General features: G+C 46.2%; 1 protein-coding gene across 3 annotated transcripts; it reads left to right on the top strand.

Moving 5' to 3' along the window:
* The first annotated feature begins 4,494 nt into the window (after positions 1 to 4,494).
* Positions 4,495 to 56,267, top strand: TAPT1 (transmembrane anterior posterior transformation 1). 3 transcript variants are annotated; one of them, XM_016138433.2, is made up of 14 exons: positions 4,495 to 4,711; positions 15,313 to 15,443; positions 27,915 to 28,033; positions 36,313 to 36,475; positions 38,725 to 38,860; positions 40,243 to 40,340; positions 40,522 to 40,591; positions 41,571 to 41,651; positions 42,556 to 42,665; positions 44,004 to 44,063; positions 44,237 to 44,305; positions 47,508 to 47,584; positions 50,670 to 50,830; positions 53,272 to 56,267. In XM_016138433.2, the coding sequence occupies exons 1-14, from the start codon at positions 4,507 to 4,509 to the stop codon at positions 53,487 to 53,489; spliced, it is 1,698 nt and encodes a 565-aa protein (XP_015993919.2). In that variant the 5' UTR covers positions 4,495 to 4,506; the 3' UTR covers positions 53,490 to 56,267. The 3 variants fall into 3 exon arrangements, with proteins under 3 accessions (XP_015993919.2, XP_015993922.2, XP_036083433.1); XM_036227540.1 differs by lacking the exon at positions 4,495 to 4,711 and adding an exon at positions 26,683 to 26,848 and having other exon boundaries at positions 15,325 to 15,443; XM_016138436.2 differs by lacking the exon at positions 15,313 to 15,443 and having other exon boundaries at positions 4,504 to 4,711.
* The last annotated feature ends 3,088 nt before the right edge of the window (positions 56,268 to 59,355 follow it).

Genomic DNA, 59,355 nt, shown 5'->3' with positions numbered 1-59,355 from the left:
TTTAGTTAAGTTTTAACAGGTACATTAGAATCAAAGTCACATTATTCAATTTGTGCTCCATCTTCCAGAAACAAACTGCGTTGATGTCCTTTTAAAATCCATGGAATAAAGCCCAGGCAGGATAAAATTTAATGAGTCTCAGTCCAAAAATGATTGCCAAAGATAGAAAATATTATTACTGAAACTCAGAGATTCAATAAGTTCACATAAATTTACTGCAGAGGCTTGCTCTGGGCCCAGCAATGTTTTATTTCTTTAGAACATCAATTGCAAAGCTGTCCTGTTTTTTTCAACAACATTAACTCTTACTTTTCCCTTTGAAGACAAATAGTGAACAAATTCAGCACTATATTTTGTGAATTAGACACGTGGCATGTGCGGTTCAGAAACTAGTAGTCATGTACTACTGGAATAAACTTTCAAGTGAGAAATACAGGAATAATTTAAACTGTGCTCTATTCAGTGGTTGACTCTACATGACTAAAAAGAAGCATACAACAGTACTCATCTCGAATTCCATTTCAGTTGCCATTGAATACCATACTGAGCACTGGGCTTGCTTGGACTTACGTATGTATGTCTGGGTACCATATGGGAAATTTGTTCAAAATGCAGACACCCTGAGGCCTGGGGTGGGGACTGGAAAGGTCAGCAAGAACCCATCGGTTCTCACAGGAAAGAACGAAGAACTAATGCGTAGATCATAAATAAGGTTCATGAAAGACTTACAGACCTTTGATGTATTATTAGTTACTGCATTTGAATTCTCTCCATTGAGATTGTAGACCCAATTACAAAGTAATTCTCTAATTAAGGATTCCATATTTTTCTACAAATATTTGTAGTGTAGGTATATGTAGCTATTTTTAACTGAGGGGGTCTAAGAATCTGAAAAGGGATTTGTAGAGATTTTATCACAAATATTTTGAAGAGGCCAGCAGGGTAACCTGGTCTAAGACTCTGCAGTGGAGAAAAGGAAGCAGAAACCCTTCGCCTGTGGGACCTTAGGTCAGAAGACTCCAACTGGAGAGTCAGAGAGTCCAGGCCTTCAGGGCTTTTTCAAGTCAACACAGTGTTCAATCTAAATGAAAGGAACCATTCAAAGTTACCACCAAGGGGAAAGAAAAAGGGAAATTGCTTTTTTCCCCAGCTTCTCTGGTAGAACAGACAGATGTTGCCCCATTTACCAATGAAAGACACTGAGGGCTTGAGGTTTCTGTTTTATAAGATAACTTTCTGGAGCTTGCATCCATGATTCATACATAATGAGTTCAATGTATTTTGTTTAGTCACAAAATCATAATTATTAAATCTTTACTAAAATATGAAATTATTCTATTTACTTTTTAAAATCGTGAACAGAACTCACCAAATTGTCATTTACAAAATATTTTGTGCATTGATATTTTCAAAATACAATAGGCACGTGGTAGGTACTACGACCAGAGGATACAAGAATACACTTAAGAATTTGTGTTGTAATTTTACAAACTTAGTTGAATTTATATCATCGTAATTATTATACATGTATATTGAAATATAATTTTGAATATATAAATCCCTTTCTTAATGAAACTTTAACTCATTGAATTTTTGTTCTCTATAGTTTACATCTAACACTCATATTCTCATTCACTTTTCTGTTGAAACTAAATTTGCTAGAAGCTAGCACAGTGCCATGCTGACGGCACATTGCCGTCTGCTGAGTTAATGTTAAAGTCAAATTCCTATAGCTCATTGTCATCCAACCCTGTTATAACTTAACTCAGAATAGTATTTGATGTCTCTTTAATGGCTAGAGTTGTCATATTTTTGAAATAGTTGTATTGTTTCGTAAGGGTGGTATTGTCAATTGAAGACTCTTTCTTTTCACAATTGATATAAAGAACATTATATTTTAGCTGCTATTCATTTTCTTTAGAGAACTCCTGGTTCTTCAATGCTGTGAAACTGTTTCTTACCTTAAGATTATTTGTAACCTATTTTGAAGATTTAGCATACATACAGTTATTCCTCAGTATCCCTGGGGCACTGGTTTCAGAACCCCCTCGGATATCCAAATCTGAGGATGCTCAAGTGCCTTACACAAAACGTCATAGTATTTGCACATAACCTACGCACAGCCTCCTGTACACTTTATCTCTAGATTACTTATATCTAATTCAGTGTGAATGCTATGTAAATAGTTGTAATACTGTGTCATCTAAGGATCAACTTTCTGCACTTTTTTTCAAATATTTTCAGCCTGAGGTTGGTTGAATCTGGGAATATGGAACTCATGGATATGAACAGCTGGCTGTATTTGGAAATACCCTTTCCTAGATTCCGAATAACTTGCAATCAGTTGAATTAACTCAAAAGAAAACAACTTTTGCTACTCGATAAGCTATTTGTTTATCTAATTGCCAATACCTATACCAGAGAAGAAATGTTGACAGAAAAAATTATTTAATGTTTTCAAAATGCTTTTCAGCATGTTGACTTCATTATGGGTTTGTTTCCTTGTGTGGTTTCACAGTGTCCTATGAAGTAAGGTTGCTCCAGGGAAAAGACCCAGGTAATGAGAAACTTCGAGGACCTCAGCTCTCCCATTTCCACTTTGCTCACCTGGCTGGGGAACACCTTCAGTGCCGGGCCTGGACACCCCACTTCCTTTCTTTGCTGACTACTTAAAAGGACAGGCACAGCCTTTGGAAAAGTGGTTTCTCAGGCCTAACATACACAATGAGAGAAGTCCACTCTTACAAATTTAGATTTTTTTCCCCCTTCCAGCTCCTGTTGAGTTAAAGGCAGGGGTAATAAGCCAATAAACGTGGTGAGACAGTAAATGGGAACCGACATAAACAAGCAATAAAGCCTGCTTCCTTCTTGACAATCAATAAATTACCGAATGGGGTTGGTGTTACACTATAAAAGATCAGAGAATAATAGAACTTGAGCTGTAAGCACTCTTAGAGGCCATAAAATTTTCAATAGCTTTTCATTTTCAAAATAATTCTGAAGATTTGACCAAAGTGTTTGTTTTTGATGGCTTAAGGGTCAGTTTTGACCCACTATAACCCAGAGAGAATTTCAAGGGAGGATGGTCGCAGGAATGGTTAGAAATGTAATTCTGTAAACTGTTCCGTTTTACGGAGAATGAGGATGTTCCAAAGGTATCAGTTCCTCCCTTCGAAAGGCTGGGGTAGAGGGTCAGTTCCCAGCTGCTGGGCTCTCAGTCCATCTTGGTTCCTCACCGCTGCCTCTTTCCCTGTGGTTAGACTGTCAGGCTGCTGCCCAAACGGCCGTTTTAAATTTGCTGCCAGTTTGCAATCAGGTCCTCATTTGGCGTCAACAAACCCTCAGGGTCTTTGATGAACCTACACTGAGCTCCGCTTTGCTGTACCCAGGCCCTTTACATCTGGTTCTCAAGTTTAGGTCCAGGGAAGTTTCTAGACATCTGAATGTTCCAGGAGGAATTACCGTTTTCCTTTTGCTGATCAAAATGGGTAACGGATGAGTTCTAAAGTTGGCACATGGGAAACCGACGTGCCACAGTCCCCCTAACTGGAGTGCACGGCAACCACGTGGGAAGCGGGTGGCAAAAGTCCGCTGGCCCCTTCCCCCTATCCCCTTCACTTCCGCGACACCTGCGCCAGGTGGTCTCCACACCGGAGTGCCGAGGCACGCGCCAGAGCCCCAAATAAAGCGGCCGCCCAGGTGATGGGGAGCAAGGGCCGCGTCCCAACCCGAAGCCCGAAGGACGGCGCGTTATGTCCGCGGGCGCGTTAAAAGCATACAGTACCCCGCTTCCTGGGCTCTGTGCCTGAGGCCCACAGCTGGCCCCCGCACCCCCCACCTGTGGGACAGCATCCCCGCGATCCCTTCTGGCCCGAATGCACTGGACACGGTCAACGGACACCCAGAGGCCAGGGAATGTGACAGGCGAGCGTGAATATGCAGAAGCGAGGGAGCCCCGCTGGCGGACACGTGGGGCCGGGGCTGGCGGGCGTCCGGGACCTGGAGCGCGGCCCTCGCCGCCGCGGCCGCGCGGGCGGCGCCAAGGCCGGGCGGGCGGCGCCCACGCACTCCGGGCCGCGAGGCTGCCAGGGCGGCCACCGCGCGGACGGCGGGCAGCGGGCGCAGCGGCCGGCGCCCCGCGCGCCCTCGGCGGACCCCCCGCCCGCCGCCGCCGCCGCCGCCGGGCCCGAGCCCCGGGGCTGCCCGCGCTGCCCGGCCGCGCCGCCCGCCCGCATGGAGCCCGGCGCGGCGCCGCGGCCGGCCGAGCCGTCCTCAGCGCGGGACGCGCCCGCGCGCCACGGCGACGGCAGGAAGAAGATGGCGGCGGCCCCGCGCGCGCCGCTGACGCCAATGGCGCGCGCCGGCCGACGGGCCGCGGATGGCGGCGGCGGCGGCCCCGGCTCCGGCGAGGGGCGGGGCGAGGCGGGGCGGGGGCCGGCCGGAGGCGGAGGCCGGGCCGGAGGCTGGCGGGAGGCGGCGGCGGCGATCGTCTGCTCGGCGCGGAACATGGCGGGCGTCGGCGGCGCGGCCGCCCCGGCAGAAGGCGGCGGGGGCGGCGCGGACGGCCGGGAGCGGGACGGCCGCGGCCAGGCGGAGCAGCCGGGCGGCGGCGGCGGCGGCACCCACGGGCCCCCGCCCGCGCCGCAGCGCACGGAGACGCTGGGCTTCTACGAGAGCGACCGGCGGCGGGAGCGGCGCTGCAGCCGCGCAGGTGAGGCGGGCGGCGGCCGGCGCTAGGCCGCGGCGGGGCGCGCGGGGCGCCCGCGGCGCCGCGGCCGCTGACAGCGCCCCGGGCTGGGGCCGCGCGGGCCGGGGACCCCCGCGGCGGACGCCGCTCCCGGTGCCCGAGGGCGAGGGCTGCGGCCCGGGAAGTTCCGTCCCAGGTCAGTCACTTCGCTGCTTTCGAAAAGGTCCTTGGGCAAGACCCCTGGAGCATCCTCCCGGCCCGGTAACGTTGGCGAGCATCCCCCACGTCTCAGGGAGCTCGAAACCGACAAGCTCAAGGCTAATGGTTTTCTCCGTGCCAAGGTGACTTGTTCAGTATTTTAAGCGAACTTGAGCCGTAGAAACCTGTTAACTTGCCCTGCACAGTGTTTTCCACAGCCGCAGCTAACAATGTGGTAATGACCGTGAAGTTCAGTACTACTTTTGCCCAGAACGAGACATATTTAGCACTCTTCAAAATGTTACCTGGGAACTTTTCCTACGCTGGAGCTTATGCCATTTAAAAAAAGAAAAAATTCTGCAGAAGAAAAGATGCATGTTGTTATTTCTTTCCTCTATGGGATTTCATTCTTGTTTTTAAAGTATGTTTTAAAAATTACATTTATATTCGTATTGCAGTTGTATATTAGGGTCAAAAGAAAAAGGGAGAATTTTGAGATGTATGTTTCACTGAATATAGAAGGATTACAACATTTTAATTCTTACATAATTCTAAGTTTTCAAAAACAACCAAAACATAACCCCATTAAATTCCCCCCCCCCCCAAATTGCTTCTGGTGTACAATCGGGGCCGTATTATCCATTATTTTCTGCAGTTCATGCAAGTATTTAAGTCATAAGGCTTACCGCATCATTGATTTTTACCGGGGTATTGAAAATGTAGAAGTGCTTAAATGCCATAAGGCTAATCAGGTGAGATCCTGATTGATTTGCTAATTTGCAGGACTAGACATACGTTAAATTTTGAAGAGGTCTTTATAGTTGAAGAATTAAGTACAGACTGTGCCTTGTTGGGTCTTTTTCAGTTAACCACTTAAAAATTCTCAACTCTATTTGGTTTAGTTGTCAGTTAAACACTTGCTTGCAAAAGTGTTTACTTTCTGAATTGGCAGGATCAAAGTAAGGGAAAGTATTAAATCTCTCAGATGTCTGTCTGTTTACTTACTCAGACTTGAATATTAAAACCACTCTGGTGCAGAAAGAAACAGATGTAGCCAGGTGTCACTCTAACTTCTTTAAAATATTTCAGAGTTTCAGGAAAGCCAATATTATAAAATCCTTTTTTGTTTTGTTCTGTTTTTGCATGCACAAGAAATGAAGTTGTCAGGAGCCTTTTAATGAGCACAGATGTTGGCTCTCTGGGTAACCCCTAACCCGTTCCCTGGCCCTTCCCAGGTGACTCTGGGTACCCTGTACGTGGACATCCGTAGACTTCATCATCCCACACACGCATTCTTCATCAACCTGTGTTACTGAGCGGACTTAACACGTTTGAAGCTGGACTTTTAACCCGTAGTCACAAAAAGTCCGTTATCAGGGAGACATGTCCAGCTTTAGTTATTGGGGTAGTCCTCTTTCTTTCTCCAGTTCTATCAATTACGTGTGAGGAGAGATGACAGTGGCACCTCTTGGGGATCAAGACTTAGGTGAGAATCCCAAGAATATTTCAGCGGGAGTCACCAGCCAGTGTTGTTCCATCCAGGCCTCCATATGGACCCCTTATTCTTTCCCCACGGGTGTCTCTCTCTGCTCTGCTTGTCACACACAGCTCTTGCCACTGCTGGTGCCTACCCTCTAACTCCGATGCCACCTTGGTCGGAGGAGGTAACCTCCCTGGGAATAAGAATTCTTTCATCCATCCTCAAGCTCCCAGGCTGCTGAGTGTCTTCTGTGCTCACCGTGACCGTCCAGCATTGCTCGCTTCCACTGCCCTGTAACCTTCTCCTTTCCTGTCCAGAATTTGGAAAACTCTGCTCTGGGGGCCGGCCTGGGGAACTTTGAGGGCCTTTGAGTGGCACCATCTAATGTCACGTGAGAAGCATTTCTCCCTGATCAACTGTGTTCCAAGCCCAGGGGCTTGCACTGAAGACGTCATCCTCTGTAGTTTGTTCTGCTGCTGCCTCCGATTCTCTAGTCCCGCTTCCCAAATAGGGGCAGCCTTTGTCTTTCCTCTAGTGTCTTGGTGACCTAACCTTCCGTTAGTTCCAAACTCCCCTATATCATTTCTCCCAAGGAATTTCAGACTCATAAATAAGACATCATCGGTCTGTCCTAAAAGCCTATGATTCAAGAAATTAATATACAATTTATATGCTTATCCAAACCATCCTCATCAGAGTGAAATAATTCAGTGTTTGAGATTCATGTTTTTGTTTATATCTGTTCTTATTCATTTATATGTTTAGAAAATATATGTGAATATTAGTTTCTGCATATACAACTGTATGTACTATACACATGTATCCGCAGCAAGCCTGAGCTTGCTTTCTGTTTCTCTTTGCGAGCTCTTCTAAATCACTTGGCTCTCTGAACTTCCTTTTTGCCTTATACATTGTTAGCGGTGGGCCGAAGCTTTTCTCGGGTGCTAGTACTAATACTTTAACTGTTAGAAGCGGAGATCCCACTCATCTTTCCTGTTTTCATTCTCTCAGAATGGTCACTGTGTGTCCCACTGTTGTCTTATGTGGTCAGTGGCCTTGGGCTCTGGGTATAGTGGTCATCAGGAACTGCAGAGTCATCTCGTCCGTCATCTTTTTACCCCATTCTTAAAAATGCTGCCAACTTCTGTTGTCCTCTTTGACATAAGACTAGATAATAAGTACATCTTATCACACTTTTGTGCTGGTTCCCCGGCTGACTCATTGTAAAAGTTCTAAGTAGAAGGGTTTTTGTATAGCCATATTCCCATTTAGGTAGGAATCTGGGTCTAGCAAGTCAACCTTGGACTAAGAATTAGGCAATCCGTTTGGCTCGGTTCAGTTGTTGAATTGCGTCGTACACTATGGCTTGCCTAATCCATTTGGCTCAGTTTCATAACTCGGCTACTAAACAGTATCTGAAATATCTAAGTTGGCTGAGTGACCATGGAGACCTAACAGTAGAAGACTTCGTGTAAAGTATAACACCTACTGGTGAGGACGAAACGGTGCCTACGTAATGCAGGCGTTGGCGTCTGCTTGTAAATCAGCCTGAGTGAGTTAGGGGTGGGCAGCGTTGTTTCTGATTGTAACAGTATGTGGCGACTTTTCCCTTCTACAGGTTAAGCTTGTTACCCATCTCGTTTGCTTCTCTTCTCTGATTTTACCTTAGACCTCTTCCTCTACCTCCATGAGAATGAATGAACAGAGGTGGGGTGAAAGACCAAACCCCAGAAAAACCGACTCATCTCCTTTGTAGCAAGTCCCACAAAAGATTTCGAATAGGGCAGTTTTAACTGTTCATATTTTCTATGTCCTGTATTTTGTGTAATTGAAAACTTAAGTTCTTCTTACAAATAACATATTCGTATTAAAATGCTTTTATTTAACCAATCCTCATTCTCCATGGAATATCTTACAAAGCTATCCCTGTGGCCCCAAACTTATCCTAATAGATGATTAAAGGCTGTGATTCTGAAATTATGCTCTAGAGTCAATAATTAATTTCCCATTTACGAAGGAAAAAAAAGAGTAACTGTAAAGATGGCAGGGAAATTACTCGGAGTAACCACAGCCCTGATACAGAAAAAGTAAAATTACCTCCTGACGAACTGTTGCTCTCCTTTTAAAATTCTCACTTGCTCTACCTAACTAGTACTTATAAGCTAAACAAGGATTGAAAAGTGACTCATTTTGGTCTTTGACCAGCTCAATATCTTAACTTTTTTAAATGTTTAACTTCAGCTCTGTGTCCCCTCCAGACTTCAGCCCTAGCAGCTCATTTACAGGCTGGTTTGGGGGTGCTCTCGTAGAAGAGGTCTTGGGAAAGACTGGATAGCACCAACTTTCATAATACTTGTATTATCAATTTATGAATATTCCAGCTATTTTTTCCTTCCCTAAATGAAACTATTTATAAACGGTTTGAGGGTCTTAAAAACTTGAACGGTACCTTTACTACATTTTGCTTCAGAAGGCAGGATTTCTGTTGTATTGTTTCCTGGTTGGCCTTCTACTCGGGTGGTTTATGGTATAATAAACTTACATTTAATATTGTGGCATAACCGTAGCAAAGTTTATTGAAGTTTTACATTTTGAATTCTATGGAGATTTGCAATTTTCATAATATCTTCCTAATAGTGAACTAATGTTACTTTCCAATTTTTTTAATGGTCATTGCTATTTTAAGAAAGATATATTTAGACATACTACTGAACATATAAATATATTTGTGATTACTCATTACTTTGAATTAATATATATATATATATATATTTTTATCCTGGCTTATTTCTAAAACAAACTATCTCAGTAGGTAAACATAATATTTCTTCATTTAGGGATGAGAAAAAAACAATTTATACTATACTTTTTCTCAGTTTAAGATGCAGGATCACAGAGGATTTCTATGGTAAGAAATGAATATTGAATAAAAATACTCTGGAGGAATTGATTTGGATTCATGATTATGTGTTTTCTTTATGTTAAGTACTCACAATTAGCAAAACTAAGTTCTTGCTTAGAAGCACTTGTTGATATTATAATTAAATAGCAAAAGACTTATTTTTAAAAGACTTACTGGATATTTCTTTTTGGTGAGAATTGAATAAATGAAGTAAAATTGACATCTAAAACATTAAGTCAGTGTTTAGAAAATAAACATTTGTGTTATTTTATTTTGGAAAAGAATTTGCTCTTATAATATAAAGACAGAAGTTTAGCATGACAAATGAGAGTGACTCATTTGCTCAGAAGGAATGAAATATGGCCACAACGGGGAAATTTAAGGTTCACTTAACTAGCAGAATTCTTAAAGAGTGGTACCCACAGGTAAAGGACAATGGCCTTCCCAAATAATTAGGCAGGCGTACCCAGTATCACAGGACAAGTAAGTTCAGGTGAGTCTGTAGAGTGTTGCAAACAATGTTTAAAAAACAAACACACACAAACAGACGGAAGCAGAGCTACACTTTGGACCAGAAGATTAAGGAACGTCCAACAAAATGCACCCATGGCCGGGGAGAGCCGAGCGTGGCCCCAGCCAGGCAGCAGGCCGGCCGCCTGAACATCTCAGGCCGCAGCCACACACACGCCCCTTCTCCTGGTGAGTCACAGGGCTCTTTCTGACTGGTGGAGGCCAGAGCAGTGCTCGGTCACCTCCTCATAAGGCTGTCAGATGATGGGTGATGATTAATGGCACGGGGTGGGGAGAGCACGCTGGACTCGGAGTTCAAAGATCTAGGTTCTCTTCCCAATTTGCCCCGTAACTTTCCAGTGACTTTGGACCGGTCTCTTAACCTCTGTGAGCCTTGGTTTCTTCATTTGCAAATGGAAACACCATTATTTGCTTGCTTTAGCTCTCAGGATTGTGAGAATTTTATGAGGTGGCATGTGCAGGACTTTTGTAAACTGTCTCTTACCATAAAGTGGGCAGGATCCCTATCTCTTAAAACAGGGCCAGTTCTGTGGGAAGGTGGGAGGAGGAAGGAAGAGAAAACTTTTGAATTATTTCACATCCTGAAGCCTGGTTCTTTCGTTGGTATTGCTTTCATGTATCTAATAAAACATTCCCTAGCCCATTAGCATGGTGTTAATTGTATGCAGACGCTACCCTTAGGTTCAGAACTCACCGGGAGCTGGACACTGGGAAAATTCGGATACATGCTTTCAAAAAGCTCAGGGACTGGTAGGGGACCCCACTCGTTAGCACTGTAACTTATGGAAGTAAACCCAGGGTGCCAGGAGAGCACAGAGAAAGGGGAGAATGGAAGGGGTCCCAGGTTCCCAGAAAGAGCACAGTAGCCTGTTTGCAAAAGTGCTCAAGACGATAGTCAGAATAATCTGGTGCCAGAAAGCACACACTTTAGGAATAGACCGCTTCGTTTTGAATTCTGGTTCTTCCGCCTGCTTGCTGTGTGATCTCGGAGCACTCCTTAACCTGTCTGTGCCCTGGTGTCTTCTTAATCTACAAAATGAGCATAGCAGTAGAGCCTGTCTCATAGTTATTAGAGCTGCACACTCAAAAAGTGTTTTTTATCACTCGATTTTTAAGTGCTTATTTATAATTTTCCCCTGTGGAATGTAAATTGGTATTTATAACTAAAATTCTTGCATTTCTAGAGGTGGGATCCCGACACAACACTTTTATTTATAATAAGTTGATATAAAACATTTTTACAGAAAAATAGGTCATATAGTTTGTGAAATGTATTTATTTGTCATACCGCCTTTTACCCATGGAAACAGGATTACAGAAGTAGCAACAATAAGCATTAGGTAACCACCAGCTAGACTTGGTTAATACTGCAGATCTTGTGAAATTAAGAGTCAGTCGCCGGGGACATCGTGTCATGCTTCGCGGTTTTCACATGCTTCCAGTGTCTCAGTCCTGCAGCCATCCTGTGTGAGAGGCAAGCAGGCAGCAGGTGCTATAAACCTGCCCTGAGCCTCAGGCTTCTCTTCCGTGAAGTCGGCATCTATGACTCGAGCGGGGTCGCAGGACTAACGTGTGATAGAGCTGGGGCCAGGACCCCTTCTGATCGCTGATCCTGTGCTTTGCTTGTGGATCATAACAAAACTCTACTGCGATAACAGCTTGGTCATCTGCAGTCATCAGGGAGAACACCATTGTGGAGAATAATTTCCGAATAAACAAGAGTGTAGCCATCTCAGTCTTTAGATTTAATCTGTTTTTTTTTTAGATTTAAAATTGTGTGATAGCTAGTTTCTATATCGCATTAACACGGCTGACGTGTAAGCAGGCTGCCCACCTTCCCCTCTTGTGTTCGCTGCGGGCGGTGCGGGCCTCGCCTCCCCTCCCCGGGACACTCGGTGGCTGTGACTGCATCATGGTGCCCCTCCCTCTTCGGGGCGGAGGTTCTGGTACCCGTTGGGTCACTTAGGCACACACGCAGAGTGGAGGCCCCTGATCTTCAGTGGCTGCTGTGTCCAGCGAGGCACTGGGAGCTCGTCACCCCTTCCCCGCTGATCCCCCAGTCCCAGAGCAGTTCTGCCTCAGCCACGGCTCGCTTCTCCGGAATCCGGCACCCTCCGCGTTTTGCGTTTGCTGCTGCTCATTGTTTCGTTCTCTCTCTGCCACATGCCTCCCTCTGCTTTTCCTTCCTCGTCTCTGATCGATGTATTATTTTAGCAAGCATTTGCTGAACGCCTGTTATGTCCCGTGCCCCCAGGATGCAAAAATAAAGGGCGAACTCCACGAGAAAATGAGTGTGATGGGGCGCAGGGAGGCAGGGCAAGGGGGACGCGGCGGGGGCTGAGTGGGGGAGGCCGAGTGGACCCGGGACACTTGGGGACGCTGTCACAGGTCCGCTCACGCCTGCACGTGTCCACCTGTGGGAAACTGGAAGGGAATTCTCCGCCCAGCGAACAGCGTGACCCGACGGACATGTTTGCAAGAAATGAAAAGTTGTGTAACTGGAGAGTTGTGACCTGGAGATCCAGGGGTGGTGGGCGGGAGGCAGGACCGAAAAGGCAGCCCGGGGCCGCGTCGTAAGGGACCCGGTGCCATCTCTGCTCAGGTGTCGGCTGGCACCACGAGGTGACGACGAGCCGCTGCAGCGTGGCCGTTGCCGGTGTGTGAGCATGCTGTGCGCTGCCAGGCCCGGCCAGGACCGAAGGGGGGGGGAGTTGGAAGAGGGGTGCCGTCAGGCAGCTCCTGCAGCAGCCCGGAGGGGGAGGGCGCAGACCACACGAGGGTGCGGTGCCGAAGGGAGCGGGAGTCGGAGGCGTGATAGAGGGACCGTCAGACTCGGCCCTGAGCGTCTGCGGATGCCATGAGCTAGAGGCGGGGCCACAGGGGGCGCGGGGGGTGAGGGTGGGGGGATACCGAGTTCGGTTTTGCAGGTTAAAGGTGTCTGAGATGTCCAGGCGGAGTTGCCCAGGAGGCAGCTGGCAATATGGATCCAGCCTCAGGACTCAGAGCTAAAGATACTGTGACTTTAGGGTTTCGATGATGGTTAAAACCTTCGACCGTCCAGGGAGAATATGCATAGAAAACAGGAAAAGAAGGAAACTGAGGACACACCAGAGAACAGCGGCCTCACAGGCGGGCAGCCGGCACTTCCTGGAGCCCACGCGCGTTAGGATGTGGTGTGCAGGGCGCCGACCCCGCGGACCCTTCACGGTCAGGTGGAGGAGGAGGAGCCGTCTGGGAGATGGAGGACCGAGAAGCCAGCCTGGGGAGAGGGGTGCTGGGGCCGGGGAGCCGGGGGACAGATGCGCAGGGGCTCGCCACTCAGCCCTCGGGCGTCAGTGAAAATGCGTGGTAGGCGCAGTCTGCCCTCCGAACGTGAAGGGACGGGTGTGTGTAGATATCCGCTGAGCACAACATCCTTTTCCAATGGGAAATGTGACCAAACGGACTATAAATTGGAATATAATTTTTGCTCTTTAACCACTTTCGCCTGTCCTCGTTTGCAGTTCAAAAGGCTTTCTTTTTTTCCCCCTTCACACAGCAGATCCAGTTCTGGTTCTAGCCAGCCTACAGCATCTTAGAAAGTTTGACTCTGCATGGATTTTGTAACACTGAGCCCTGTTCATGGGAACATCTGTTAATACGTACAAGAGAGTTCACACCTTGTGCTCATGACTTCAGCTGTAAACACGCTGGAAGTTTGATGCTCGCGGCCCCTGCGCTCGTGGTATCACTAACTCTCCAGATTATGACTCCAGTAATTAAAGAAGTGTGTGTGTGTGTGCGCGCGCGCACGCTTGCGTATGAGTGTGCGTGTGTGCGCATGTGTGCTGGTATAACATAACTTCTAAACATAAGCAAGCTGCTTGGCTTTATGCTCAAAGATCTGTTCCAGAGCCGGGGGCAGTGAGCTGGTCAGGGCCATCGAGAGAGTCTTCCTAAGGGCTCCGCAGGCATGTGTTCAGCTGTGTGCTCTTTGCCCCATGCGTGCAGACTTCAGCACGCACCTAAGATGTAACTCCTTAAGTAGGTGCATGCGAAAGAAGTCACCTTCCCTCTTCGTCATTTCCTGGAGAGAACACCAATACTGCGTTTGGTGAAAGGACCAGAAGTCCCCCTCAGAGCAAAGAGGACAGTTTGAAAACTTGGTTTCCTTGAGTCTGGCCTCCTGGGGAGTAAGACTAGGAAAGGTGTATGTGCAGTCGGGGGTACTGAAAGGTTGTCGAGGTGATGGCCTCTGAGGGAGTATGACAGGCTGGGAGTAGCTGGGATCGGGCATTATTACCAGCTTAGCTTCTCATCTTGAGATGGCTAGTTACAGCCACGTGGGAAGTATCCAGCCTCCTTGGGCCTCACTTTCCTCACCTGCAATGAGATGACTCTGGCTGGGTTTGCTTTGGAGGAACAGCAGAAACAGGTGGGCAAATGGAAATATCCCAGGAAAGGGAGGTCTTTCTAATCTGGTCGAGGTTCTGCTTTGTGTGACCTTCTGTTGTAGGGGTTCAGATGTAGATTACTTTGAGCTAAAGGCAACCGAGACCCTATGGGCTCAAGAGAAACTTCTGCCTTCCCCCAACCCCCGCCCCAACCGCCACCCCAACTATCTAGAAGATTTAAAATTAGGTCCTGGCCCATGATAAGAGTTATTAACAGAAATAACGTCTTTACCTATCTGCATGGCAGGGCAAACTAATAATTAAACTAACAATTACTGAACATGTACTTTTCTGTAGTTATCGTTGGAAGCCCCAGGGTGCCTCACCTCTTCCCTGGCTCAGAATGTCCTGTATGCACCTCATTTTCCCTTTCTGCCCCCGAACCTCTCCTGCGTGGCGTCTCTGACTCATGTATGCAGGGTTCTCGCACATATGTATGTAATGGAATTTGGTCATTTTCTCTCGCGAATCTCTCGTGTTTATTTGAAAGGCCTTGAGGGCAAAGGACAGTTCTTCCCTCCCCCACGCCCTGGCCAGCTTCATGTCGGTAGGCCTTCACCCAGGGGACCGGCATTATTTAGACACGTCTGCAGAGATGCCCCACGGCCGAAGTTGCACTGGCATTCACATACTTCACCCACGTGGTCTTGGACCGAAGCGTTGCCTGTTAGGTGACTTGGCTTCCTTTAAAACAAAAACAAAAACAGAACAAAAACAAAAACACACACACGTCCATTTTAGATATCCTTGCTGTGTACTCTTTTTACCTGCCTCCATGGTCCTGCATCACCCGTAAGACTCAGGACCGGGCTCTCACAAAACACTTCCCTGACTCTCCTGGCTCACAGCAGGTGTCCTTTCTGTATTCCTGTGGAATTTTCAGTGTATGCCACACAGGGCAGGCGTTTTCTCAACGATCTTTGCTGATGATTTGTGTGTAGTCGCTCAGTTCTGGGCACGTAATTATAGGTTACTTTGTTTTACTGTGTTTTATATATGTATCACCTGTGGCCCCGGCTGCTATGTAAGTTCCTTGATAAATACTGTTCTTTTTGTTTTGTGTCGTTTTCTTTTCCTGTAGAGCTTTCATTGTTGAGGTTCCTCAGTGCTGAACTAACGAGAGGGTACTTCCTTGAACATAATGAGGCCAAGTATACAGAAAGAAGAGAGAGAGTATACACTTGTTTGCGAATACCAAGAGAATTGGAAAAGGTACTTTTTTTATTTTCTATTACCAGACATCATTTTGAAAGTATGCCAACGTGTTAATTATGCCCCCAATTCCCCCCCCCCCCCGCAAAATGTGAACAGCGTGAGTTGAGCTTTTAAAATATTGGAAATAATGTGATCATAAATAATTGAATCTATTAGAGAAGTAGAAATTACTATGTAGGAAGAAAATTTAAAGAGTATAATTTTAGTGTAAGGTCCAATGATTCTTAACTTTGCTTCTTCGTAAACTTATCATATTTCAGTTTGTGTCCCATCCAGAAAACTTTTTCCAGGGAGTTACTCTCCACTTACTCCTTTCGTTTTCTTCCGTTTTGTTTTACTAAAAGCAGTTCTTTTTTCCATTCAGCACGATAAATTATTTAATTTCAGCCTTTTTAAAGTTTTAGTTTCCCCGAAAGCCCTCCTGTTTAGAAACGCATGGAACAGTCTCCTCCAAGAGAAAGGCGGTCCGTTTCACTCTCCGCACAGAAAACGTCACGTTGTAAGACAAGCGTAGTGGTCACAGCACTAACATCTCTACACACGCTGTTCCCTGACTCTGTCAGTCTGTCAGGACCAGTCGGCTAGGACAGGAGGCCGCCTTTTCCCCTCTGCATTGCTAGAGCTGGCCACTACAGCTGGCAGTTCCAAAATTTCTTGCTAGAAGGAAAGAATTATGAAATAATGTCGGCGTTAGCGACATTAAACCATGCTTTCAGGCTTCTGTAGCAACACGAAGCTTTCATTTCAGCCGCTTCCTCAGTCCTGCCTTCCGTCGGAGGGGCTGTCAGGAGACCCTGGCCGCTTCGCGTACTCAGCGGGTCGTACGCGGCGTGCAGGGCACGTGGGGCGTGAGCGCCCACGTCTCGCGTCCTTTTCTCTCCGAAAACCCAAAACCCATCGGTTCGGTAGCAGGAGGAGAGTCCGATGTAGTGTGACTGACAACTTGAGACGGGTGGCCTTACGTCGGTTCTCGGTGGCGTGTCACGTGCTGAAGTTTTAGGGAGTTCCGTGTTGGGGTGAGATGTAGAGAGCTGGGGAGCCAGCGGAGATCCTGGGGGGAGCAGGTAGGACAGTGCGACCACGTTGCCTCTGGTTGCAGTCGTTGAATTGCTTGGTTCTAACTGTACTGTTGCTTCTCCAGGGAGCTCTGGGGTTCCAGGGAGGAACCCAGGGGCCGGTAGCTGAGAAGGTGGGTGGAGGAGTGTGGGGGGTGCTCCCTGCACCCTCCGCCCCCCGGGTAGCAGCTCTTCTACTTCGTACGTTGGAGTTGATTTAAGATTTTATCGGGGCAGGGCTAACGTTTCTTCTCGCAAGAAAAGTAATTCTTGTGTCTTTCGTAGTACACTTTTAGCATGCGCTTCGGAGCTTACCTTTTCTTCCGTGATGAGTCATGAGATGGATGTGTGAGGACACACTGCAGAGGCCGTTGGAGGGACAGTCCGCTGTGGCCTGGCCCGCACAGGACAGTGCCGGCCCAGTCAGTTTTCACCCACCTGGTCTGTACAGAGGGATTTTCCCCCATCCGTCTGAGCAGTTCGGGACTCCCATTTTTCTCTGGGGAGAACGCAGGGATTTGTTTTTAACCCACAGCCAACCGTGAACACACCCAGGGGACTGCTTCAAAGCAGGAGTGTGTCTGTCTCGCTGGCTGGCTTATTTTATTACCTTCTGTGACAAAAAACGAGCAGTGGCAACATCCTCTCGTAATTCTGTCGTCTCATCAGAGGCACGTTCAGTGCACACGTGCTTTATTAGCCACATCGAAACATCAGGCAAGTCTCCGAGTAGATTTCTCACAGAAACTTATCAGCGTTCATGTTGGGGTGAGCGTTAGGTTGTCTTCTGGGGAAACTGCCCACAGGTCTTGATAAGGCTTAAGTGTAAATCAGTGTTCTTCAGACCGTGATCCATTTTAAGACCACTGATGGATAACCCATATGGTAAGTTGCGATCAATTAAGAATAGAGAAAATATTAGAGTGCTTTGCCTGTACTGAGGGTAATAGTTTCTTCATGAAACTTTGGTTTCATTTGTACGTATGCAAAATGAATACTGTCCGAAAAGTTGACGTGACGCTGTCCCTGTGCAGTCATGAGACGTTTCTATCCCCGTTTCCCGTGAGAGAGGCCGTCGCTTCAGGCCAATTTAGGAAAGCTTGATTTCGTCTCTTAGGACAATACTTGAGCAGCTTTCTTGTTTAAAATGCACGAAAGGAAGCCATATAGTTCAGCTTAGAGCAATTTCTTCTAAACTTTTAAGTGAAACATAGAGGAAAGGAGAGGTAGATTTCATTTTCGTTCCAGACTTAACTGTCTCTCATAACAGCATGAATTCAGTCTGATTCCTCTAAGGCCTGTGCTTTACATGAGTAGGGCTTTACTTCAGGCTTTTATTATAAGAGTTGAGAGACTGTTTAGTCATTCATGTTAATCTAAATTATTTATTGGTTTATTTTGTGTTTATGTAGTCTGATCTAATTTACAATACCTTACTCATTTTTGTTCTCGTTTTTGTATTTTCACCTTGCCTTTTGAGGAAGAGAAACTTGATAATTAAAGCGCACTTGCTTCTGCAGGGGTTGTAAATACTATAAAACATGTTAATTAATGTTTATACTTTAAAGTCAAGAGAAAGGTCAATTTAGTATCTCTTACTGAACCTGTTTAAAATGTAAAAAAAAATCTCTGATTTTTGTCCAGGGCTAATTTTATCAGCTGTATGAATCCAAAACTGCAGGAGACAGTTAAAAAAAAATACTCATCATAGTAATTTCTAAAACGGCCTCATATGTTTAATGCTAATATAAAGAAATACAAATCACTTGTTCACTTATTTATTTTCTGTGTTTGTTTTGAGTACTTACTGTGTTCCAGGTGCTTTCATCTGTGGAAGTACAGAGATAGACACACGACTTGCGATGGTACTGGCAAGGTGGCGGGAGGAAGAGATGGATTCTGTGTGTGCGTCACAGGCGTGTGTGCGCGGGGGGGGGGGGGGTGCGCTAGGACGATCCAAAGGTGGGACGGTGTTAGGTGCACACAAGGGCCAGGTACACGGGGAAGAGAAGCCGGATCCAGTGTGCTTCGGGTGGTTAAGCTTGAGGAAGGAGTTCAGACAAACGAGCTTTGGAAGGAAACTATTAAATTATATTTCTCAGGAATATTTTTAGCCGTGTACATAACAGAATATCTAACAGTGGCTTAAACAAATAAGATTTTTTTTTTTTTTTAACAAGTCTGAAAGAAGGAGATCATGGTTATTCCAGAAGATCAGTGAAGCCAGCCTGGACTCTAGTCCTTCTTATCTTGTAGTTGCCATCATTGGCACATTGGCTTTCAGTCCTCTCTTGCTTGATGCCTTTTAGAAGAAAGATGACAGCCACCCCCTCAGGCATTACATCTGCATTACAATCCGGAAGACCAGGAGATGGGCAGTGCCGCCCTTGCCCTTGTCACTGTCCCTTTCATAAAGAATGCGAAGCTTTCCCAGGAGCCCCTCAGCATACCTTTCTGCCTACGTCTCGTTGGCCCAACAGAGTCACGCAGGCGTCCCCAGATACCAAGGACAGTGAGTATTATGCTTTTCCAACAAAAGGAGAAACAGATTGGGCATGGTTTGCCACCCCGTAGAGGTATGCTTCTGAAAATTAGTATAGCAGCGTTCAGCGTGGATTGGAAACCAGAGAAGCAAGAAAATCTCAACTCTTTGCGTGTACGTGATCTTTCCTCAAATTAAAATCAGTTAATTTACCTCTTAAGAAATGTATTCCTCATGTCAGAGGTCATGATTATTATAAAGCCTTTCGTCAGAATTACTTTTCTGTGGTTACATGTTTATGTAACCTCACCTATCATAGAAGTTAAAACTGAAATAAAAATACATTTTCGAATTTAATTGATAATTCTACAATTTGGGAAATCTTTTATTTCATTGTTAGTTTTTGTACATTATATTATTTAATACATTATTTTTAAAAGTTGAATTCAACTTATCAGTCTCAACTGGAATTATTTGGCTGTCTTAAGAATCCAGTGAGTTTTTATTTATAAGCTTTTAATTTGTCAGGTTGACGATAACACGTATTGCTATAAGTATAGGATAGTGTTATTTTTAGACACAGACTATTATTATTGAAAGAGAAAGTTTGCTGTCGCACAGTGGATTATTTTGGGTCAAGATTCAGTGCGCTTAGCTTCTCATCTCAGGTCTGCAGGTTATAGCTCAGTGGCCCGATCGAGGTCTTGAAGCTGCTTTGGTTTTGACTTTCTTCGTGTGAGGCTCAAAGGTCGGACGAGGTCCTCTCGAGAGTGCCGATGGCCCCCGACTCTGCGGGTGAGTCCGCCCGCGAGGAACAGAGGAAACGGGAGTGGAAGGGAAAGTCACGGAGAGGGAAGTGTCTCAGATCTCGCTGAGCTTCGCTCTTCCTTGAGGATCAGAGGCGGTTACAGAAGTAATTCAGAAAGTTCCTTCCAAAATAGTGAGCTTAATCAAAATGTCACAAAAAGCGTTGTGCTATTTCTCAGTATAAGTTGTTTGTTAAGAAAGTGTAGTCGTAGCCACAGGTCCACCTGTAATGCAGTAGAACAGCCCTGGGGTGTCATGGTGGAACCAGCGGAGGCTCAGACCTGTGCTGATGGCCGCGATTTCTGGGGCATCACGAAAACGTGTTTGGGGAACCGTCCCTGTCAGCTGTGCTCGGCACACGGCTCTCGTGTGTGACGCACCCGCCGCGGATGGCCCGCCGCGGCTGCTGAGACGCGGAAAGCCGTGGCAGCCGCACAGCGCCCCATCCCTCGGGCTGGGCCGCTGTGGCCCCCTGTCTGCCTGAGGCTGGTGCCCCTGCTGGCGGACGTGGTGACAGCAGCTTCCATGGGCCTTCCGTAGCCCTCACGTCCTTCTTAACTCCAGGGGACAGGGCCAGTTGGGCAGCAACACCAGCAGCCTGCTCCAGAGGCTGGCTCAGAGGCGATGGGGAAGCGGCCCCCCACGCGGGCCCTGCCGGGCCTCCTGTAAGCCCTGCCACCCGCTGGGCCTGGAGAACCCGCCACACAGCTCTGGGACGAGCCGGCCACGTCTTCAGGCCTCCGCCCCGTTCTTCGATGCATCTGAAAGACAATTTGGGGCTGTGTTTGTCTTTTTGAATCAGTATCTCGTTTCTGTCACATTAGCTTCGGAAGTGATCTTAAATTTCTCCTTTCCCCTCTCTTTCCATTCGCTATATCAGGCCATCGTGATCTCTCACCCAGGCTACATTATTGTCCTTTTTAACTGTCCTCGGCCTGCCGTAGTGCTACTGATCGTGCCCTAAAAAGTGGATTTGCACCGAGATGTATGATGGTAGCCTTGAGCAGCCACTAAGACCTCTGCTCCTTAGTGTCACGTGGACGTGCCATAGGGTCCTGGGGACACCGCCAGCCTCGTGCACCATTCCAGCCTCTCAGCAGGAGCGACGCAGCCCTGTGTGTCCCTTGAAAAATGCCAAGTGATGGTCCCTGGCTCCAGGGTGGTTGTGAGGATTGATTAATGTAGGTCAAGTGCTTAGACTATAACATGGGTTGGAAATAAGAGAAGCAGGAAAGTCTCAGGACCTTGCAGTGTGCATTGTGAAGGGGACCAGGGTTGCCAGCCCAAACTGTGCCTTTTGGAATATTTATTTTAAGCTGGTTATTAAGAGAGAAAGACCCAGAACCTTTGACGCCCCCACCCCCTGCCTTTCCCGCCTAGGAGATTCAGGCGGAAAGGCCTGTTCCTGAAGGGAACGTAGACGTGCTCACCTCAGCCTTAGGCAGGAACCCCCACCGCAACCCCATTGTCCCGGGCTGCCTGGCCAGAATTTGCCTGCCCGGTGTGTCCTGCTCCTCCTCGGCCACCTGTGAATGGCCTTTTTGCCCTGAAACCTCAGACCCCGGCTGCCCCCTTTCTCCTGCATCTGCGGTGGCACGCAGACCCCGTCTGCCCAGTGCGCTTCGGGTCTCGTTTCTTGGGACGTTCCCGGCGTGCGCATCTGTTGTAAACTTTGTAAATTTCTTCTGTTAACCTGTCTCTGTTAATTTGGTTATTAGCCCAACAGGAAGACTTTAGAAGGTGGGAAAAGTATTTTTAGCCCCCACAATAGTCTCTACATATTAAAATCTTCAGTCGATTGATTTATTTACCTCTAAGAAATTTGTTCCCCGGGTTAAATATATGTCAGATAAAGGTTGCAATTGTTGTCAAGGCTTTTATCAAAATTACTTTGCTGTCTATGATTACATACGTTTATGTAACCTTGCCTATCATAAAAGGACCTGGCTCACAGGAAGCCCTTTGTTCGCCTTCTAGAGTATAGACTTCTAGGGGCATGAATTTTTTAATTCGGGTGAATGAAAATTATTTTATTATAGCAACGACCTTGAATCTGCCGTAATTGCAGTCACTCACCAACTCTCTTATTGGTAGGTAACCCGTTCTGCTTGACATTCGTCTGGCAACAGATCCCGCATGTGGGTCCGTTGAGAACTTGGGCACACAGGCGAAGGCTTGTGCCCCTTAGTCACTAAGGGGGGTTCGGGCCCTCCATCCTGGCACACGGCCTCCCTCTCCCATCGCACCTGTGCGCCTCTTCTCGTTTGCAGTCTTGTCCCTCCTCAGGGTGCCGGGCAAATCTGGTGCCCGCCTCGTCACCCCCATGGGCGGTCTCTGCCGACTCCGCCCCTTTCTGCTGTCGGCGCACCTTCCCCACGGCACCCTCCACCCCACCCCCACACCACCCTGCTTCCAGGCACTTCGTTCATCAGGCGCTTGGTGCGTGGCCTGTGCCCAGCTGTCTAGATTGTGAATTCCCCCGGGAAGCCGGCCTTCCCAGTGACCGCCCATCCCGCCCTGTGGTGCTGAGCAAGACGCGCTCTCTGCTCTTGCTGGAGCGGACCCAGGGCTTTTCACGACGAGTGAGACGGGCAAGGTGTGGGAAACCCCCCTCCTGCTTTGCCGCTGCTTTCCAGCTCACACTGGACCGACGTCCTTGGCTGTGGGGCGGTGTGCGGCGGGCAGGATGGTATTCAGAATCGCCAGAAGGTGCTTCGTCAGGTTCCGAGAGGCCTAGTCCGGAATCATCGTGCTGCTTTAATTTTAGCCATAACATTTGATTTTGAAATTTCAAATGGCATTAACAGGAGGTTAGAGATTTTTCTCAAAAAGGAAGACATAGTTTTGTTTTGTTTTTCAATTTAAGAAACCTTGCTCCATTCCTCATAGAGAGAGGCTGGCATTTTTATTTATTTCGAGGCCAGTGTTTCTCAAATGGTTAAAAGCAGTAGTAGTGGGTTCACAGTGGATGTGCTCAGAACTGGTTGTGGGCGTTTTCACTGTCATGTGATGTTTTGTTGACCTCCAGGGTTACATTTTGTAGTTTTCTTAACATTGAAGTTCTTATGTTCTTTTTTAAATACATAGTGCCGCATGCAGGGGCGAGGCTGAGGCTGGAAGCCTGAGTGGCAGGTGTCATCAGCAGGACAGGCTTCGGTTTGCAGAGCCTTCTCCAGCCCCACCGACGTCCGGCGCTGCCGCCTCTGCTGCTCCTGCGCCCCGCCAGTGGGGGTGGGCAGCCCCCCACCTTTCCGGGAGGGGAAGGCGGGCCGGGGCGGTGCAGAGGGGTGCCCGCACGGTGCCCGGCCAGAGCCTGGCTGTATCGCCCGTACCCACAAGGAGGCTCCGAAGTCCTTCCATGAGACAGAAGGTCCAGCGAACACACAGTGGACAGTTCTGTCCTTGGATTGTTTGCACTTAATTCCAAAGAAGAACCTCAAGAACGCTCTCATTAGTTAAGCAGAGAATTATTTTGAAATAATTATTTTTTCATGTAAATCTTTATAACTCTCTGCTCTGAGAGTGGAATGGAATAGCTGCCGTTTGCGACAGCGCTTTCCGTGAGTTTTCGGGCAATGACCTCCAGCGGCTCCAGCTCTGGTGCTCTCTGCAGAGCTCCCCGGAGGTGCTCGGGACCGGCTGCCCTGCTGTGGAGGCTGGCGGCTGGCCGGGGAGGCACCTGAGCTCCAGCTGGCCCGCCCGTCCCAGGCCCTGTTTTTCAGACGGTGGCTTACCACCTTTAGTGGGTCGTGAATTTAGGGAGCCCAGCACTGTTTTTAAAAAGGGACATAGAAAATATCAGCCTGTATTTCATAGACTACAAGTGTTATTTTGGCGAAACTTTTCTTTCGGGTTTTTGAGTGTGTCTATGAGTGTGTGTGTGTGTGTGTGTGTGTGATGAACTGCAAGGTAGAGTGTATTTTTAACTGCGGGTTGTGGTTAGAACGTGAATCCTCTTCTTTGGGCGCTAAGCTTCTTTGCAAGACTCCGACCTTTTCGCAAGTGGACACGTTTTTGTTTAGCTATTGCAGGGTCCGCCACATCAGAGCTGCCCACCAGACTTTTGATTGAGAGAAAAAGCGGGGGACAAGTCAAAGAGCAAGGGTCAGCTCTGGGGAGTTTTCACATAAAACCTCGTGTAGCATTTTGTCTTCCAGGAAAAGCCAAAAATGATTTCTTTCTCACGTGTTTTCATTATGCTTTGGCTCTTTGCCATACTTTGAGTGTCTGCTTTTTGTTATTTATGTAATAGCCAGTTCAAAGAACTGACATGTTCATGATAGGACCTCTCCCCAGGTGAGATACTTGTCATCGTACAAGGTGGATAAGGCAAGGCGAGCCTGGCGGGGCCATACCAGAGGAGAGGGGAGGAAGGCGGGAAGGGGACAGGGGAGGGACAAGGACCCGAGACACCGGGCGTGACTCAGCCAAGAGGGCAGATTTCCACCTGCGATCGAAGGAAGCACATTCCAGAAGCATCATGTTGCTTTAATTTTAGCCACAACTTTTTATTTATTTTGAAATTTCAGTTGGCTCCTGAAGGCAGGAGCCGTCCGTCTCTCAAAAAGACACAGTGGCCTATGACACTGTTTCATGTATTTCCGAGGAAATGTTTGTCAGGCATTACTCAAGACTGCTTGAATGCTTTATGGTTATTTGATTTAAATTAAAAGGAAATAGTAATTGCCCATTTTGCCAAGGTGTCATACAGATTACCTGAAGATGTGAAAGTACACGTTATTCTCATTAGTAATATGTGCTCAAAGCTTTTAATTCTTAATGACACGTTTTCAAAGCTAATAGTAAATCATAATGTGAAATTTTTATGCTTTTTGTTAGATTCATTAAATGCCTATTTCTGCATTTTTGATAGTACTAGGCCAACTGTCAAAAGACGAGTTAGCTCAGAGAAAGTGACATTAACTCCTATGCCTACTAAAAACAGCAAGGAAGACCTTTTCTCCCGGCTCACATGGCTTCGGGGAGGGTGGGGTCTCGGGTCAGACTGTGTGAATGCCAGCGCCTTCGCTGTGGCCCACGGCCTTGGTCAGGGGTCAGCCGCTGTGAAGCCGTTAGGAAGGTTAAGAGGTCAGCATGTGCCTCTTGCCCGGAGAATCACAGGCGTAGGAGGCATTCTCGCACAGCCCCTCAGACTCCTGGGTCACCATGCAGGTGAAGTGAGAGCCGCGGTCACCGCCGGGCTTGCCCCCCGGGCAGGGCGCCAGCCCCACGGTCGAAGGATGACTGCGTTCAGGATTACATCCCGTTTACTTTTTTCGGAAGTTTTCTCATTGTTATCTGTAAAGAATTTAAAAGAGTGCCGCACCTCGTGAGAAAGTGAGAAATTCGAACAGTAGGGACAGTAGCCGGGCCACTTCTGCGCATTCCCGAGCCCCGAAAGGCGTGCTGCGGGCTTGTGTGTGGGGCGCGCCCACATCGTGCAGCGGGCTTGTGTGTGGGGCGCGCCCTCCGCCCTCTGAGGACCTCCTCCTCCTCCGGTCTCGGCCGCCGGCTCTCCTTCCCTTCCATGTCAGTGCCTGTTGTTTCGGCAGCTCCAGTGTGAAACGATCGCATCGATCTTTTGCTGGCTGAGTGTATTGGGCTGGTTCACAGTGTGGAGGGCGGCCCATCAGTTGCTGGCATTTGCCATAAACAAGGCAGCGCACGCTCCCCTAAGCCACAGAGACGGGGGGGGGGGGGGGGGGGGGGGGGCCCCCTGCACTTTTATTCTTCACAGTTCCTCCCCCACCCCCGCCTGCTCTCGCTCCTCCCCTGGAGAGCGCCCTGCCCCACCCCACTTCTGCCCGCGTGCCCCAAGGTCCTGTAGTCTTCTCAGATGTCATTAGGGTCTCCTCCTCCATGGAGCTTTTTCTAAACCTCCCCAAGCGGGGCTGGCCATTTTCTCTCCAGGGCTCCGCTGCTCCCTGTGTCCTTAGATCCGTCATAGGACTGTCGCCGTGGCTTTGACCTTTGCCTACATGCGGGTGTCTCTGCCGAGATTCGAATCAGCTTACTGAGGGCAGGAACCTCATCCTGGAGTCCTGCCTGGCTTTGTGCCCACCAGGCCGAGCGTGTGCCTCGGCTCGTAGCAGCAGAGTGGTGGACGCTAGATGCATGAGTGATGTGTTCATCCCCAGTGTGGGGTCCCAGGAAAGACAGCTGCTTAGCCCCTTCCCCACACGTGCACGCCGGAACGCCCCTGGGAACGGCGGGCTTCTGGCTCTTCTGCCTTTGCGGTGCGCCCATCCGCCAGCGAACAGCAAAGACTCGTCAGCGGCCAGCAGCTTTACGCGGACCCTGCTCAGTCTTCTACAGCAGCGGTCCCCAGCCTTTTTAGCACCAGGGACCAGTGCTCCTGTGGGAATCTGATGCCTGATGAGCTGAGGCGGAGCCGAGGTGCTGATGCTGAGGCGGTGATGCTGGCGCTGGGGAGCGGCCGCAAAGACGGATGGAGCTTCGCTCGCTCACCCGCCACTCACCTCCTGCTGTGCAGCCCGGTTCCTCACAGGCCACGGGCTGTACGGGTCTGCAGGCTGGGAGTTGGGGACTCCTCTTCTACCACACTCCTTTGTGTGCAAGTGTGTAAAAACAGGGACACAGACACAAGACTGTGACTGTGCTGGCGGCAGAGATGGGTAGCGACTGGCCAGCTGTCACGGAGGGAAGGCCGGAAGGTGCTGTCTGCTGCACATGGCAGCACTCAGCCTTGCGCGTTCTTCATTGTTCAAAATGGGCAACTCGTTAAACAAAAAGCTGTTAGGGCCTCTATGTTCGGAATGTTTTTATCTGGAGAGAGAGAGGTGTGTGTGTGTGTGTATCCATCCATATATATGAGAAATATATTTTTGAGACATCTTGCAAAAAATTAATAGAGTTTATCCTTCTTTTAAAGGTGCACTGTTAGTTTACAAAGGCCGCTGTAGCAAAGTACCACAGATGGGTGGCTTAAAATCGCAGTTCCGGAGGCCAGAAGTCGTAACAAGCTGGGTCCTGCCGAGGCCTCTCCTGGGCTGGTGCACAGCCGTCTTCTCCCTGTGCCTTTGTATCATCTTCCCTCGGTCTGTGTCTCTATCTGTGTCCGTATCGCCTCTTCTGATACGGACACACCAGCCACACTGCAGTAGGGTCCACCCTGAGGACCAGATGTTAACTAACTACTTCTTTAAAGACCCCCGTCTCAAAGTAGAGTCACATTCTGAGGTCCTAGGATAGGGACTTCAACGTAGGAATTTTTTTTGGGGGGGAGGGGGTCACAATTCTGTCTGTAACAGTGTGGATTTTAACTTGAATATATTTATGTAGGACAGTTCATTGACTAAGGCTACATGCGGTGCTATGTGTGAGGGCATACACATAGTACCATGCTTGTGTGTCACACATACAGGAAGTCACCGCTCTGAACAGTTACAGAGGTTGGTAGCCTGGATTTGGCTGCTGCTCCAAGGCATCAAAAGACTCCACCCTCCTATGAAATGTAGTCTTACAGTTAATAGGTAAAAATGTACAATATTACAAAAAAATAGAAAGGATGTGGTAAGTGCACGAGAAAGGGGGAGAGATGCCAACATTAGCAGCTACTCCTCCACTTGAGAATGATTCCTTCTGAACACGGCACGTTCAAGTGCACGTGAAATGCGTTAAAATTAGTAATCAATTTACGTATTTTAACATAAACAGTATTTTAATACAATGTGTATTTCAGTCTTTCCCGCCCATGACACAGGAAATAGCAGAATTATGAAGAGTGTAGTTAGAGTTGAAAGGCTTTGTCCAAAGGTTGTCTGCAACATCTTTGAGGTGTGAGGAAGTACTCAGAAAGCCACGTCAGGTGTGCTGTAGCTATGGTCGAGGGCAGCTTGTCTTTTGAGTAATTGACTCCCAAAAGTGGTAAACCAAAGGCTCTAAGGAAGAAGTGCAGATTTGTACTTTATAAAAGAATTTTCTTCATTAAAATATGGCTCACATACACAGGTAGAACTATTAACTTGTTATTCCTACATCTGAGTTATAAGAAATGACTTTCCCACCAAGTGGAGAAATTCCGTGTTTGAAATTTTCATCTGTAATTATTTCGAGAATATTTATTTTGCGTTCTGTTTTGTTTTCTTCTCTCTCAAAATCCAGCTCATGCTGTTTGGGATCTTCCTGTGCCTGGACGCGTTTCTGTACGTGTTCACCCTGCTTCCTTTACGAGTGTTCCTGGCACTCTTCAGGCTCTTCACGCTGCCTTGCTATGGCTTAAGGTGCGTTTAAGATCACGAACTATTTGAGATGTTTACATTATTTTTACTACTAGTAGTTGTTAATCTAACGACATGGATAGTCTGTGCAGAATAGGGATAATTCATACACTTTCGTTCACAAATAATGCTGTTTGTCTTTTTGATAAATGTGTTTATATGATATTTGTACCTTGTAACACGCATTTATTTTCCGAGTGATTTTGAGCCAGAACCTTGCTTTAGCCAGTGAATGAATGTTCCTGGCGCAGGAAGCTTTGCGAAGGAAGCGTAGAAGGGGCCAGGAGCTGGGGGCAGGAAGGGCCTCACCGCCTCGGCGCTGCCTCGCCCTGCACCTTGACTTTCCTGAAGGCCACCTGGGCGTCATCTGTAAAGTGAGGGGGCTGAGTTCTAGGCCGGGGCATGGGGCTGGCGGAAGGACGGGTTGGTGTCAGAATATCCTAAGGAGCCCTTACTGCGGGGGTTCCTCCTCCATGCCATTGAGAGTCACGGTCTCAGTGGCCTAGGGAGCCTCAGGGACTGATGACAGGTGAGACTCCCTCCGATTTGTGAGAGGGCAGAGCTGTCGAAGACCCTTGTCTGAGTGGAAGGGACCAGACAGCCCGAGCCAGCACTGGCTGGCTGGTGAGTCGTGGGCAGCTACTTGACTTCTCGAAGCTAGTTTCCCCATCAGTAGAAAAAGAGGATGTTGAGAGCCCAGCATCTTTTACCACAGAGATTGGGAGGCGTAAAAAGAACACCCCGTGTAGGAGTGCCCGGCTCACAGGGGACCGGAACAGAGGTTGGTTTCCTTCCCTTTCTTCACCAAAACGAGGAGCAATAAAATGAAAATGCTAAGCTTATGTGAATTTTGACGTTAGAAGAAGCTTGGACTTTAGCTTTCTTTTTTGTGTAGTTCTGTCAACATGTCTGCACTCTGTGTATCCACACCCTGTGCCATTATTACACACTTCTTAGCATAGTTGCCCAAGTTACATTTCTAACATGTATCATTGTTCTAAATACATTTAATCCAAAACTTTAAAATGCTGAAATAGACAATAACGTGTGAAATGTCACTGAAATGTAAAGTAGATGACTGTCCCATGATATATAAAATATATTGTTATTATCCATGACTTAACCATGGAAACTGAGTTACAAAATTACTGGTCAGTATACAGAATTATATGTTGATTTATTTTTAAAGGACAGTCATGGAAGATTCTGTTTTAGAGTAGTAAATAAGCATATAGTTAATAATTAGTAAGCACTGAGTAACATTTAGTTCCTTTAAAAAAGAGCCTTACTCGGTTTTAATAAAGAAGAAATCCTAATATAAATCGGAAGAATATATTAATTATGATGATCATATTATGAGAGTAAAAATTCTTTGCAAGATTGCTCAGAGTAAGAATTAAGGTCATTGTTACATGTGATACTTTACATTCGTAACCCCTTACTTCCTTCCAGAATGAGAGAATTATGTTATATATTTTGTTAATTACATGTTAATCAGATGGGAGAATCTTTTTAGGAATTTACCATCAGCTTTAAGACATTCAGGTACACCCCTTATGCCTTTGGGAGGGTTTTTAAGAGGCTGTGTTCAGATGAATCTTTCTTAAGACATTTGTAGCGTGGCACTTTAACGTTGGCAAAGCCTAACCTCATATTTTCTTTTATCGCTGTTGGGAGCTCAATAAAATCATTATTTCAGTTACCTTTTCAAAAGAACACAAAAAAAATCTGATAAGACATTACTTAAATATAAATCTTCATGTGTGATTTCATGACAAGGGTGGACGCTTGGACATGTGATGACGCCAGGTGAAGCTATCTGACATAAAATAATGTCACGTAGGATTTTTTTACATCTATGCTATGAACCAGACTGCTCTTTAGTAATTCTTCAATCCGCAGTGCAAGGCGAGCTTGTGGTCTAGCCATCGTTAAGTGAGTGGCGTAAAGGCGTATTGTGTTCTCGGCCACTGGCATGATGAGATCGAGCACTGAAACGATACATGACCTAAGGACTCTCCCCTGGGGTGGGTCCTCCGTGGTTATGTGGACACACGGCGGGGCTCACTGAGTAAGCGACAGTGGGGGTTTGCGATGGTTTCGAGGCCCTCTTGTTTTTTTAGGCTCTTATTTGAAGACCCAGCTCCTTGTTGTACAGGCATCCAAACTGTCATTCCTGTGTGTCCCTTGTCACTTGGGCAAGCAGGGCACCACAACAGCATTAGATAAGTCTTTCAGTGTTTTATTCCAAAAGCTAAAAGTGTCGCAGGGAGCTGTGAAGTCCTAAGTCCCCTCCTCCCGTGTGCTTGATCGTGAGTGGCAGGGGTCCCTGGAGCCAGCCCATTCTATATGTTTTAAGACTATGTTAGGACATAAAGTGAAGACGATTTTTTTTTATATTGCTTTATACTTCTCTAAATTAATTTCAGTAACATTTAAAAAGTTATGTTCTATTTTCAATGTTTTTTTTTTTTGCAAAAATAACACTAGAGGGCAGCCTGTCACTACATTTAAGACACATTAAGTTTCCGTGTGCAAACAGTTCTTGCTTTTCTGCAGTTTGAATTAACTGAAACATTATATTTTATGCTGTCACTAATAAACATACGCTATATATAAAATATGAAATGCAGTTAAAATTATACAACAGAACTTCAGCAATTTTGAACACCCCATGCGCGTGCAGGCCAGGTTACATAATCTGATCACGCTGTCCGCTGTTTTAGTGCCTTCGTATGCGTCATCAAAATTGGATAATTGGTGTTTACAGTAATGTAGGTTGCAATTTATATTTTCTTTGGCAATTTAGAAAACAGTGTCTTTCGAGCATTATTTTTTAAAGTACCAAACTTGAAATATTTGAAACTTAAAATGTGAAAAATTATATCAAGAAAGCTTTGGTTAATGTCACATCTAATAACTTTAAAATCCTTTAGGAATATGAAAATACATTTTATTTTTACAAAGTTATTATTCAGAAATAGCCAAATTCTGCCGCCTTATAGCTTTTCTTCCAACCTCCTCTGCTCCCACTAAAGATTATTTGATCTGCCTCGCCTGTAGCTGTGCTGCGTTCCGTCTTTTCCAGCAGAAGTGCTCTTCTTCAGTCCGACTTTGTGTTTTCAAAAGGATAAGAAGACATTAAAGAGACCAGCAAAGAAGTTGTCTGTATTTTTTTTTCCTGTTTTCTTGTTTTCACTATCTTCTATTTCAGTCTTCTTTCTATTAAAAAAAAAAAAAATGTACTGTCTTCCGAGTCTCTTAGTTCTTTGAAATGATTGCCCGTAGAGGGAGGGAAGGACATTTGCCAGACCAATCCAGATGCCGCCATGAACACAGTACCCATTTTTTGTCTCGGCCGCTGTCCGTTCAGCATCGCGTCCGTGTGGAACGATGTTGCCGCCGCCTTTCCGTGTCTGAGATCCATGTCTCTCGCCTTCCCTCCTCGCAGGGTTAGGCCTGGTGCCGCGTTAGCGAGAGGTTCTGGAAAGCCGACGGCCTCCCGGGTTTCCCGCCGTAGAGTTTATTCTTTGAGCCTATTCCTAAATCTTCTGCAAACTTGCAGTGGTTTTTGGTTTTGGTTTTGTTTTTTGGCAGTGGGGCAACTAAGTACGTGCACAAGGACCGTCTGCCCCCCGCCAAGGCTGAGCGCCGGGCGATGCTGCAGCCCTTATGGAGAGCCGCCCAGCCCTCACCATGATTGCTCTGCTGGTGGGTGTGTTGCCAGCTTTTGACCATTAAAATATCGTTTATTTTTAAGATGTTTGCAGGGTAATTATCTGGACTCTGTAGTTGTGCGTGCGGTCTGCAGGGAACGCACCGCTTCCGTAAAAGGTATCCATCTGTCCCTGGTCATCTCGAAAATACTAATTTGGAATCATTCCTAATGAATTACCAACCTTGAAAAATCTTTGTTCTTAGATATTTTATTATAGACCAAAGTAAACACACCCAAATTCTTTAAAAGCAAATTCAATTGTGTATTTCTTTCCTCTTTCCCAGATAGGGTAGTATCATTTTAGAAAAACATTCGAGATAATTCTCGAATTAGGGTAATTTTTTTAATGATGAGGACATAGAAATCAGAATTAAGTTTTGGTTCATTATATGAGGCATCTGTTTCTTGGAGGAATGAAAGTATTTTGTTTTTGTTTTTTTAGAAAAATAGACAGCTCTGTATTATGCTCAAAGAGATACCAAACATAATTTTTCCAACTTTATTTATAGAATAAAGAACAGACAATCGTATAAGGGTTTAACTTGCCTGGAATTTTTGCGACTCCTCTTTCTTCCTAAAACTTGTGACTTTATTTTGTTTTAGAATTCTCAATCACATTTGAGTTAAAAATTAAGGGAGATATAGAGAAAAACGATGCTATCTGGTGCCAAGAACTGGTAGTTACTTCTGAAAACTTTTAGGACATATTAGACAGTAATAAGTGTTCAGTAGGTTTAAGAAATAGGTGCTAGAGTAGTTTTCTTTTACTGTTAGAGTAAATATAAATGCGCAAGCCAGTTTTCTGAGATGCCATGGTTTTAGGCATAACTCTTATTTGAGGCTTCTTGGACTTTTCTTGAGAGGCAATTAGTGTCGTCTTCTTTTGAGAGTTTACCTTATAAGAAAACTTTTGTCTGCCAGAAGAATTATGAATGTAAAATGCTTAAGGGTTTCTTAACCTATTGTGTTTCCTCTCTGTGCCTTACCTCCTTCAAAATAGGTGAACGACCTAAGACTGCGGTCGTCCACACACACACTTGGTAGGATTTCCTCTTTTCAGACACGGGCCTTAACCTTGGCCTGGATGGTTCACGCCACCCCCGTGGCACAGGCAGGGGGAGCACTAGGTTACTTCCTCCGGGGAGACAGGTGCGTCTGTCATTTCGTCCTACCAGGGCAGACCTGAGTGGCTGATTTGTAGAGCGGTGTATTTGTTTGATTAGAGAGTCTGCGTAACATCAAGTTTTGTTGTCCCGTTTCCTCGCCTGACGCTCTAAGTAGCGTAGCAACATCACAACCTTCTCTCTTTCTTTCTCTCTCGTGAATCAGACCGAAGGGAGGAGCACTTTCACTTCCTTTATAGAGTGGAATGTGGTGTCACAGGGACTCCTCGTGGTGAGTAAAACCCTGATTTTTCCTTCTACACTCTCGGCCGAATGAACATCGGTACAAACAGATATTAATTATCATAATTAAAAAGCCCGGCGCAGGCGGACCGCCCGGAGGGAGCGCGTGTGGTTTCCCACCCTCACTCGGCGGCGAAGCTCCGTCCACGTTCACACAGGGCCTGACCACGACCGTGCTCTCGCCCGCCGTGGGAACAGTCACGCGGTCAGCGCTCTTCGTCCAGCCTTCGCGGCAGCCGCTCCGCCCCCAGTGCCGCAGCAGTCGCGGGGGCTTCGTCCCTCCCGCACACGCGGCTGTGACCTTGTATCGCTCTAAACACCCAGCGTAGCTTTCTCAGGCCAGTTACTTTTTTCCCGAATGCGGTTTGAAATTATTTTAAAGCCCAAGGAAATTTCTAATCATTCAGTTTAAACCCTTGGTAATTATTTTTTTATCATATGTCATGAAAACTTAAGGTTTGAAATTTTCAGTTTTCTAATTAAGGAAAACATCTTAATCTCAATACTTTATTCCAGTTAACTTTAAAATTATAAAAAGACTTCTCTTTGTTAACCATATTTAACATTTTACTTTTTTTATTTCAGTAATGTTTATATTTATTCCTTCTTTCCATAACCACAAATAGTTTAAACTGTGAAAGGAGGTAGAGAAAGAGAGAAAGATCCTGCGTATGTATTTTATAATGAAATATCATACTGATACCTTGGCATGTTTCAACACCAATTCGAAAATTAACCAGGCAGGGTCTCACCCCATTTCTCTTGAGCTCATTTGTGATGTCTCTTCTTTCTTCTTGACCTTTCTGTCCGAGACTAGTTTTCACTTTAATCTTAGCATGCTGTCTTCCTCTAAAGAGAGGGAGGAAAAAGCCGACCCTTGATTCTATACCTTCTCTCTTGTTCTGTTCCCATGCATTTGTGAGCCCTTCGAAACAGGAACGCTTCAGTTGGTAACTGTACAAATCCAGTGGATGTATTTGAATGAGTAAAAGATAAAATTTAGAAACGTGGAAAGTTTGGGTTCTGGAAGACTGCTTTAACTTGAAATTTTTTTTAAATTCTAAGTTCTGGTGAATACCTTGTTTGGTATGACTTGTCTTGCAGTAACTCATAGCCAGCCTGTAAATTAGATTAGTGTGTTTTTCACTGTGCAGCAGCTTACTCCACTTATTTATGCCTTCGTATGGGGTTTTTAGCATTAGCAAAATGAATCGCCAGTAACTGCTGTTTACCAGGTATTAATAAGGAAGAACTTTGGCCCGAAAGTATTGTTCAAAAGCTAATTTAGAGTTGATTAGCACAGCTGTGGATTAGCTTCTTATGGAGTTGGAAATGCTTATCAGAATGTCATCTAAAAATATCCTGGCAGAGGAGAAAACAAATACTGGGACGGGTTCAAGATGTCACAAACCAGGTGAACATGTTGTGAGGTTAGGTGTTTGCTCAGGGAGCCTGTGGTATATACATAAGTCTTTAAAATGCCAGCTCACAAACAATTTTGTTTTATCTTTGCATTAACAGGTCCATTTATATGAAAACGTGACCTTTGTTTCTTAAGAGTTCTGCTTCCTTTATTTTTTATTTGAATAATACTCTGTAGCCACCAACTGTGATGGAAGAGTTTCACCAGAGGAGGGAGTGCACGGAAAGCAGTGGACCCAGTGGTCCATTGTCCCGCGTTTTCTCTTTCTTAGAACTAAAGAGCCAAAATGATAAATGTTTGCTTTTTAGCACAATAATTTTTCCAAATAGATAATATTAAATTATGCTGAAAGATAAAAGGTACTGGGTTGATTCATGTAAGTTTAAATTCCTTTTAAAGAAAGGTCGGAAGTGGGGGACGGTAGTGAAGAGCCTGCCTTCCGGGGGTCTGGCTGCCAAGTTCACAACCCGGCCCAGCCCTTAACCGCATCAGCTGCCTGGCTGCAGGCGCCTGTGGCCGCTCTTTGCCCCAGCTGTAAAATGGGGTGGTGAAAGTACCCTCCTCACAGGATTATTGTGAAAACTAAACTGGCAATAGGCAAAGCACTTAGAATGGTATCTGTCACCTAGTGACTGGATTGTAGCATAAGGTGTTTACACAGTTCTCTGTTGTTTGTACAACCTGGTTTAATCCTAGGCAAGGTAAAGTTCACTAAAATTATTTATGCTATATTTAAAAGTTTTAATTATCATCTTGGTTCAAAATGCATGCTATTGTTGATTTGGGGATATAGATTTCCAGTGTTTGGTAGCTCTAATTTCTAACAGTGACTGTGTTAAATATAATAATTCTTTATAGATTTACTGATGCATTGGTCCTTTGCTGCAAGTGTTTATAAAGAAACACATTTGATATATACGTTAAATAGCCCTTTACCTCTTATAAAATTGCTTTGACTGAGATCCCTTAACTAAGTAGATGCCAATCTAGTACCAAAAGCTCTGAGTATGATCTTCGACTTTAGTTAGTTATCAGAGTCATCCTGGTAACTAATGCAGGTTCATGCATACCGCCGTCCTTTTGTTCCTGTTGTTTTCTTTAATCCATACAACATGACCCATAGTTCCTAAACACAGAGGCCTACGACTATTGGTGATTTGTGACTTTGAGCTATGCCGACGCCTCATTTGTCCCCTGGCTGTCGCAGAAGAGACAGTTACACGTGGGCCAGGAGCCCAGGAGTGTTCGAGATGTCCCCTCCTCTCATCCCTTGACTTAAAAGTGTGTCTAGCTCCAACCCACCACAGTTGTAATCCCCCTCCCATTTTTAATCCTGTGGGCATGAGGGCAGAGAATCGCCCGTGGCAGAGGCCTGTGTCCTGGGCTAGATGTGCGGAGCTGGGCGATGACGTCACTGTGGGTTCCGTGAGGACAGAGGGCAGCGTCTGCCTGGGGGAGGGGGACAGCGCTGGAGGTGTGCTAACTGCTACACTGTGGAACTGCGTCCAGGCTGCCCCTTTCTAATCGTAATGCTGGTTTAACATCTTTATATTCTGTACTTGGGCAGAAAATTTCACCCTCTCGAGTACCCAGTTATATGACATTCTTTGTTAGTTTCAAGTTTTTAAAAGATTAACCTAATTTTCATTGCTTTTGTATGCCAGCATATGTCTAATAAAGATTACTTTGAGAATTTATAAAGTAAAACTCATATTTTATTACTTATATGTTGCAGGGACAGACGCTTGCTTCAGCCTGCCCAGGTGTGTGACATTTTGAAGGGTGTCATTTTGGTCATGTGCTACTTTATGATGCACTATGTCGACTACTCCATGATGTATCACCTGATCAGGGGGCAGTCAGTCATCAAGCTCTACATCATCTACAACATGCTGGAGGTGAGCAGGGCCCCCCGTACCTGCCCGCTCAGTCCGGCCCCCACCCGCACGGGCTTGCCGTACAGAGCGCCTTCCTGCCGGCCCTGGTCAGGGTGCATCCAGCCTTCTGTGTTTGTCCAGTCACATGGGGACCCTGTTAATGCAGATTCTGATGTAGTAGGTCTGGGCTTCCTAACGGCCCGGTGCCTGTGCTGCTGGACACTCCGGATAGCAGGGCAGGGCATGGTCTTCAAGTGGGAAAGGAGGGCTCCTGCTACCAAGGCGTCAGTGCCCCTTGAGAATGTGAATTGCCAAATGGTAGAGAAGTTCGTTTGCAAACTCACGGGAAACCCTTGTCTACTTTTGGCTAGAACTTTAAAAACTACGAAGAAAATGTTAGGATTATACATATGTTTGCTATAATTTACATTTTAAATTGCTTTGAAATTTGTATAGAGGGTAAGTAAACATGTTTCCGAATTTCTTTAAGTACTCAACAGTTTTAATATACCTCACTTTAAAAAAGCAGTCAGGATGTGAAAATCTGTATTTGTATATATTAGCAAAGCAAAGCGATGTTTTCTTTATAAGCAGAATCTTAATCAAGTTTTTCAAATAGTAAGCTACCCTACATTGTATAATAAATTTTTGAGATTCAAATTGCATTTTTCAATACTGCTTTAAAGGAGCATAAGTGAGTACTGCCTATCTTAAATTAGCCGAGAAGGAATTTTTCCTAATGAGCGCACGGACGGGGCGACGTGGGGGCTGCTGGCCTGTCTGCTGGAGGCTGCGCTGTCGTGATCCGCGGGAGCCTCCCGCCGCATCCTGGTTGCTCCTGTTCATCACGGTACACGCCGTGATGAACAGTGACTGAGGTAGTTTTAAGGCGCCCCCCAGCTCCCCTGTTCTGGGCTCGATGCTGTGCGCTTGCTTCGCCCCTCTGGTGGGGTGTGGACGGGGGCTGTGGGTGAAGTTTGTGATGCGGCAGGCCATCCTGCTCTCCCCTCCCTGTCTCAGACAGAGGGGCCTGGCCACCTCCTCTCCTTCTGCTGTTCAGGTGGCTCTCGGTGCCAGTGCCCTGCCGTCCCTCTGGGCGGCTTTTCCCTGCTCCCAACCTGGACATGGGTGCCTCCTGGTTTGCAAAGCCCTCTACAAAGTGGTATTATTACCATTATTAGGAAATAGGTCAAGAAAAAGGGTTATGAATTGCCGATCAAAGGATCAAATGGTTTTACTCACGTCGTAGACTCACTTTGACGATGTGGTTTAAGCATAGCAGCCAAGAAGTGTCCAGGCTCTGGTCCAGAGAGGAACTGCCCCCAGCCCTGCTGACCCCGCCCACGGCGCTGGCCATCAGGTGTCTCCGGTCCTCAGCTTCTCGTCTGTAAAGTGCAGATTCGAGGGGAATTGTGAGGCTTGAACGAGACAGCGCATGGAAAGGGCTTAGCGCAGCGCCGGGCGCGTGGCGGAGCTCCTGCGTGGTGGCTGCCGCCGCCTCTCAGCAGGCACTGAACTCACGTGTCTCGTGTGCCACGCCCTGCCTGAGACCCTGAGGCTGCAGAGGGGAACTAAGCTAGTCTCACGGAGCTTGCATCCTGCAGGTGGGAGGGAGACAGGACACGAGGCGGTGTTGGGGAACGGTATACGCCGTGATGAAGGAGAACAGAGACCAGAGAGCCCGGGACAGGCTTCTCCTGCGCATGTGCCGTTAAGGCTGGACCCAGAATGATACGCCGCCTCCTCCTCCTTTTCATGGGCTTCTCTTTATTTATCAAACTCTGTTCGTGGAGATCAGGACCCGAAAATGTCTTTAGGAAGTAAATCTGCACATTATATTCTGTATAATAAACCTCAAACAAGTTACAGCCCCTGTCGTTTACAGTGCTATGCATGGAGTGAGTCAAATGGTATAGTTGTCCTAACGGATTTAAGTTTAAATCCTGAATTTGAATTTAGAGAGTTAAAACCAGAGGACCTGTGATTTTGATGTGCCTTCTCCCTTTTATTTTCGCCAGCATGTAAGACTCTTCTTGTTACAAATGTAGCTAATTAGACAAAGACTCATCAAATAATAGGAGAATTTGAGCACTCACTGTGTGTCAGGGAATAAAGACATGTCAGTGAATAGATAAACCAAGACCCTGCTTGGAGCTTACCTTCCAGGGATTTAAAAAGTCAGATCTCTAGCATTCGAGTTGCTTCTGAATTTTAGTAACATAGTTCAATGGAGTATTGAGAAACACCTTTCCGATAATTTTTCTCTTCAGGTAGCAGATCGTCTCTTTTCATCATTCGGTCAAGATATATTAGACGCTCTCTACTGGACAGCGACAGAGCCCAAAGAAAGGAAGAGAGCGCACATCGGGGTGATCCCTCACTTTCTCATGGCCGTCCTCTACGTCTGTATCCTTTCCGCCTTATCGGGGGTCCCAGCAGTCAGTGCCTGTCCCGCGTCATTTCACGTGGTTCGCCGTTTCTCACACTTAAAGATGTGTGTGCGCGTGTGTCCTGGACACCAGTGTGACATGTCTGCTTCCCCCTGGGAAGTGAGTTTAACAGTAATCGTGAGGCAGTTTAAGGAGCCTCGCTGTGCATGTTCCTTCGAACCGCTAAAAAAATACCGTTCTGTGCTCAGTACAACTGATGACGTGGAAGGATTTTTGATTGAAAGGACAGTGTTTATACATACGTCACATTTATATGGATTTATGTAACTGTTCTACACTTAACGTTGGAATGTTTTTCAAGGTATCTATAAGCCCATGAATTATTTTACTTCTATATAAAATGTATATAGAAGTAAAATTTAAAATCGGTTGGAGGAATTTGGGAGGTTTTGTTCTCCTCCTGCACTCCCACCTTAAAGCGTTTCTCTTGGAGAATTAAGACTTTATTTTTTATATATATATATTTACATACATAAGTATATATTATATGTAATATATATTGTGTGTGTACCGTTCATTTGTAGTTACACACGCATGCATGCCTACCCTGAAGTTCCACGTGGGTCAGAACTCATTCACAGGAATGCATCATGTGATTTTTTTTCATACTGTCTCTGAAACAGTGATATTTAAAAGGATTGGCCTAATGCTTGGAAAGTGCAGTGTCTAAGTGGAAAGATTTCTGTGAGAGTAAAAGCTTATTCCAAGTATAATGGAATAAGACAGTTACTGTTCTGATTTAAATAAGCCATTCTGTATGTAATATGAATATAATTCTGCAACTTGTGTCATCTTAAAAAATGACGTTTATCAGACATTTCTTATCGTTTCATGTTCCCTATCCGCTGAAGAGCTGTAGAAGATCACTTCCAAATGAACTTTTACTTGGCGTTCATTTTTACTTTAGAAAGCAAATTATCTTAATTCAGAACATATATTGCTAAGTGTCTTCTTTCAGTATTTGCCATAATTTATTCAATTTATTTAACAAAAGTTTTTAAGGGCCTGTTTCCCAAGTATTGTGCCAAATGCCAGAAATGCCAGAGACCTAGGAAGACCAACCCGGTCGTGTTCCAGGACTCACCATCTAAGTGGGTGGATGCACAGAGGCTTACTTCTGCTTTGATTCATACAGGTAGTGTGCATCTTGATCCTGCCAAATTTATATCCACTGTAGCTAACAGAGAAATTACAAAGATAATAAAATATGTAAGACTTGATTGGGAAAACACTTTTTTTCCCTCCCTATTATTCTTTTAGAAAATTGTATAGCATTATCTGTTAATGTAATAATATGAAAACAGACTTGTTTTTTTCCTTGACATCACTTACCGCTAGTTTTGCATGCAATTCTTATAATGGTTCAAGCAACAACTCTCAACGTAGCTTTTAATTCACACAACAAGTCACTACTCACTATCATGATGTCTAACAATGTAAGTACGAGATTTTTATTTTACATTTTTGAGATTATTCGGGCACTTTAGCAGCAGTAATTCTGGATGGGGTAAATTATTTTTTCTAACTGTTATTTATTCTTCAGGTAGTTTTATATGCACTATGTTCATTTTTAAAAGCAAACATTTATAAAGATACTATTTCTGTTTGCTATTTCAGTTTGTTGAAATTAAAGGAAGTGTTTTCAAGAAGTTTGAAAAGAACAATCTTTTTCAAATGTCTAATAGCGGTACGTACAATTAGATTCTACCTGCAGCTTCGTGCAGTATTATTTTGCAATTTATTCTGAAATTCGAATGTCACATTTTCTGTGGGGCTCTGTTTGGCTTAAGCTGTGCTTTCTCTTTCTCAACGTCTTTACTGAGTTTGCATATTATCTTGGTTACATTGCATTCTCAGGATGTTTAAGATAATAAAAAATTGCAGACATGTGTATAATACCTTACTATGCTTTCCGAAACTTCTCATGAATCCAGAAATTTCTTTGTAGCAGATGATATTATTCCATTTTGTAGATGTGGAAACTAAAACACACAGAAAGTAATTTGACTTTGCCAAGGTCACTAAGCTACTGAGAGCAGCATTGTGACAGCTCAGACCCCTCGTGAATAAGGGCCGAGAGCTGAGCTACCCTGAAAAAGAAGGCGCCGCACCTGCCCGGAAAGAGTGTAGGGGTTTAGGGAAGACACATGCAAGACGCCAGCTCGCCAACGGAGACCGAGGTCTAGCTGCCCAGTGAAAGTCCAAGTCATTTGCCATAGAGCATCAGGGAAAGGTGGGAATGAAAAAAGAGAAGCCAAGACAATTGGAGAAGGGCTTCAAGGTGAAGCTGAACTTGCAGAGGGCCCGAGGGCTTCCCACCGCTGGAGGGCAGGCGGGAATCCAAGCAGAACACCGCAGGCCGTGGGGCGGCGGCCCGTCCGTGGGGGCTTCTGGCCCCAGCCCCAGCGCTGCTCACACACCCCCCGACGTGCCGGGCTCCCTGCGTATTTTTCGAAGTTTGTAGAACACGGTAATTTCCAAACTAGAATCATGTTGGCAAGAGATAGCTGACCAGTGTAGCACCATTCTGTAAATGAGATAGTGTATTTTACAGACTTTGGTGCATAATATAATAGTTTTATCATGTTCTGACTAAAAGAAAATTGTTTTATGTATGCACTATATTATTTATACGCATTATAGTATTTATATGCTTTTTTTTTCAGATATTAAGGAACGATTCACAAATTATGTGCTTTTGCTAATAGTGTGTCTGAGAAATATGGAACAGTTTTCTTGGAACCCAGGTAAGTAACTTTTAACAAATACAGTGGCTTCTAATTTTACTCTTGAACCAAAAATCATTCTTCTACAAGGAATAAAATGAGTATTGCAGAAAACCCTAAAGCCTCGTAGCCGTTCCACTCTTCGGGTGCTAGAAAAACCCGTGACCGTAGAACGGATCGTGTGCATCCCCTGTGGCATGGCGGGACGTGACACGGGGAGCCCCTCACGTCCCATGAACCACAGTGTCCCTAGAGCCGTGTGCCCAGGGCGAGCAGACTCCGCTCAGCGCGGCGGCTTCTGCGCCCCCGTGTGTCTTTTAACTATGGAGGGCTGTGCTTCCCTAAGTACAGCCTGATTCTTTCTCATTTCAGGGGTTCACCAGAACTTTTCGCTCTTTCCCAGCATTTCTCTTTTACTTATTCACTGCCTGTTAGTTATCATTTTAAAGAAGGGTGCATTCCAGAATATAATATAAAGCAGTACGTGGTTACGTGTGTGCGTCTCTGCATTAGGGCTGGCAGGGAGCTGTCGCTGTTCCATGACTTCGCCGTGGGGTGGCCGGCCGTCACTGGTGTGTGTGCTGTGTGGCGCGGGAGGGAGGTGCTGGGTTCCGTTGGTCGTTTTCCCTGGAGTCCCACGCTGGCTCCAGGAAGAGGCAGAGGCTCTGTTCACCTCTGTATCTTCTCCTCAAGTACAGCTTATCACAGAGAAAATACAAGATAAATATTTGTAGAATGAGTCATCCTTTAACTTGGTAAAATATGTCTCCTTTGATGATTAACTGAATGCTCATTCTCTATTATCATTTACTGAAAATATTATAGTCTTGCCTTGTGGATTTCAGAGTTCCGTGGTAGCCTGTGGTATTATGAATTCTGTTTCTGTTAAGTGATTTAATTGTCTGTCTTTTCCCATACTTTATAGATCATCTCTGGGTGTTATTTCCAGATGTTTGTATGGTGATCGCATCAGAAATTGCTGTGGATATTGTAAAACATGCCTTTATCACCAAGTTCAATGACATTACTGCAGACGTATGTATTAAAAGCAATTCAGTGTTTGATGTTGACTTATGCTACTTAATGTTATAAATCTGTAGAGTAACAACTTCAGGCTTATTGCATTTATGAAGGTAATAAAAGAGTCCTACTTCTTTAAAGTTAGAATTATAATTCTAAATTTCTAAAAATTATTACACTACTGGAAGTGTGATATTTCACTATTAAACAGTTCTGGTTCCACACTTTTGGGTAGAGGTACAGATTTGACTGGTAGTTGAGGTCAGAGTTGCACTAACTCACAATTAGTATAAATTGTTAATGCTATCATCATCTATTGCATTGTTTCTATTTAAAAGACGGTCAAAACTTTTCTCTAGCTAGATTTTTAAATACTAGAAAGTTAAAATTTGATTTTTTTCTGAGATTATGAATAGGTCTGATAAGTTTTAGAAGACAGGGGCTTTATTTTTTCTGGTGAGAGTTTGATGAAACTGAGAAATTTGTTTTATATTGTAAGCAGACATTCTGTAGGATTTCCAGAAATAGACAACATGGCTACAGGCTCGTGTGTAAGATGTAAGCGAGTTTTCTAGTGCATTCCTCATTCCTTCATCAGAACAATAATTTCAGCTGTTTTCTAGATTTTATTTGGGTTGTCCTTTGTCTTGCTCTTCTACTGATTTAAAATTGAAAGCAGGTTCAACTGTTACAGTATAGTGATTACGGATTTCTGAATGCTTTAATATACTTGAATAAATTATAACTCTACACTTTTTTGTAAAGCACTGATAAAGTAATTTCACCATTTAGTCTCTTGGCTTCCTCAATACAGAATGATTCCTTTGTATGGTGTAATTTAATCTGCATTTGAAGTCAAAATTCATATGCATGATTCACGTACTTAGTGCTGTTTTTAGTGAAAATGACCGTTTACCGTTTTCTCTAACTCAGTTTTACATCTTACCTTACTCAGCATCCAGTTTTTCTAAGGCATCATGATTATATATACAGTGATACTTTTAAGCTGTTCATTTAATGTAAAATTTCAAAATTATTTTACATATATGTATATATATTATACTACTTAAAATAGCCACTGTTCCCAAAATTCTAAACTTTCAGGATTATAATCGTTGAGTATTTATTTCTCTTTGAAGAGACTCCTTTAAAAGTCCTGCGAACATCACATGAGGGGGGATTGAGGCTCTTTTACCCTGTTGCAGGAAAACAGAAACACCACCCAAATGTCTGCTTGGGTATCAAGACCTTTCTCTGGTTAATTGTTAAACGTTTTCATCTATGAATTATAAGTCTTTCCACATTATTTATCTGCATTATATTACTTAATATTGCATTCTTATTTGTTTTCAGGTCTACAGTGAATACAGAGCCAGCCTTGCTTTTGACCTCGTTAGCAGTCGGCAGAAAAATGTGAGCATTACATCAAAGGCATAATCTGAAATTAACTGGCGGTAGTGTAATCATTTTACTAAATGACGTAATAGGATGCCAGGTTCTCTTCTTGCTCCAAACCTCACCTGTTTAGAAGGTATGCTGACGACGAGTTTAAATCCCATAAATCTTTGTCTGCTTCCCCTGTCTAGGCCTATACCGATTACAGTGACTCTGTGGCTCGGAGGATGGGCTTCATCCCTCTCCCACTGGCTGTTTTAGTAAGTCCGTACTTCTTTTTTTAATGATTCGATAGCCATCATTATAGAATATTAATAAATGGATTATCAATAAGTTTGTTTCAAAAGGATTTGATATAAAAATAAAAGGTAAATGACTTGGAAGGAAATTTGTTTTGAATTATGGCATTATCCTTTTGGGATCTGAGCCATCCAATAGATAAGTGATGTTAAGGAGCTTTTTATGTAATGGCTTGTCTAATCATGAGGATACTCTTTTGCTTATTCATTTAGCAAAGGTTTTTTTTTAATGGAAATACCTGGCAGCAAACATTGCCATGAGCACTGTAACACATGTTGGTACGAGTGTAAGTTGACCTAGTTCTGAAAGGCAGTGTGATAGTATTATGGAGCAGCTTTAGCTTTAGGAATTTATCCTGAGGAAATAGTTATAAGAGGCATATGAAGATTTATAGGCAAGGTTATACATTACAGTGACATTTATAATGGAAAAAATTTGGAAACATGAAGTAGGTTCAATAAATTATCATATGCTCAAATGAAGAAATATTCTGTGTTTTGCAAAGTTTTTACAATGAAAAGTTCTACTCTTCAGGAAATATATACACGTTTTAAATAATAGCACTGAAATTTACTAAATCAACTAAAAACAAAGTCATCAACTTCTAAATTCTTAGCGAATCTCTCAGAAGAGCCCTGTAAGCAGTTACCAGCCAGGTCAGGCTGCACTGGTGTTCATTAAGAGGACTTGCTGGCAGCACTTGCGTTTGATTATACCCCTTGCTGGCTCCTGTTCTCACATCAGCACAGGCGCAGCCAGCCCCCTCTGTGCCAGAGTCATGCAGAGTGCTGCTCCCTTAACGAGCCTCACAGAAGTCAGCCAAGAGGCGGATGAGGGAGTCGTCGGTCCTACCGACTGTATTTCACACCAGCTTGCCTGACTTTTTTGAGGGTGGATGATTAATAGACTTAATGTTATTTAAATGTCAGTGTGACTCCCCAGATAACCACATCCTAAGTATTTTCAGTTGTATTAGTAGTTTATTATATAATATAGCTTTCTTTTGCTTGGGAAAAGGAACTAGAATTTTGGGAAAATGGAGGATTCTAAAGAGTAAAATAATTGTTTTTTTAAGGTTTAAGAGGTTGATAAAATAGAACATTGACTTTTTGTACATTTGTTTTCTACAATTGGAATCATGATACACATCATACAGTGTGAGGATAAACCTACATAGCTTGACCGATTTTTGTATAAAAGGGTCGGTTAGATGATTGGATTTAAATGCGGCCCTGCTTTGCCAAATAATAACTGTCTAGTAACTTATTTGCCAGAAAACTCTATTAATTAATTGATTAACAAAACACTTGTGGAAAACCTCCTGTATTTTCTAAAGGGATATGTAGTTATGCAGGGGTCTAGTGAGTTTTTGTTTTTTTGCTTTTCTCACAGATCTCCAAAGTGACACCATAGCTTTGGCAAACACCTAGGAGCTTTGAGGAGTGTGCTGAGGCCTCAGTAGTTAATTCTTTAATTAAGGCCTAAGAATGCCATTGCTTACTTCTAAACATTACCCTAAAATGAATTCATGTACAAAGAGAGTCAAAGAAATCGTGTATTAGGGTTCAGGGAAATTAGACTTTGGATGTGTGTATCTTAAAGTTGCCTGATAATATACTAGATAAAAATGAAGCGATCACCGGTTTGCCTTTCACGTGAGCGGGTGAAACCCTAGTGCCATGTCAGTTTCCATCACAACCGTTTGTACAACAGGAAGACGTTGTACAGTGGGGCAATGATGAGGACTCTGTGAGCTTTCTCACAGTGACACATTATGGGACACATGACAGTCCATTCCCTCCGTCACCTTCTAATTGTTCTTCGTTAGCAGCATCTAAAGAATATCGTTTAAAATGTATCTCATGTTTATTTAAGAGACCGTAAAGAACTCCTCTCCATCCAAAAACATTCCTAGACAAGGTCAATCGTTTTCCCTGATTTTCCATTTCCACGTCGCAGATAACCGTAGCCCCTAATACAGGTCCCCCCACTATCGGAAGGGAGAGCATTTCTGTGAAACCTCATATGCTATGATGGTGTAAATTGAAAAAGCAGTTACTGTTAATTTATCTGTCTTTATTTTGTGCACCACAATCAAAATGCTTAATTACACCCAGTTTTACGCTAAACAACAACCTTTGAGTTGTCTTAGGCTTTTCCGATACCTTAGGACACAATCTGGCTAACAGGTGCATGGAGTAAATCGAGACAAAGCACAAAGACTCATAGACACGGTTCGCAGACACGGTGGTGGCCTGAGGCACAGGCACCGAGTGCGGTTCCCAGGCCGGGAGGGCGGCTCAGCCTCTCTTGCTGCTCAGGGCGTGAGCTGCGTCTGTAACACCTGCTGCAAATCAGGCGCTGGACTCTGTTTTCACATTTCACCTTTTTTAGTAAAAGCAAACTTTTAAAAAGTGGGGGATACCTGTATATGGGCACATTATTAAGCTGAAGCTATAATATATAGATTTTCTGGTGACAGATCCCACCAGATTTATTCAGCAAACTTCCAAGGATAATGCTTTTACTGCTATATTTCTGTGAGATAAGAAAGAAAATAGGTATTTAACCATAACTGTCCAAAAGAGGGAAAATTTCCGATCAATACATAATTGATTTCATAATAGTATTTATTATTTTTCAAATAGTACAAACCTCTTAAGATGTTCTTTTCTCTGTGCTCTGTGAGAGACACTGGGGGTTCTTAAAAAGAATCAAAGAACAAAGGACAAAAAAAGCAAGAATAAGGGAAATGCCCGCTAAATGGTTCTAGCTCTGGTAGGGACACATGTAGCCTGATGAAATAGTTTGTATTTCCAGAATAGTTGTTTATTTTCCAAATCAGCTGATTTGCATCTCCGTTAGGTACCCATAAACACGATTCATGAGCTAGGTGTGTAGAGTCTGACCTCAGCTGCTAGCATTAGCATCCTAGATTGACCCAAATAATCCACACCTACCACGAAAAGCTTCATAAGCTGCCACAGTTCAGTACAAATCGACCAATCTAGAACTGCTTACTTGGATTAGACAGAGGCCACAGGTGTGTGCCCCAAGCGTTAAAATCAGCATAGAGAACTCTGCATTTAAGTATTAACTAATAACTCTGTGGTTGTGTGTTTTGTTTGTGTGTTTTTGTTGTTTTGGTTCGTTTCTGGCTAGCTCATCAGAGTTGTAACAAGCTCAATTAAAGTACAAGGAATCCTGTCATATGCCTGTGTCGTACTCTTCTATTTTGGGTAAGATGAACCATTCTTGAATACGTTTTTGGTTATACAGTAGAGCATGAATGCAAGATGTCACACCACGCCGCCCCGACTGCCCCTGGGCCCCCTCGCCAGCCACCTCCAAGCGCGTGTGCGTCTCGGCTCAGCTCTGGTGCGGTTAAGCACCCCGCTGCTCGGTGCCGTCAGCCGCACTGTAGAGTTTATTTTAATCTTAATGAAATTGTTTACTTCAAGCCCTTTTTGCTTCGCATTAAAGCTTCACCCATATTTTCTTTTATAAAATAAGATCTGCCATTACATTCAGATAATGTCTTGTGTTCAGAACCCCTGGATCGCTACTGTGTTGGCACATTGATGATTTAGCAGACCTCAGGCCCGTGTCACGCAGCCCGGAGGAGAGGCAGAAACGGACAGCTCTGCCTGTGGCTGCCGAGCTTTTATCTGCGCCTTCGTTGGTCTCACGAAGCGTAGACTCTGGTCGGGGGAGAGAAATGGTCAGAAAATAACTATAAAATGGTGATTTTGCTGCTGTTAGTTTTCTGAAGAAGTGAATTTACGATAAAGTAGCCCAGCCCAGCTTTAGATGTACTTACTTAAAAGAGAAAAGGGACCCTGTCCCCACACTGGCTTCAGTCGTGCCGGAGGGCTCGGGCCCGGAGCAGGGTCCGTGCGGTGTCGGAACCGAGCGTCTGGAGAGCAGGCAGGCAGGGCGAGCGTGAGCGTGGCCGTGACAGCGGCAGCCGCGGGGTCACTCGGCACCTCCTCCGGGCGTCAGACGCCTGTGTCCACCCGCCTTCCCATTCTGAGTATGTTTCCTGCATTGCTCTCTGCCTGTTGCCTGGCACGCGGCAGGTGCTCCGGAAGCTTCTGTGGCAGGGACAGTCACTCTGCTTGTCGGCACCGAGCACCGTGAGTCGGGAGTGTGCTTCCCACGCCTCCCCTGCCGAGTTCAGGCGCTGCAGCGAATCTCACCCTGCTCAGTGGGCACGGCCCAGAGCCGGGGGCCACTCCCGTGCCAGCCTGGGGACCAGCCGAAAAGGAGGCAAAAACCTGCCTCGTGTCACTCAAATTCTAGTGGGAAAACAGACGACAAGCAGAGAAACAAAGCGCTAGAACGTGACAGTTGGTGGGAGGCGTCAGGCGTAAGGAGACAGAAGGACAGAGGCGGTGGCCTCAGAGCGGGCCCGGGGCCTCTCTGGTGAGCTGGCACTGCGGCGGAGAGCAAGGGGGGGAGCCATGGGGCCTGGCAGACGGCGGGCTCGGCGGAGGGGCCCCGGGACAGGCCTGACGCGAGGAAGACGGGAGGAACGGTGGGGCATGGTGGGCCAGGAGGAGTGCGTGAGAGGGGACCCGGCTGTGTGGGGGAGGGGGCCCAGGCTCCAGCTCAGAGGGAGGGGGAGCCCCCGGGAGGTTCCGAGCAGAAGAAAGCTAGATCCTCTGGCTCCCCGCCAGGCCCACCCCGGCTGCCGTGCAGAGAGTGGGCTGGAGGGTGGCGAGCGGAGAAGCAGAAGCCAGGCCTGGAATCGGAGGGGTAGCAGCGGACGGTGAGGATTTGTCAGCCGGGTGTAAGTTTTGAAAGTGGAGCTGGACAGGATGCACTCGCTGATGAATCGATTGGATGTGAGGTGTGAGGGAACAAGAAGAATCCAGTGTAATCGCAGAGCTTGGGGCTCAGCAGTTAGGGTAGTGGGGTGCCTGCCGTGTGCTGGGCCGAGGAAGCCTGTGAGATGTACTCGTGGGTTTTGTTTTGATTTGCGGAGGGTCGCGGTTGGAATGCAGGGTTCTGGTTTGGATCCAGGAAGCAGCAGACGTGTGAGTCAGGCGTTTCCGGCAAAGGTGGGGCTGGGGGTGGAGTGGGGGGCAGACTGGGGGGCATGTGGCGGCAGGGCCCCGAGGTCTGCATTCCTGGGAGCCCTGCCAGGCCCCTCCTCACCTTGCCCCCACTGACCTGTGATGTGGTTGTCAGGATTTCATCTCAGTGAGAGACAGCAACCCCCCTGCGTCCTCACTCACTGAAAAACTGGCAGAGAGGTCCCGGGCGTGTGTGAAGAGGTTTCCCCGCCCCCGCCCCCAGAGTTTTTGACAGATTTGTGTCAAATACCTGAAAGTGTATGTACCTTTTGGCCTAGAAATCCCCTTTCTGTAATCCTAGCTATCTAGGAATTTATTTTAATGAAATACAGATTTAACATACTTTTTCCTAATCAGAAATTTTTTAATTAGAAAAACATTCAAAATAATTTATTCAAAAACTACGGGCTTGGGAGAGCTTTGTTTTATAATAACCCATACAGAGAAATATTATAGGTTTCTTAAAATAATGATACTGAGGATTGTTAACTGATAGGAAAAAATATTCATGATATATTGTTTTTTTTTGAAACAACAGTGACGATGATGAAATAACAGAATTGGGTGACGTTTCTGTGCACCGAGCACTGTTCTGAGCACCTTGCCAGAATCTTCTCCCGTACTGACTGAGTGGTTAAGAAACTCACTCAGGTCCACCCAGCTTCTGAGCAGTGGAGTCAGGCTTTGAACTCACACACTCGGCCCCCGGAGTCTGTGCCCTGGCTCTGAACTCCAGTCCCTATTACCTTGTAGAAGACCCGGTTCAGGACAGCCCAGGACACAGATGGGTGTGTGCTCACGGCCAGACGGCCGAAGGCCATACACCGGGAGTGCCCGGGATGAGCGGAGGGCTGTGGACTCACACGTTATTTTGTTTTTGTTCATCTGCATTTACTAAATATTTTTGTTTTGTCATAAGAAAATAAATGTTAAATACTTTGGAAGGTAGAACTTTTACGTGATAGAAGAAGAGAATAAATGTTAACTAGTTAGAATAGTATAAGTTCTAACTAGTATAAGTTTTAATGGTGTAAGTTCTTATAGTGAGAACTAAGGTATTTATCACAGATTTCCCGGCATCATAAAGAAGCCTCAGGAAGGTCAGGCTTTGCGATTGTGTCTGAGACCCCGGGCCTGACCCAGGGCCCCACCTCCCTTTGCCCCGCCCCGCCCCTCCGGGTATAGGTGGTCTTTTCGTGACTGAGATGAGCCCCAGCGGTGGCTGGCTGTCTCCTTCTGGTTTTAGGTTGATATCCCTGAAAGTGCTTAACAGCGTGGTGCTGCTGGGGAAGTCGTGCCAGTACGTGAGGGGGGCCAAGATGGAGGAGAAGCTGTTTGACCCGCCCCCCAGCAGCACGCCCGGCAAGCCGTCCAGCAAGTCGCAGAGCAAACGCAAACCCTCCCAAGGTAAGTCGGGGTCTTCCCGGCGCTTCTCGGCTTCATTCTCTGAAGAGTTAGGTGACCGACTCCCTAGTGAAAGAAAATCAGTTGCGTCACTGTTTGGCAAATACTGTCAAGATTTGATTTCACTTTGACTAGTTGTTATTTTTAATGTTTCTGTTCAGATCTAATGCAGTTTTTATATTTACTCGTTCAGTAGATGATCAGTGAGCACCCGTCACATGGGGACAGACAGTGAAAAAAGGCAGAGCTCATTCTAGGTCGTCGGGAGAGGGGAGGCCAGCCAGTCCTTAACGTGCGAGTGCTGCGGAGGAGACCAGAGCCAGGTGGGGGGCGTCGGGCCCCCCACCCATGAGCAGCTGGCACCGCCCCGGGAGGGGTGTCCCAGGCAGAGGGCCAGCACGCACACGGAGGGAGGCCCGAGGCAGGAACGTGCTGGCTCGGGGAGGGGGGCTGGGGGGGACAGCAGAGACGGGGAGGCCGGACTGGACCGACCCAGGGGTGGGGCGTCTGCAGGAGTCGGCTGGGAGGCACCCGCTCCCCCAGGCCTCTGTGAGGACCTCGGCTCTCACTCTGTGGGAAGGGGCTGCGTGGAGCAGAGGGGCAGTATGATCTAGCTAATGTTTTTAAAAGATCATTCTCAAGCCTTGTGAGAAACAGTCAAGCAGGGTGAGCCCAGGGGCAGAGGCCGGGAGAGGCCTGGCGGGGGCAGGCCTGCGTGAGGGGGCGGGGGCGGGGGGACTGACCAGCACTGACCTGGATGGGCAGGTCTGCAGGAGCGCAGCGTTTGCTGGTGAGGTTACGCTGTTGGGGGAGGGAGGGGGGGAGCGGGGTTAAGGGTGATTCCAGGGTTTCTGTCCCGGAAGACGTGGAGGAAGGAATGGGACACGGGCTTAATGTTTGTCCTTAGATGGCATTTCCCTGTCCACATACAGTTTAAATAGTTTATTTTTAAATGCATGGAGCTACTGTGTGCGGGGGCGATGTTACAACGGTAAATAAATCAGACCGATGGGGAGGTGACGCCAGTGGACAGCCCGAGTAGGCGAGCGAGGCTGCAGACGGCACGGCGGGGACGGGAGAGGGGCCCTTCCTGGCGGGGGCGACGCCCGAGCCGCATCTAGGAGGTGAGATCGGAAGATGGGTGGAGGGGGCGCCTCAGGGAAGGGACCAGCTTGAGCCAGACCCGGGGCCCGAGGAAGCGCTCAGAGAACTGGCCGCTCCGTGCTCCGGGAGTGGGCGAGCTGGCCGGCGCCGTCTGAAGCGAGGGCGCGCTCCTCGTGCGTGTGACAGGGAGCGGGGGAAGGGAAGTAAAAACTCGGGTCGTCCCCGGAAGAGTTTCTGCGTCATAAGGAGCACGTAGGGACTGCTGACGACGGTCCCTCGGTCCCTCCGCATCCTGTATGCTGGGCTCCTTCAGAGCCTTAAGAAAGTAATAAGCGTCAGACTTGCTTGCAGGGGCCTCCAGGCTAACGGGAGATTAACCATCAGGACACTGCATCTCAGGGCCGCCGGCTCCCAAGCCTCGTCTAAGAACTGCACTTCAGATGAGCGAGTGTGTGTTGGGGTCTCGGAGGTCAGGGACCAGATGCCAGAAGCCATTCAGGAAGGTGTATCAAGTCAGGCAGCTCAGGCCCAACCAGCGGATGAAAAGAGGGACCGGCCCTCAAGACAGCGTCCCGTCCATTGTGTTTGAAAAGAAGCCGAAGACAGAAGCCGGGTCGGGGCGGCGGGGCGGCAGGAGGGAGGGGCCACCGAGCACGGCGAGATCCCCGTCCCCGCCATCGTCCCCGCCATCGCGGGGATGGTTTCAGCAGCCTCTGCGTCTGTCAGCGCTCGTCAGATCGCTCGTTTTCCATGTGTGTGGTTTGTGGTGCGTCCTTCTGACCTCACTGATGCTGCTCCTCTAAGGACCGAGTGTCTGATTCAGGGTCCGGTGGGTCCAGGCCCCAGCCCAGCTGTCCCCCAGGCCAGGCTTCAGGTCCCCAGTGGCCCAGAGTGAAAGTTCGGGGTTTTGTTCGTTGGCTTGTGTTTACCTTGGTGTGGAACGCTGAGTCTGGCTGGAGTGACCACACATACAGCGACTCCACGCGTTGGCGTCCAGCAGCCCTGAGCTCTCACCGTAGGAGCTCACGTCAGCACTTCTGGTCTTGCAGTCGCCATGTAGGACTTCGTCGTGTGGGAGGGGGTTTGCCCTTAGGAGTTCTGATCTTTCCAAAATCAAGTAATGGCGTTGTTTGTGTGACATGGTCCACGTAATAGCCCTGCTATAAAATTTCAGTTAAACAAACGGCCAGGCCTCTAAGTTTCATTATGCGTTACGGCTGCTTTTACAGCGCACTGTGTCGTGGTCGTTTACCCTTCCAGTATCACTTTGTTGGTAAGTTCACATTTATTATAAATTGAGAGAAAATCCTTTTCTAATTAAAGGCTCTGTTTTTCCACAGAAGAAAACCTGTCTGCCTCAGTTACCAGCCAGCCTGTCCATCAAAAGGAAAACATCAAACCCTTACTCGTGACGAGCAATTCCGATCAGTTTTTAACAACTCCAGATGGGGACGAGAAGGACATAACGCAAGAAAACTCTGAATTAAAACACAGGTCCTCAAAGAAAGATTTGTTGGAGATAGACAGGTTCACAATCTGCGGAAACCGGATTGACTGAATTCCGAGGCTCCCTGTGCCGAGCGCCGAGGCCTGGGGCAGCCAGGCTGTGCTGCCGGGACAGACAGATGCTAAACGTGGCACTTAAATATTTATTTAAAAACTTAAATTATTAACGGAAAGCAAATCTTAATATCTTCCTTCCAGTAACGTGGTCTGGCTGAAGGTCAGGTCACGGGACAGCAGCGACCTCCGGCCTTGACTGTCTGGGAACTTCTTTCTGCTCGGAGAAGCAGCGGTCACTTCCGGGCTCGACGGGGACAGCCTGAGAATCACTTTTGCTCTGTCAGTTCGTGCTTCCTGAACATCGACTTCTGCCTCAAGGTCTCTTGGGTGTGAGGATACATACCCGAAAAACTGTGAAGCTTCCACCATGACTTTACCTTCCCGTCTCATACTGTTTGCACAAACAGTTTTCAAACTCTACTTCATCTGCCAAAGCATTTAAAAAAAAAAAAAATTACACTTAAGTCAAGATAAATGTTCTTACCACCAGAATTATCCTTGAAGATGTATCTGAATTAATCAGAATAAAAGGCTACCTTAAATAAACAATGAGTAATAGTAGCATTTTATAGAAAAAGAAAAGCCCTAAACAGTTGGTCTATTTAAAAAATATTAATTAATGAAGGTTATGCATCCCTGAGAAAAAGTTTCATAATTTTTCAGTTTACTATTTTAAAGTAAAATGTAAGCTGTGTATTGTTTAATTGCAGTGAATAAAGTAAAAATTCCCTGGCAAAAAGGTACTTTTTATACTGAAAAAGCAGAGCAGTGTTAACTTTAATGTATAGTTAACTGGTTTTATTTTAAAACTAATGGCTTCATAAATTGTTACAGTTAAAAGGATTTGGTGTTGAATAGGCTGAAGAATTGTCAGTGTACAAAATTCAAAGATGTTGACTGTAACTGGGCTTTTAAGTGATGGTTTTAAAGTGAAAACTCTGAGTGGCTTGGGCAGCATCGTCTTGCTTGGGCTTGTAAAACGCATCGTCTTCCTGTGTGGAGTGCAGGGGGTGTGCCCGTGCCCGGGGCAGGGTCTGTGTCCTGCGGGAGAGTGCCCGTCTGGGGAGATGGGGCCGCCAGGGTTCCTGAGCTGGGGGCGCAGGGAGGAAGCAGACGGGGTGTGCGGCATGTCGGTGGCTGCCTGGGCGTGGGAGGACGCTCGTGTGTGGATGTTGGGAACAGCCGTCTCAAGGTGCTTTTTGGTTTCGTCTGAGATCAAGATTCTATTTCGGCTTAATTACTAGTTTGCGGCCTGTATCATAGGACAAGTTATTTTCCACCACGTTTTATCTTGAGAAACCTCTCTGCATTTTTATAACAATTTTACAACATCTAGTTTCAGAGTGTCCAGATGTCACTGGTAACTGTGATTGCCTTTGATGTTTTCATTTTAAAGTTCAGCTCCTGTCCTGATCTTCCGGGCATATGACATACAGAGGTACATTTTAGGGGGTTTGTCTATTTCCTGGGTGAAACAAAAGCAAGCTCTAATGCACTAGCTGTTTATCTGAACTACGAAAGTGAATTTTAATGTTTTGCATTAGCTAAAGGAGTCTGAAGATTAATGTTCGCATAGGATAAAAGATGAAACTGTATGCCAGAAATGCGCTTGTGAGACCGTGAAGTATCTTAAGTTAAAAACGAAAAGACTTAATTGCTTTGTGTATGTTTTGATAAAGCCCCATTTTAGAATTTTTTTTTTTTTTAACATCTTCTGCACCAAAAGAACAGTGTCCATAGTGAATGGGGATAGTTTTACTTTGCCAAACGGAGCCCTAATCAGAGCAAGAATGTGATGAGGGTGTATCTTTCAATTCAGCTTGAATCACTCTATCCTTGGGCTGTCAATTTCAGAAATGTTCATTTCCTTTGCAGAATATTTTGGGAGTTCAGAACGATGTTCATTTCTTCTGTTAAAATGGCATTTAGTACTAATTTTATAAGTGCATCTTGTGTGAAACTCAATAAATTCAATTTTGTAATCTTTTTTAAAAAGGTCACCATTTCTTTTGATAATGTTTACTGTTATATTTGATGGAAAATGAATTTCCCACTCTGTAATAAGAATTTACGTCTCATTTACAAATGACAGGACTATGTGAAATATTCTTTTGGTCTTAACAGCAACAAAATGTTCGATTTTTGTCTTTGGAAAAAAAAAAAAATGCTGGGCATTGATCATAGACCATGCAGTATCTCTCAGTCAACGAAAGTACTTGCATTTTACAGACGTTCCGCACGTCACCCTGTGCGCTTTTCACATCTGGGAGTCAAGTTCAAGGCATTACTTTGGTTTTCAAATAAGGCACAGCATAGTTCAGACTCCCGTTAGCGTCTCCTTTGGAGCAGAAGCCCCAACGCCAGGAGCCTCCAGGCGCCCGTCCAGGTCCCGTCCTGTCCTCTGGCAGGCACCTGGTCTTCACGCTCTTCACACTCAGCCGCGAAAGGAGCTCATTACAATGGGGTCCTCAAATTTTTTTCCTTCCTTTCTCGGTAACTGAGCGGAGGGGGACATACATTCACAAAAGCATTTAAAATCACGATGTTTCGGTATGTTTCTGTCTCATCTCTCTATTCCTTCAGCAGAGATGTATTATACACCCGCAAGCGAGGTACTATTTTAGATGCTGGGCTCTAGTGAAGAAAGTCCCTGCTCTTCTCGGGGAGACCGATAGCAAACAGTCAGTGAAATAACATCTGTCGGAGACGCGTCTAATGGCAAAATGATCTCTCTGGTTCATTTCAGTTCTAAAATAAATCTAGTTCTTTAACATTTTTTATGTAAGTCTGATTTTTTTCCTATTGGAGTTGCTGAAAATAAGATAGTTGTGCAGCAGTTTCAAGTACTTCTGTAAAATAGAAATAAGAAAATGCTGCTTCACTGAAGACCGTAGTTGCCCATCAGACTCTGCTTTGTTCCATAAGTACAGAGTCGTGGCTGGGCACATTGCTGCCTAGTTGGGGACTACATTCCCAGGTCCGTCTCACTGTTCCACGTGGCCAAGTGACTGATTTTCACCAAGGGAAGGAAGTTGAAGGGGTAGATGCCACGAGTCCCCTCCACCTCTCCCCTTCCCACATGCTGGAACCCAGAAAAGGTACGACTTCGCCCCAACCATGCAGCTAGATCCCCAGCAGTCCCAGGATGGCAGAGCTGCCAGAGGGAAGGGATCTGGATTCCTCAAGGCCTCCGCGAGGCAGAGTTGGCCATCACCTTGCCCATCAGTTGAGTCTGCACGAAAGAGAAATAAGATGCCTTCGTTTCTAAGCCACCGAACATGGAGGGTCTGCGTGACAGTCCCCATATACTGGGAAGTCTGGTAGGTCCTATTCAGAGATTTCCATATAAAAGGCATTAGACCAATCTCTAAAGCACATGCTTCTGGAAATACTCTGGATTCTCACATTTATTCTGTTGTTTTTAGGGGGAAAGAGAAAGATATGCTCCATTTATTCAGCAGTCAGCCTCCCCTCTTGAACTGATCATTAAACTGGCTCGTAAGTGGCAAAGTCCTGTTTGTCCAGTGCGCCACGAGACAGGCCCCTTATCTCCGGAAATTTGTGTACACAGTAGAAGGGCAGATGATGAGGGTAGCCTGACAGCACAGAGATGTGGGAGCAAAAGGAGTTAGTATGTCAAAAGAGCAGCAAAAACGTCATCAGGGGCCAGTTTGAGGCCAATGGTGCCTCGCAAGTGACCGCTGGAAACATGCCCGTGCTGTGGCTCAGCGGCAGGTGCAGCGTCCCTCGGTGCCCAGACGCCCGGGGCGTTTTCGGTTATGTTTCGTTAAGGAGGAATGTGTACAATCCAGAGGGCAAGTTCTTTAAAAAATCGGTCTTCTAAGGGAGTCTTAGCGATGAGGAAGTGTGCCGAGCAAACACAGCCTCGCTCTTCCAACCTTCAGAAAGGAGATTTCCGTCGACTTACACAGCAAATCAGGGAAAGGCACGTTTTGGCATAGTGTGGTATTGTATCTGAAGTTTGATATTCAACGAAAAAGACTAAGTAGCTGCATAATGTATTTTGCTTTTAACGTACGACTTTATTTTGGGGGTCCTTGAGAGCACACTTGGCACCTTTGTAAGGGGATAGATCAAGAATTAGAGAGTGCATAAGCTCTCGAAGCGTCAGTCGCCTGCAAAATGGGTATTTTTTAAACTAATGATTTTTGATAAACATTCTCATTTCAAGAAAGTAAATACTGGAGATGGTCCGAAGTAGCTATAATACCATGGTTCCCCAGGTAAGTGACATACAGCAAAAACTTCATCGACATCTTGCTGGGCTTGATTGAACAAAAATTAATTGCACAGTCGCTGTGCAAAGCGCAGAAGTGAAGATATGCTCTCTGCTCACAAAGCTTCTCTACAGTCTAGCAGGGGGGCCGTTGGTGACGTCGAGCGGGCAGCCACAGTCCACGAGATACGCACGACATGGACACAGATCCCGGGCGGAGCAGAGCACCGGACGGGAGACGCTGAGGAAGATGTGCGCGCGGGCTGCCTTTAAAAGTGAGTCGGACTTAAGTGGATAGAAAGGGAAACGGAGGCCAAGCCAGACACGAACGAAGCACAGCGTGGCCGGAACACAGCATGGCCGCGGCGCAGGCCGCCGCCCGCTCACCGGACCGTGTCCGAGCGCCCAGCACGCGCCGACCACCGTGCGGATGCTCCGGAGTCACCTCCCGGCGTGCAGGTTCCCGGGCCTGAGGCGCTCGTAAACCAAAATGCCGAGACGCCCGTGCTTGGAGGGATGGTTCGTTCAGCTTGGCCAAATGAGAGGCCAGGAGAGCGAGATCGCGCAAACCTGTGCTCCTCAAAAAGCGAAAGTTGGGAGTCTCTAGGGGGACTAGAGAGTCAAGGAGAGGCGGGACTCGCGGGGATCGAGAGAAGTCCGTGTTTTCAGTCTTCGCGCCTGTTTTGCATCAGGCTTGGAGACGTTCTTCTGTAAAACGAACTCCTGAATCCTCCTCTCGACCCTGAAGGTACCGTCTCCCGCTTTGCAAAGAGACGCCGCCTAAGCAACTTATTTCTACACTGGTGAGAACAAACAGGACTTGAGCAGGGAGAGGAGGGGACAAAGGCCGCTTTCTCCTCTGCCCCTGACAGGGGGTCACCTGGCTGTGGCTTGAAGGAAGAGCTGTGGTGTAGTCACAATAACGGTCATTTTTAAAGCCGTACTTTTCAGGCATCGACCGCAAATCATCGTATAAGACCCTTTTCATTTATACCTCCTCCGACCTCCACAGTGTCCCTGCGAAGTCCATATTTTATAGACATGGAAACCGAGGCACTAGGCGGCTCGTCACAGTCACCCAGCTAGGGAGGACCGGGGCCCAGTTGAAGGCCTGGTCCCTCTGAAGGCAGAGCACCTGTCCTCAGCCCAGCCCTGCAGAGAGTCCCCACCAGCACACACAAGGTTTTTTTCTTTTTTTATAATATTTTTTTCAATTACAGTTGCCACGCAACATTGTATTGGTTTCAGGTGTACAACATAGCGACTAGACATCAATATCAATCAAGTCGTTTTCTAACAAAAGCATCGGCAGTTAACCAATTTCCCATTCCTTCTGACCTCCTTTCGGTTGACATTTTCCAGACTCACATGAAAATCTCTCCAGAGGTCGGCATGGCTGAATGACAGCTTTAGAATTTCAATTATGAATGGATGGTTCTGGTTTTGCTTCTCGTTGTCGAATCACCTTTTCTTCTCCACAAGGAATCGTGCCTGCGTGAGGCATAACAGCGCGGATTGATGGGTGATGCCTGGCACTTTTCAAAGAGCCCCTCCATGGCTGGTCATTCCCCCCGTGAGGTGGTGGGTCCTTGTGCCAAGCAGAAAAACCGAGGCCCCGGTTGTC

Source organism: Rousettus aegyptiacus, unplaced genomic scaffold (genome assembly GCF_014176215.1).
Source record: "Rousettus aegyptiacus isolate mRouAeg1 unplaced genomic scaffold, mRouAeg1.p scaffold_m13_p_10, whole genome shotgun sequence".
Lineage (NCBI taxonomy): Eukaryota > Metazoa > Chordata > Mammalia > Chiroptera > Pteropodidae > Rousettus > Rousettus aegyptiacus.
This window is presented reverse-complemented; position numbering and strand designations above follow the sequence as displayed.

Bases quoted from the DNA above. Each gene is read 5' to 3' on its own strand.
- TAPT1 (XM_016138433.2), top strand. From the start codon at position 4,507: ATGGCGGGCGTCGGCGGCGCGGCCGCCCCGGCAGAAGGCGGCGGGGGC. The intron at 44,064-44,236 runs GTGAGCATTACA...TCCCCTGTCTAG, and splicing joins TTAGCAGTCGGCAGAAAAAT to GCCTATACCGATTACAGTGA. The intron at 44,306-47,507 runs GTAAGTCCGTAC...GTTTCTGGCTAG, and splicing joins CTCTCCCACTGGCTGTTTTA to CTCATCAGAGTTGTAACAAG.